This window comes from Cyrtonyx montezumae, unplaced genomic scaffold (genome assembly GCF_038088225.1).
Source record: "Cyrtonyx montezumae isolate F1298 unplaced genomic scaffold, pur_monq_1.0 scaffold_3, whole genome shotgun sequence".
In the NCBI taxonomy this organism is placed as follows: domain Eukaryota; kingdom Metazoa; phylum Chordata; class Aves; order Galliformes; family Odontophoridae; genus Cyrtonyx; species Cyrtonyx montezumae.
This window is the reverse complement of record NW_027072034.1, coordinates 47,614,649-47,675,596: the sequence shown is the minus strand read 5'-3', so window position 1 is coordinate 47,675,596 and position 60,948 is coordinate 47,614,649. Positions and strand designations below refer to the sequence as shown.

Genomic DNA, 60,948 nt, shown 5'->3' with positions numbered 1-60,948 from the left:
TTTATTCAGGGAGCTGGGAACCTCAGCAGGACACCTGCACTGATAACAGGTTTTTAATTTACATCTCAGTTTGTCAGCACTAGGCTGTGTATGGTAAAAAACGTCTATTTATAAATATATGTGGTAAGAAAATACTGCAGTAGTGCAGTGGGGCTGCCCAGGGCCCCCTCCAACCTGGCCTTGAGTCCCTCCAGGGATGGGGCACCACAGCTTCTCTGGGCAGCTGTGCCAGCGCATCACCGCCCTCTGGGGAAAGGATTTCCTCCTAACGTTTGACCTGAATCTCCTTTTAGTTTAAAGCCACTCCCCCTTGTCCCATCACTATCAGACCATGCAAAAAGTCAGTCCCCCTCCTGCTTGTAAGCTCTCTTCAAGTACTGGAAGGTCACAGTGAGGTGTCTCTGGAGCCTTCCCTTCTCCAGGTTGAACAAACGCAGCTCCCTCACCTTTTTTCTGAGTACCAGTGCAAGCACACACCTATTTCAGGTCATTAGATCCCTGTTCCTGTAAGCTGGTATGTCTAAACAGACACCTGCAGATCCGCGATTTGGTGAATTTGAGATGTAGACTGCATCCGCATCCTGTATACAAACGATACGGGCTGTAACGAAGCGCTCAGAACGCCTTCGCCGTTCTCCCTGACGCGGTTTCCCGTAGTCCCGCCCGCCTCGCCTCGCCCCGCCCGCAGACACAGCCCCGCAGCCCCCCTGTCTGGGGGCGGGAGCGGCCCAGAGGAAGGGCTGAGCGAGGCCGCGCCCCTATGGTGCCGGAGGGCCGCGTGCCTGGGGCGGGCGCGGTGCCGCGGCGGAGCCCGTCCTGGGCGCGGTGGCGGCGCGGGGAGCGCCATGCTGGCCGTGCGGTAAGGCTGCGGGGCGGACCTCACCCCCCATACTCATATTGCCTTTTGGGCGGGGGGTGGGGGTGCGTCCCGCGATCTCTAACGGCGGGGCTGGGCGCGGTCACCGGCGGCCCTTTATAGCTCAGGAATGCTGGAGCGGGAGGCGGGTCGGCTGCTTGGCCGGGATGTGGGAGCTTAGCCCCGAGGCTTGGGCCTTAAGGAGGGCTGTGCTCCGTGTACCGGAGCCTGCGGAGCTGCACGGACTCCTCCCCCGGTGCCCAGGGACTTCTGCTCCCTTTTGGCGGCGGAGCGGGCTGGCAGCCCCGTGCCTTGACGGGACGGCTCTGCTCTGCCCGGAGGGGTCTGATTTATCTGTGGGCAAAGTGTATGTTTAGTGTCATGGCTGATTTTCTAGGTGTGCACAGACCCTGTGTTAGGGTGTCTGTGGTGTTTAGTCTGAGCTGGTTGTCTAGAGAATCATACAGTCGTTGAATGGCTTAGGTCGGAAGAGACTTCCAAGCCCACCCAGCCCCAACCCCCTGCCATGGGCAGGGCCGCCCCCAGCAGCTCAGGCTTTCCAGGGCCCCATCCAACCTGGCCTTGAGCACCTCCAGGGATAGGGCACCAGTTTCTCTGGGCAGCTGTGCCAGCACCTCACCATCCTCTCAGTGAAAAATTTCCACAACATCTAATCTAAGTCTCCTCGCTCTTATTTAAAATCTGTTCCCCCTTGTCCTATCACTACCTACCTATGTAAAAAATATGATTTCCCTCCTGTTTCTGAACAGTCACAGTTACCTCTGGTGAATCATTCATCCTTCCTGTTTGCTGACAGTAGCAGCTGGCTTGAATTGCCATGTGGATTACATCTGGTTCTAAAAATCAGACTAAAAGCAAGGCATGAGGGTTCTGAAGTAATCAGCTCCGTTCCAAAGTAGTTCTTATATTATTTGCACAGTATTAAAACTAATCACACCAAATTCTTCCATATAGGTTGTACACCATGCAGAAACTTCCTTCTCTTCTAGCTAGGACACTGACGTCTGGGACCAATGGCTTGCCGTTGCTTCCAGACATGGCTGAAGGTAAAGTAATTGCTTGTACTTTGAAAGATTTATAGGTGCTTATCAGGAGCTTACTTTGTTTGGTTTGTGTACCAGGCATGCTCTTGACTCTTATATTATAAATGTTTAGAAAGTGTCAGAAAATCTCTGCATGTGTTTGGAGATTCGTGGTGACAAACGTGCATTGGTTGCTGAAGTTACAGGTGTCTGGTTCTTTTGTCTTAGATGAGCATGCAGTTCTATTTGGAGGAATGACTCTAGATGGAAAGTCAACACAATACAGAAAGGTGCCTGTATGGAATGCCAAAAAACAGAGGAACTGAGTGGAAATAACGAGTCATACAGAACTTACAAGTTGTCAGTACTGCTAATTTTATAAAGTTGGAGAAACCTGTTAATCTTATTAGTGTGATTGCCTTGTGAAAATTCACTTTGTCAATAGAGCTTTGTGTGGAAATATTGTTTTAACACTGCTACTAATAAACCACACTGTTGCTGTTTCAGAAGCATTAAAAATGTTGCCTTGCATTCTTACCTGGTGTACAGAGAAACAGGGAGGAGGAAGAGTACTAAAACTGTATACAAACTATTCCTTTGTGGACTTCTGCCTGCTTCTAATACTTCTTTTTCCTTTGCTCTCTGAATAGAAACCCCAGGTTATCCAGTAAAAGAGAAGATGGGGGTTTTTGGTTGTTAGATAGCTTTCCTTCAATATTTTGTCAAAGATCATAATTTGAGAGGTTAAAGGAGAGAAGCAAGGATATACAGGACATTGCACAATTGCAAATACAGCTCTTTTATTTTGATGATACCACCTAGGCAGCCTGCAAAAGTAGCAAAGCTATCCTGTCCTTATCTTCTGTATTGGTTCTAAGGAGTACTAATACTTTTTTGACTGTAATTACAGTAAATATTTCAGATTCTGTTCTAAAGCTGTAGCGTTTTAAGAATGCTGTGCAAACTCATGTTGATAAGTTAACTAGTTTCCTTGAATTTGGTAGGCATGCTTTCACTGAGAACCAATTACTTACTTACTAGCTTTTTACATGCTTCCTTCCAACTTTAGGTCCCAGTTGTGAGCTTCCTCTCTTCTAACGTGTTTCTCCTAAACACATACCGTGCAGGTCTTTGGAAGTTTCCTCTGAGTTAACTCTCATCCTGCTCCCTTAAAATGCTTCAGATATTCTTTCCAAAGTATTTGCCAACAATAAGTAGTAGTACCAAGTCTGAAAAACTGTTTGGAATTCGGCCGCAAGCAGATATTACACTGAGGTAAAGGAATTGGAAAGCTGGAAAGGAAGGACACTCAGTTGAAACCACAAAGGTACTGACTATAAGTCTTGGTCACAAGCAAGGACTTAGTTTGCTTACAGTTGCTCACTAAACTTAAGGGCTGTCTAATTAAATGGAGTGGAAGCAGGTAAAATAAAGTAAACCCTTTAATTAATGTAATTTGCATTGTTTCTTTTAATTGTTAATCTGTTTTCCACTCCACAGGACTCCTACCCATTCATGTGAATAATGGTGTGTTGTGGTAACCTGTATATATTTTAATATTTGCTAGAATACTAAACTTCCTTAGCTACTGTTTTGCCTTACTTCAGCATTCTTGAAAAATGACAACCTCTTCTTCTCTGTTGACTTGCTTAAGCCCCCCTTTGCCTTCTTTAAGGTTGTTGGTCGTGACAAGTGAGTGGCTCTGGTCATCTTTGTGACCAGATGGTTGTGCTAGTCCTGTGCTTGTTTCTGATAGCATGCTGGATAACACATTTTTAACTGCCTTGTGGGATACAAAATCTCTTATGTAGCAGCTCCTGTAGTACTTAGCTTTGTGTTAGGTGTTCGAGTGAAGAAGGCTGTCATTCAAACACAGTGGATATCTTCATCCTTCTCAGAAGGCCCAGCCAAGCTCTGCACCATGTTTGGTGGTAAAATGCATCCTGGTGGTGTTCCTCAACCTGGAGAGGCCCCAGCACAGGGGAGCATGAGGACAGAGGTGGATACAGTGAGCTCATCTGGCAGCCCTCATGTACTTTGCTACTGTTCTGCACAGCTTAAACTCAGGCCCTGCTGCTCTGCCTCTAAGGATCCACTGACCACAGATAGGCATTAGTGTGAAATACACAGCGTGACAATAAGGGATGCAATTCCATTTGTTGTAATTGTTACATGTATCTGACATATTTGCCAGTAAAAAAGAAGTGTATGAATTTTTATGCTTAATTGCTTCTCTGCTATAAAATAATTGACATCTAGAAAAGCAATGAAGCTTTTTCCCAGGGAAAAAAAAAAAAAAAGAGAAGAACGATGTACTTCTGAGCCTGTAAATTGGATTAGATTTAGATTGGCAACATCTTAGGAAGTCCTTTACAATATATCCTCTTATTGTTAAATCAAAAATTATGTGGTTTCAGCTTGGCTAATGTATGCCTGAGATTGAAATCAGAAGTATTAAATGAGACTAACTGTATGTACATATTTGCAGGTTTGGACCCATGATATTTCAGAGCTTTTTACCTGTCTAAAGCTGACAAGGAAGATGAACCTAGTTTAAACCAAGACAGAGAAAGTGCTGTTTATTCCCTTTGCGTCCCTGCACAGCCCACACGCTACCGGATGTTGGAGGTTTTGTGTTCTAGAAGCTAAAATAATATTTCTGCTAACATTGTATTAATCAGTGCATGCTATGGCTGCTTCACAGGTAGGGTGTGAGTAACAGGAAAGTAGTACTTATTATGTAAGCAAGCCTGCTGCTTCTTCAGAAAAAGAAGTCAGAACCTTCTGCCTCTTCAAAAAATAAAATAAACTCTTCAATTTCCAATCTTTTTTTTTTCAATTAACAATTTGTTGTTGGAATTAGTAGTGGAATGCGTTTCAAAACATATTTAGCTTAGCTTCCAAAACAAATGAGGCCTAAGTAATGTTTTTGTCTGTCCTCTTGTTCCCCTCTACTTCCAGAACTCTCTGTTGCTTGGTGCCACCAAATATAGATGAGTACAAATCTCAAACCGTGTGTCCAGGTTTGTGGCCATTGCCTTTTGAATTAAGGACCACGAGGGTGCTAGAGCTGTTGCTGCAGGTTGGCCACAGACCACTGTGCTGATGGCAGTTGACAAATACCTGGGATCTGTATGTATGGCTGTCAGCCTGCCATAGCTCTGGGCTGACCACAGCTCATGCTGTTGCTTGACTAGGAGGTGAGCAAAACAGCTAGGGGGTGTCCAGAGAGGGAGCTGAGGGTGCTGCAGGTCAGGAACAAGAAGAGGGGCTTGGGAGGGGGCTGTGTGATTTAAATCTGTAGGGAATCGGGATTAGCTTGCAGGACAGCGAGCTGGTCAGTATGAATCTGGAGATCATCTAGTCCAGCACCACAGCATTTAGTTCATAGTGCTCAAGGTCTGAAGGTGTCTCATAAAAATAATCAGCTCATGAGTCATTAGCAGCCCAATTTCTGTTTCCTTGGGAAAGTTTTTTTTTCTTTCTTTCATAGCCCCTCCCTGATGTGTCAGCAACTGTTTTGTCATAGTATTTAAACCCTTTTTTGTAAAAATTATTTGTAAATAAGCAACCAATCCATGCTTCTTAATTTTTTTTCTGAATTTGGGAATTTTTTGCTACTCGTTTTCAGATATTTCCAAGTAGCATGCACTGACCTGCCTAACAGTGGTGGAGCATTGTCATAGATGTGATGAGACCTCAGTGCACTCAATAGTCCTATCTGATGAAAGAGTAGAATAACTATCTAAGTAGATTATTCTTGAAATTTAGCGAAGACATGGGCAGAGCTAATATTAACACAAATAGTATAGACAGTGTGGTAAGCAGTTTTACAGAGCTCTCTTCAGTGTCTTAGTGCTGTTGTTCTTTAAGGCTGATAGAAATTTAGGCTATGGAGTATTCCTGGTGACAGCTGGTGTGCTGACACTGCCTGCCCTTCATGGGTAGATCTAGTTAATAATATTTTTTCACTCTCTGTCTCCGAGGTGCACTATTCCTTCTATGGTCCTCCTGTGACTTTCTGACAGTGTTATCTTTGTTGTCTGTGTTTAGACTAAAATATTTTCACATTAGTATTTTGTGATCTGGTCTTGATCTGCTGTCTCTTTTGTTCAGCTGTTAATTAGCACTACAGGCATTTGATTGCATTAACAGACACTCAAAATGCATTCTTTGTTGGCTGTACAAAATAAACTACAGAATCATGTTACTCAACCCATTATTGTGATACACCTACTAACAGCATCAGTGGATTTGGCCAAACTTTCTTTTTTCAGGCTACTACTTGCATGAATTTGCTTAATTTTCTTATTCTGGGATGAGGATTTTGCTTTTTTAGCACCAAGCAACCTCACATCCATCATGTGCAGAACCAGGCTTGGTTTGCTTTGATTTGTTTACTTGTTTTCTTTCAGTGCGAAGCAGATTGAGGGATGTAGTGGGAGCATCTACCAACTGGAGGTACAGTGTATATTAAATATATTTCACTTTATTTCTTAAACCCTGAGGGATCTCAGAGTTGTGGTATGAGAAATCAATTATGATAACTAGGTGAAGAGAAGGAAACAAGATGGAAACTGAGAAGTAATGCAAACCAAGTTCTGAATTGTTACTTTGTGAATCACAAACTTCTGGGATTTCTCTGGCAGATCTTCTGCATCGAGGGGACAAGATGCTTACAAGATTCTCCTGTTAAGTTGGAGTTTGATGGAAGTTTAAAAGCTTTAGAGCTGTTCTAGAAATGTTATGTTGCAATTTTCTCTTATCTGTTGTTGGATTATCCGCATGGTGGATTTATCTTGCACTGGATTCACAGGCAACTGAGTTCGTTCTGCTTAACACAGGCAGCACCGTGAGTGGCCTGGCAGCATCCATGCAGCCATGAGAGTGTCACCTTGGGTCCTGTGCCTTCCACTTGGGAGTATCTGAGGCATTTCCTCTCTCTGCTGTAACTTAACTGTAGATTAATTTACATTTAATTTGCATCATCTTAAGTTTTGGCTTTAACCAGGTTATCTTATTCAAGATAGTGGAGGGGGATAAGCCAGAGTTTACTATAATCCTGTAGCTCTCAACAGTTCTGAATAAATCAGGGGAAATTCTGTTACAGATCGGTTGGTTCCATATTTATTTTCTTGATCAGTGATTTTCTTACAACTGTATTTGCTAGGCTCATTTCACACTTGGTACACTGGTAAGGAAATGAAGAGAGACTTGCCTCAGTGGAGGCAAGTGATATGTCCTGGCACTCAAACTAGGTTTATCTTAACAGTTTTATAGGCATGCTAAAGTAAATGCCTGAATCTGGGAGGCTGGTTTTTATTTGGTAGGACTAGTAACCAAGCATGATGGGGCTTGAAATTAGGTCACCTACTAAGGGGTCTTGAAGTTGATAGAAGCCCTTCCTGCATCCCAGAATGGCTGAAGAGGAACCATGCTATAGGGAAGTATTGTCTCGGGCTCAAGGCCTTACAAGCTGTGGTCAAATCCAATTTTCCATCATTTCTTTTCCCCCTGCTACACCCAGTGTGAAGGGAGAGCTGGGTGAAGCCAGAATCACCACAACAGTGTCTTTCTTAGATAGCTAGATTTCTTGTGGTGTATACAACACAACATAAATGGTTTGCAGGGCATTGGGTGCATCAACTACCATGCAAAAGTAAGGTCATGGAGCTCATGGTTGGGAATGTGGAGAATGACAGGGTTACTGTGTGGGAAGTTTGGAGGACATGGATGGTGTAGACTTTGAGATTCCACCTCTGTGATGGGGCATTACAATGTTGGCACATGTGGAGAGTGAACAGCTAGTGTCTTTGTGGAGTTATACCACAAAATGACCAAAGAGGACCAAACCAAAGGAACAACTTGATAGGGTTGTGGCTTGGGAATGCTAGTGGGCATTTTGGATTACAAAGAAATACCTTGCTTATTTACTGATTCTGTTTTTGTACTTGTGTAACTAAAACAATGGATTTGTTCATAGTTAATGTAGCACAGTAATTCTTATTATGGGTATGACATGTTTCTATGTAAAGCTATCGGATCTAGATTATGGAGGATTTGGCCACTACTGAAGTCAGTAGGAATAACTAATGCATGGTAGTATGTGTAAGAAGGCCTGTAAAACTGGTCTGGAGTACAGTCTAATGCCAGATTAATGGGATGACTACATCAGCTATGATGAGGTCTAATGTAAAAGGTGTAGTCATTGCAGAAATAATGTCATTTTGCAGAATGTTTCAGGCAGTTATTAGCTACTACTTAAACTGAATATTATTGCTGTATGACTGATACTGCAGTGTGTAGAAGTATTATCAGTTGAAAAATATTATTGCCTTGAGCTGAGTATTTCTGTATACTGAAGAGTATGTTTTGAAGCTGAAGCTGAGAAGAGTTCTGCTGCCCACCTCAGAGGAGCCAGGAAGGCACTGGTGAAAACAGAATGTAGTTGAAATTTTGCTGTTTTTTGTGTGCTTGTAGACAATTTTTTTTTTTTGCTTCTGATTAATTTCTCTTAAACCTTTCACTTGAAAGGCATCAAATACAAATATTTTAAAGAAAAGCAAACATGAAGGTGCATCATCTTAGATGCTGTGCCTTTTCTTAGTCAACTGAGATATTCCATTTCTATGCAGTGGCATACCTTAGAAAACAATTTATTTAAAGGAGGTTTTGTCTTCTTTTTTCTAATCTCTGTGGTTGTCATGTTGCCCAGATGATGTAAAACATATTTCATATTTGTTAAAATAGTAAAAAGAAAAAAGACATTTTTTGCTAAACATTTCCTATTTTTGATGGTGGACTATTACTGCTTCCTACCTGTCCTCAAAAATAAAAACCTAAACCAAGAAAATCATTATCCCTTAGTATGACTAGTACTCAAAATTCATCTGAAGTCAAAACTTAAGACAAACTTTCTTTTTGGTGAAAAGGTTTTTTCTATTCTTTTATTCTTTTTTTTTTTTAATTGGCTGTTAAATGGAATGGCACTCAAACCACAATGCAGCATGCTTTACTGATTGAATGGCATGTATCCACTACAAATTTAAAATCAGGTTTCATTAGTGTTCTATGCCTTCTCATGCACTATGAAATGAGCGAATAGTTTGCACAGTCTTGCTTTACACCTGAAACATTGTGTGCTTAATTTTGAGTTATCTAATGCTGTTGTTGATTCTAAGGATGTTGCAAAGTATAAAAGTCAGGGTGCACTTTTAAGATGAGGGTGTTTTGAAGGAACAGGTAAGAGAATACAATGGGTAAGGTTGTTGCTTCACAGATACTTGTGCAAGGAACCAGCTTGGAAGACTGGAAGGAAGCAACAGTAAGTTGGCTGTACCCCCTTGTGAGACTTGCAGCCCCTCTGGAGATGGTGGGGCTGGAAAAGTAACTTTGAATTGTTGCTCCCTTTTCTTTAGTATTTCTTTTCATAACTTTTCTGTTTAGTTGGAAGGTAACTGAATAGAAAAAGAAAGGGAAATGCAGAGATTAATTCTCTTTTTTTGTGTGTTTGCCAGTTAAGTATATGCTGCATGAATTGATGCTGAGAGTGAAGAAATCATCTGTAGGTGACAGCAATTCTTAGCAGATCAGTTCTCTTAGTTCTTAGTACTAAGCACTATATCTGCTTTACTTCTTGGGAGAGATCCTAAGTTGACAGTCCTCTAAAATTGACAAGGTAGGAAGGGTTGCAGTACAGCAGCTATGGAAGACATGAATAGGCACAAAACATTGCAGGTTAAATTATGTGTGATCTATTTTTTTAACTAAGTTGTTCTCGAGAAGAATCAATTTTGTACACAGAATTGGATGCATTTTGTTAATCATTTTAACGTGCCTGCCACTGATAGGCAATACTACTTAAAACTTTCCTTCAGTAGTCTTGCTTTGTGTATTTAATTATGTGCCTTTTTCTTTTCAAGACAGTTCTGTTAGAAAGTTTAACTGTTTCTTGTTTTCCTTTTGGTAGTATGCAATCTGCTAGCTAGGGTTTCAGCTGTCTAGTATACTATTGTTATACTCCAGTGTTTCTTTCCTTGCCAGGGATCATGTGCAAGCAATGCAAGAAAGAAAAGCTCTTCATACTTTACTGGCAAAACGGCAGGAAGATCTTCCCCCTAGAAGAATGAAAGATAGCTACTTAGAAGTTCTTCTGCCTCTAGGAAGTCAACCCGAAATACGAGAGAAGTATCTGAATGTCCACAACAGTGTAAGGTAACAAGTCAAATATATTACACCTACAATAAAATGTTAGCTTTAATGTATTTTGGATACAATTATTTAACTGTCAAAAAATGTATCTTACAGGTTTGGAAGAATACTTGAAGATCTTGACAGTTTAGGAGGTGTGTATATAGGCCTGTGAAAAGAATACCCTAATAATGCAAAAGAGTGAGTTTGAGTACTTTTTGTGATGATACAGTGTGGCCACAGAGAGAGGATCACATCAGTGTGATGTGCTTCCCTAAGGAGAAGGAAAAAAGATACCGATGCTGAAAGAGAAGGAAATCACAGAACTGTAGTGTTTGGAAGGGACCTCTGGAGATCACCCAGTCCAACCCCTGGCTAAAGCAGGTTCCCCACAGCAGGTTGCACAGGAAAGCATAAGGGCATTGGGGCATCTGTGGAGAATGAGACTCCCCCACCTCTCTGGGCAGCATATTCTGATCAACTTATAAGATTCTGTCTTTGGCAGTAGGATTCTGATAAATCCTATTCAGACTCATCAGTTGTATTGATGCCATGTCTGATAGGCATAACAGTTTTTAGAACTAGAAAATTTTAGGGAAAGAAAACCTTGCATTTCCTGGAAGGACAAGAGATCTTTTGTATCTGTTTGTACTTAATGAGATTTTTGAAAGCTGTATTGAATGAAAATCACTTGAAAAGGAGAAAAAATATCTTTGCAGCATTGTTACTCCAAGTCTGTTTGCTTGCATATACTCTTATGAGCAAAGCTAATTAAGTGAAATAATCATTTGGTTAGCAGTTATTACAGTGTGATAAATACCTCCAACTATGCCTCCATGCCTGTGAGGCATAGTTTATCTAATCTGCACCTCTTTTAAATAATCAGTATTTGAAAACAAGTCCTCAGATAATACATATCCCTGAATAACCTGCATGAAATCAAAGTAGGCAATGTGAAGGTAATGAAGGGTCTGAGACCACCAGCTGTAGGGATAAGGGAACAGATATTGTGGGAATGGAAGGAGTGGAGCGACAGGTTGATTTAAATTTGTATCTGTAGAAAGTAAATATGCATATAACCGACACAGCTGCTAAATTACTGGGTTTTTTTAGTAGCAATCCCCTGAATTTCATACATGAAAAGGTGGATGTTGTGCACTCCTGTAGTATGATACTTCAGTTTCTGTTTTGTGGGTACCTCTTATGCTTCACAAAGATGGTTTTGATCTGTTTTGCAAAAGTTCTTGTTAAAAAAAAAAACAGAATAAAACAGGAAAACTAAGAGCTAACTCCATTTTGATCTCTTCACAGTTCTTATTTGCTACACTCACACCAAGCAGGAAATGCAGCCGAGATCTCCCTTATCCATAGTTACAGCTCTGGTAGATAAAATCAGTAAGTGGCAATTTGGTCAGTAGAAATAGCTTCATCTGTTTATCTTACTTGCTCAGCAGCTACTGTGTTGCCATGGTTGTTACAGCAGGTAGTGCAGAAACCACTGTGTTGTGCTTTGCAACACTTGTCTTTTCTGACTTTTCCTCATGTGTGCTGCTGCTTACATAACACAGAAGCGCACATCCTAGATTTATCTCCAGCAACCTCTAATGTTTGTCTTATAGATTTGTGCAAGAAAGTCATATATCCAGACTGCGACATCAAATTTACAGGCAATGTTTCTTGGGTTGGGAAAACCTCAATGGAAGTGAAGATGCACATGCTGCAGGTTAGTTCCTGTGCCTTCTCTCACTCCTATGGCAGTCACAAGGTGCTTCAGAGTGAATTCGGGGCGATTACATTGGCAGTTTAAATTACATTTTCTAAAACAACCAAGATGATTTCCATTGGTCTAGGTGCAGCAAGATACTCTGTTGCTAATCTTTCTGTCAGCACATTAATTTTTCTTAAGCAGTGTTTTCTAATTAACTTTGAGAACAGTATACTCATAGAGACAAAATGGGGGGCTCTAATGTACGAGATAATGTTTCACATTGAGAGTGGTTGCAGTTTGGTATTGATAATGTATTGTTGTTTTGGCATTTCTCAGAATACAGGGCAAGCTGTTTTACAGTGCCTATATTGATTTTACTCTATGTGATTTGTTTTTCATGTTTTCCCCTAGATGCAAGCAGTAGTTAATTAGCTTTCTCTTAATTAGCACTCTGCTTAATGTTGTTGTTGCAGAATTCCTGACACTGGAGTTTTGTGTTCTTTTCTGTTGTTAAATGTGATTGCATAGATGATGTCTGCTGAACAGCTTGCTAAAAACCTTTTATGATTTGAGAGTTTAAGATGTAATTGTTTCCTGTCTCTCTTAGCTACACAACGGTGAATACAGCCCTGTGTTAGATGCAACCTTTGTCATGGTGGCCAGGGATCCAGAAAACAAACGGTAAGTTTAGGGGGCAAGGAAACAGGCTTAACATTCTCCCGTTGTGGTGAAAGTGTGAAACGTGGCAGCTGGGTATGTGTGAAGCTGTACAGAGTGGGCTATAAATGAATTGTAGTTATATTTTCTGTTGGGAAATGTGGCTGAGGCTGACAAGCCCCTCTGGATCCATCTGGCTCAACCCCTGCCCCAGCAGCACACCTGGAGCAGGGTGCCAGGCCCACATCCAGGTGGCTTTTGAACATCTCCAAGGAGGGGACCCCACAGCTCATGGGCAGCCTGTGCCAATGCTCCATCACCTGCACAGTGCAGAAGTGCTGCCTGGTGCTCAGAGGGAACCTCCTGTGCCCCAGTTTGTGCCCATTGCCTCTGGCCCTGGCGCTGGGTACCTGCTTTAGAAATGTGTTGAGGACAGCTAAGGAGAAATCTACATGAACTTATGCAGGTAGCTTAAGTCTTCATATAAACTTCAGTGTCTGTTCTTCAAGCCAGCTGACCACAAGCCCAGTGCGTTCAGAAAATATTCAGTGTGAGATATAAGCCCTTCAGAGAGGTGTGGAGTATGCTAGGTTGGGTACAGTGCCACAGAAGCGTGGCTGTGTGACTTTTGGGCCATAGCAAACTTTCATCTCAGCGTCTTGAAGCTTTGACAAGAGAACTGATGAGGAGGGGTTTTGAGATGGAGAGAGAGAGAATGAACTGTGTGGTAGAGCAGGAGCTAGTGCGTCCCAATGGTCCACTGTTATGGCAAACCAGGGAAAAGAGCAGGCACTTCCAAGTGAAAAGACTCCTGCAGGCTTTTTGTTACCAAAAGATAAAGACTGAGGGTAGGGGTGAATTGCTTGGCAGATTTGCATGTTTCTGTGTGTGTGTATACAGGTGTGTGTATAAATATATATTATTCTGAGCATTTCCATAAATGTTTAAAATATAAAAAAAACAGTCTGTGGAAAGTAGTGGGAAGAATGGGCCTTGAAAATAAGCCTTTGCCTTGCCTTGTGAAAAGAAATAAGTAAGCTCTATGCAACTGTGTTAGCGTACATTTATTTGTGCAGTTAATCAAACGTAGGAACTGGGACTCAAAGCAGCCTCACATCCCCTTCTTTGATAAGCAGTGCATGTGTCAACAGCTTTTGACTGTTGATAAGGCTGTCATGGGAATATGTAGATTATAAGAAATTTTGCTAGCTATGGCCCTGTTAGTTTTGTGCACCTGCTTCAGAATGTCCTAGATCACCACTTCTTCACAAAACTGTTGAAAAACTCAGCAAATACTTTAATGATCTTCCATGTCATCTGTGGGAATGGTTTTAACTCCTTTGCTGCTTTAGTTATATTTTATTAATTATGCTAGATTGTGATTGGCTCATTTCACTGCCTCTTCAAGACCGATGTGAATGTGACATTCTGTAGGCTGCTGCTGTGTTATGAAATAATAGCTTATTTCTCTGATATAATCTGAAGTATATCTTTCAATCTTGTAGCATGTTTTTAAACAAAAATAGAACACTTAAAATGTTTTTAAGGGACAAACTCTTTTATAGTCTGTAACTTACCAAGTAAATCTCTGTCCGTAGGCCAGCCTTTGTTAATCCACTTGTTCCTGAAACCCCTGAGGAAGAGGAAATCTTCAAGCAAGGAGAACGTATGTCATATTTCCTACTAGATTGCAAATTGCCTCAGGTCCAACTTAGTAGCTGGAAGGAAGTAAAATACTACTTATGAACGGTTCTAATTTGTTTAAAACCAAATTTTTGTCATGTCTCACATGTGTCAACATTGCTGAGAGTTTCAAAGTATTCTCTCTCATTTTTGGAAGCTCTTTGTCTAAACTGATGGGCAGGGATGTTCCTGGTGTGCTCTGCACCCTGCACTTGTATTTCCAGGCTGCTACCTCAATGTCAGCACTGAGAGTGATGTTGGCTTTGTGGTTGGTTGGTTGTCCCTGTGGTGGGTCTGCCAGAGCACATCACAGCTCCTTTCCTGTCTGGGTGCCCATGTTCTTTTAGGAAAGAAACTCAGAAGGTAGAGGGGAGAGCAAGAGAAGTAGTGTAGCTCCATCTTCTTTTTTTTTTTTTTAATCATAAATTTGCATTTGTGTACCCTTGGCAAACCCTGAAAAAGGCTATTTTTTCTGGAGTGTTCCTTGCTTGATATGTCTTGCTGTTCTTCAGGGAGAGTACTTGAGTTCCCTGTAAGAGGAGTGGGTATTATTTAAAGGTCTTTGTTTTTCTTAGATGCAGTCGGTTATAAAAAACAAATTTCTTTTTTGAGACTAGTATTGTGAACCTTCAACTTCTAATTTAATGGAGAAAATAAAAAAAAAGGAAAGTTAATTGATTTCAGATTAAAATGTTTGGAGCCAAATTCAGTGATTTTTTTTTTCCTTTGAATTCTAATCTACCTGTGTATTTTCTGCTTAGTAAACAAGTTGAAGAGGGTTGATTTCAGCACTGCTTCCTTACTGAAAATGGCTCCCACTGCAGAAGAAAGAAATGTCATTCATGACATATTCCTTAATACATTGGACACAAGGTAAGGAAAGGAAGGGCGGAGGAGAGGAGAAAGGAAGGTTTGAGAAAGAAAAGTAATGCATGTTTTGAGTGGGCTCTTAGAGGGTAGTCTGGTATGAAGGCATACATTTGCTCTCCCATTTCACCATTTCAGGGGCATTTTACTAGGAAATGCAGTCACAAACTTTGATGCCCAATCTATGCTTTTTAAAAGAGTCCTTCATCACCCAGGAGAGTTAGCTGTGCCGAGCTGATGGGAGTGTTAGCACAAAGAACTTCTGAGCAAGCTGTTATGAGAATCTCAAGGAAAGAGATTAATGATATTTATCCATATAAGGGAACTGAATGGTTTTATAGCTGTGTGACTTGCACAGTGCAAGAGTTTTCTGCCACTTTCAGGGCAGGAATTGACCACATTTAGATCAGGTTACCTTACTATGTGTTTCAGGTATAATACCTGACAACATTTTTTGAGTTAGATTTGTGACATTGTCCAGTGCTTGTGGTTGTAGAACAATGTGCAGTAACACCACTGTCATATTTGTTGATAATTTCTTTAACTTATTAACATTATACAGTGATTATTTTTAGAACTATTTACCATGGTGAGCCATACCTTCCATTAAAATTAACAGCTGTGTTTTGTACATGTTCTGCCTAGATTGAGCAGCTCCAACTCGCTACATGCTTGATGTTGAATTTCTCTGTGAACTTATTATTATGTGCTTTTAATTAATAATGTGACTTAAAGAGCAGTGCAGGACTTATCAGGGAAAGTGTGTCCTTTGTGGATGAGACTTTTCTTTCATGTACCTTAATTGAGTTGAGATTGTCGGTTCGTGTGGACTTGGACGTTAGAAGACATTTCTCCAAGATGAGAACTGAAGGCTTTAAGATGCAGTAACAAATCAGAGTGTTGTTTTAGATAAGGTTTCAGGGTCAGCTGGAGCTGCTTTCAGTGACAGCATTTTTGGGTGGGGTTTTGTATGTGTGTGTGTGTGTGTGTGCGCATGCATTTGCTTCTTGTGCATTTCTTACTTTCTGAACTCTGTTGATGTAGCTTATAAAGTGTGTTGTCTCATCCATAGGACAGTGAGCTTTCGGAGTCGTATATTGCCACCCAATTCAGTGTGGATGGAAGATGCAAAACTGAAGGGCCTACAGATTTGCCATCCTCAGGTATTTTGAAAAGAATGAATAAATTACAAAAGTACTATTCATGCATATTCATAGTATTCATGCATTCAGAAGGTCAGAGTTGAATTGAGGTGTAGACTTAACACAGCACTTTGAGAAGAATAGATGTGATATAGCAGTTTGATTTTTGTTTTTGTTTTTTTTTTTCTGAGTACAGGAGAGGAACATCTTCAACAGGATCTTTGGGGGCTTTCTAATGAGAAAGGCATTTGAACTGGGATGGGCAACTGCTTGCAGCTATGGGTGAGTTGCCAGTTTGCAGTATGTATTGAATCATAGAATGGCTTAGGTTGGAAGGGACCTTAAAACCCACTCATTTCTGACTCCCTACGTGGGCAGGGCTGACCCCCACCAGCTCAGGCTGCCCAGGGCCCCATCCAACCTGGCCTTGAGCACCTCCAGGGATGAAATCTGTAACATTATACATGATAGATTGATTGGGAAACCATGCTAATCAACCTGTTGAGAGGAGTAAAAGAGACCTTTGAGTCGAATAGGATGTTCCACCTATAGAGCACAGCACTGTTTTTCTTAGAGTGTCTTTCATGTTTGTGAAGAGATTTATATCTTGTTCCTCGAGCTTGGTTTTTAAACACTGGAAGATAGAAAATGTATCTTTTTTCTGTTTTGTTTAATCTTGCTAAGCTATTGGGATGGACTTTTGAAGTTTTCTTTCTAAATGTTTAAGTAAACATTCTGTTAAATACGTACTGTATCTGCACACAAGAGGAATGGTTTCTGAACAACTTCTAGTAACAAGCTGTGCTTAGAAAGTGTGACTGAGGTCATCACCCAAGACAGATGGCATGAAGATTGCCTAGCAAGTGTAAATCATAAGGTACAACAATAATGCTGTATTATACCCTTAAAGGATGTATATTCTTATGCGTGCAAGAAATCCACCTACTTTTGTAGTGTACTTTTGGGTGACAGCATAATTCCTTAACACTTTCTATGGTCAGCATTTAAATAAGAACCTTTTTTCTAGTGGCCGTTTATGAAAAAGACGTCAAGGAAATAGTTTTGATTTCTGCAAACATACTAGCTGTTAGAGAGAAGAATTTTCCTTTTTTCTTGCTTAGGTGTTCCAGACCTTTTATTGTCTCTGTTGATGATATCATGTTTCAGAGGCCAGTTGAGGTTGGATCCTTACTGCTGTTTTCTGGACAGGTAGGAGCTGATTTCTCTTTGAAGAGCAGAAAAATGTATGCCTCCTATTAGCACTGTTAGTCACTGGTAACAAACAGCACCTTACAAGAAAGTATGATTTTTCTCTCGTACAACGAAGCCTGCTGCAGTTTTTTGGTGTCCGTGATATACTATGAACTGTAATTTCTGTCTTAACTGATTAGGTCTGTTACACAGAAAAAAACTACATCCAGGTTCGAGTACACAGTGAGGTGTATGATGCAGATACCAGGGAGCACCACACAACCAACATCTTCCATTTCACATTTGTATCAGAGAATGAGGTCCCACGTGTTGTTCCCAAAACGTACGGAGGCAAGTATCCAAATAATGTGTTGTCATGATAGCTGCGGAAAGGACTTCCTGTTGAAACACTGATCACTGTGAACAGTTGGCATTTGAATAATGTAACAATTTATTGACAAAGCACATTTACTTTGCACTTTGATGACAATATGCCTTTTGATCTTGCCATTCTGCATAGTTGCCCAGTATCGATACTCAGTTTCTCACGTGGTTCTCTTTTCTCCTTGTTTCAGAGTCCATGTTGTACTTAGATGGGAAGCGACACTTTGCTGCAATCATGAAAGAAATCTGAGGGGCATCACGTGCTGCATCAGCTGTGTAGCAGCATACTGGCTTGGAAGGAGCTGTCTGTGAGCCATCTCTGGGGACATGTGCTCACAGTACTTAAAACGTGCAAAGCAACTCAACTCCTTTTCAGTGCTATTTTTGTATTTGCACATCAATGGATTTTGTTTTACTCTGCTTTTAGGATTTGTTGCAATGTACTTTGGCACATGTATAGTTAACAGATGTATAGTTAACAGAATAAACAGTTCAAACAGTATGACAGTCAAGATATATAACTAGAAAGATTATTGCAGTGGAAGGAAATAATCTAACAGAGATGGAATGGTCATCCATGTCCCAGGCTTGCAATGGAAAAACTCCACAGGGGAGGGACCTCCAACAGGAGACCCTTCCCCAGTGGTGGTCAGCCCTGAAATGGGGTCTGGGAGAGGTGGAGCCAGACTGCACTCCTTCCGGTCACACAGTGCATTGCCTTCACCTGTGCTCCTGCGGCTGACTCAGTGCTCACCTCAGCTGATCCAGCAGTGGCTCAGGCCCTGATTCAACAGTTCCCATACATCAGGTCTGTTAGGAAACAAAGCTGAAAAACTTTAGATGGCTTCTCTGTCTGCTTTGGAAGATCTCATTACCCCCCTTGCTGCCTTGTCCCCACCTGAATTTTTGGTAGATATCCTTTGTGTTTATTTGGGAGGGGACAGAATTTCTTTCAGATAAATATTTGCAACCAGTAGATACACACAGCTCAAGCCATTTGCCTTATATTTACATGTTAATTCGGGTTAAGGTCTTGTTTTTGAGGAAGGACACAGGTGTCTGGGCAGCAGCAGCAGCAACTCAGGAGTTTTGACTGTGCGTGGAGTCCAAGAAGGTGTTTTCCATCAGTTGTGATTTTAGAAAAACTTGCATCTTCTGGTCTGGATGGTTTCCTGTCCCCATGGGAGGAGTTCTTCTGTAATAAGGTGGCTGGATGGTCTAGTGTTATACGGCTGGTCACGTCTGCCTCTTCTGAGAACTTCTTTTAAACTTTTCTGTAGCTGCATGCTAGTTCTTGAAGGGATGGTTTCTTACATCCTGTAGAGTTTCTTACATCCCCCCCAATCCCAGAATGGGAATGGCTGTGTTTGATTGATGCAAGAATTAGATGTCCAGAGGATCTGTGCTGAGCAAATGGGTGAAAATGATGTGACAACACAGATAGATGAAGTTTAAAAATTCATGTTACGGAGTAGCTTTTTCTCAATCCTAGGAGGATAGTGTGAAGTTAATGGCTCTTAAAAACCAATTGCTTTTTGTGTAAGGAGACTATTATAATAATGATGTTACACATTGACCTTTTCTTTCTAGGAATTTGCTGCCTGTATTTATAGGTTAGGCAGCTTTCTAGAGAGAGAACCAGGACTATTACCTGATCTGGATGGGATTAGTATATTGCAGAGATAGCAAGTTCAGAGCTCCTTAAATTTCCCTCTTCAGTTGCTGATAACAGCCATTTATCAGTTATCTTCTTTAATTGTTATGCCCCTGTGGGCATGTGCTTTATTTTCTGCTTTCCTTCCTAAAACTCTTTGGAAGCTGAATGTACTTGACTGACCACACAAATAGAGAACTGAAATTCTGTCCCAGCTTCTTTCTTCCTCACTGCCTGTGTCACTGTTGAATATTCAGAAGTAAGCAGGAATGCAGGAGGTGGAGAGAGGGGTTTTAGAACCAGATGTTATTGCTTCTGACTATCTGCAAGCTTTTAGCATTGACCCAGTGGTCCCACGTGAGTTGCATCTGCATAGTAATTGTAAGGGGGCAGTAAATTGTTCCTCTGTTGCCTTTTCAGTTATATTTACGTAGGAGGTTATCATTTCTAAATTCAGCCTGTGGGAGGAGGTGGGAGAGGAGAAAAGGAGATGGTAGAGCTGGAAGCGAGGTGTCACATCACACTTCTGGGCACAGGAAAGAATATGAATCCACAAATGAAGATACTTAAAAGGATGGGTGTGTTATAGCTCATGATAACTTAACCATGTACAGCAATCACAGTAGTTATAAAGATGTATTTACAGCCATGCAGAATTGGTGTATTTATATACACATAAAATGCATCTTTTACTATATAGAAATACAATTTGTCCTCACACATTTTCAGTCTGGGACAGTAACTCGATGCTGTCACCCTCTTTGAAAACAAGTAAATGAATCTTTGTTAAAGGAACATTATGCGTGTCTCTGTGTGCATGAGATGAAAATTCTTTGGTTTTAGATCTTGCATTGAAAATAAAAACGTTTTACAAACTTAGCATTAATTACTATGGTATTGGGGATTAATGAGCAACCCCTTGCTGGACTTGGTCTGGAGTTATTAACTGAAGCCTGGAGTTGTTAATTGAGAGTCTTTGTCTTTGCAAACGTATCTGGCTGGAGCTCTGTAGCAGGAAGTAGGTGTTTCAGTATCATCTCTGAAATTACTGCATGTTTCTTTGCTTTTGCTGTATGCTCAGCCTTTGGTCCTCCTCTGAATGCATTTTAAAGATGGCATGTGAGACATTACTGCTTCACAGGGCAGACACCAGCTAACAGGGAGAGAGTGGAGGTCTTGGTCCCACATCTGGGCATGACACGTTTCCAGGTACACTAACGGGACCGTGGACACCCCTATCCAAGGGCAGGAACTAGTCTTGCACGTAGAAGAGGCAAGCAGGTTTCCATACTGCCTCAGTATGAATGAGTCAGAACGAACTTCAGATGTTTAATTGCAGCTGCCTCTGTTCTGCTTTTGCCAATGCAAACCACATTGGTACTGATGTATGCAAACTCCAGTTTCAAAGTTTTTTTCTTGGTGGTTTTGCTGGAAGATTTCCAAACCTCTGTGTGCTGGCTGTATCATGCTAAGCATTAAGCAGCTGCCCCGGGCTCTGAAGTATCAGCTATGACAGCATCATCCTTAGTTACAGCGTTGGTTCATTGCCATTTGACTGCGTTTATCAGGTGTGTCTGTAACACAAAGCACACAGTCCTTCCAGTAAATGTCAGTGCAGAGCACAGCTGCACGCTTCCAAGAGCTTTATCCGCTCTGTTCAGGTGTGGTGAGTTTATACTCTGCTTTCCGTTGCTTCCGTTGTTTCCCTGGAGATAGGGGAACTCCTGCCTGCAGTGCTCTGAGTCACTTCTTGTGCTACTGTATGATGGAGGGTCATAGAGGAATCAGCTGATGCTATTAAATGGCGTTTGGTGGCTTGGGGTGCTCTGAAATCAAGTTCGCAATAGCAGGCAGCAATAAGCAAGACCCTCAGCTTACCTTTCATTTTAAATCTCTGCAAATCCTCCTACTAACAATCCCAGAATTCATGGATCTTTGTTGTCCCTCTTGTTCCTGGAAATTCTCCCTTTCCTGCTGCCTGCTCTCACCTCTCTCCCCTCAATCACCAGTGTGTCTGTTTTTCACTCAGGCTTCTTTCCCCAGCTTTCCTACCCAGATCTTTCTGTAGAACCCCGTTCTCCTTCCATGGAAATAATGTTTCAAGCCTGTAACATGATATAGGGAGTCAGGCCTTTAGTTAAGGGCTATTTCATAGAATCATAGAATTGCTTGAGGTGGAAGGGACCCTTAAATGCCATCTGGTCCAACTCCCCTGCAACAAACAGGGACACCTACAGCCACATCATGGTGCTCCAAGCCCCATCCAGCCCGAGCTTGAGTGTCTCCAGGGAGGGGGTGCCCACCACCTCTCTGGGCAGCCTGGAACACGTTGATAATATTTTAGGTGCTCCAGGCTAGCCAAAGGCTTTAGGCAAAGCAGTAAAATCAAGTGGCTGACTAACAGGGCAGTGACACGAGCAACGTGCTCTCTACATGCTACTCTCCAGACTTGGAGACAGCAGGGGCTGCAGCAGCACATTAGCAGCCCTTAGCACTTGTCTTCTTCCTACTGCTGTGCCTCTGTCACTCTCTGGTGGGATTCAAGCTCCTTTCCCCAGGCCTGGGGATGGGGCGGTGGCACTCAGGCCCCTCTGCCTGCGTGAGGCATGCACTCCCCGCCTGCAGTGATGCCAAAGTTTACAAGGCCAGGTAACTTCGTGGTGAGAACGCAGCTGCCAGGCTAGTTCTGCAGAACTGTACTGATGTGTGTGCACAGGATGAGTATGGTATAGTTGGAGGGGGAAGAGGAACCAAGGTCATGTCTCACATGAGAGGACATGTATTACTCGAACTCATGACAGTTAAGAAAATTAACGAAATTTTATTGGCAAAAATCAAGTTGAACGTGACCTAAGTAATTAATTGGAAGTCAGCTTCAGTTTAGTTTATCAAAATACTTCAGTTTTCCAGCTGGATCTGGAATTATCTGTGTGAGAAAGAAAGTGAAAATATTAGTCTAAAAACAAAACTATGCAAATGCAAGAACTTGTGAATCCAGAACAGTGCAACACTTCAAAATATCACAGCATGGTTAATTGAAAGAGACCTTAAAAGATTGCTCAGATCAGAGCCCTGCGGTTGGGGCAAGGAATCTTCCCCTAGATCAGGCTGCCTTAAGCCCCATCCAGCCCGGCCCTGACTACTTCCAGGGATAGGGCATCACTGAACAGCCTATTCCAGTGCCCCACTATCCTTTGAGTAAAGAATTTCTTCCTAATGTCTAATCTAAATCTCTTTGCTTCTAGTTTAAAGCTGTTCCCCCTTGTCCTGACTCCACATCCTGTTGTTAAGAAGCCTCTCTGGCTTTCCTGTAAACCTTCCTGTATTGGAAGGCTGCTATACGGTGTCCTCACAGCCTTCTCCAGGCTGAACAATCCCAGCTCCTTCAACCCATCTTCCTAGAATATGTGCTCCAGCCTTCTGATCATCCCCTTGTGGTCTCCTCTGGACTTGCTTCAGTTACACTTTTGATGCAGCCCAGGATCTGCAGGCTTTCTAGGCCACATGTGCACAGAGCCAGCACATCAACCAATGACCCCAAATCCTTCTCCTCAGGGCTGCTCTTAACCCAATCTCTACCCAGACTGTATCTGTGCTTGGGATTGCCCACGTGCAGGACCTTGCACTTGGCCTTGCTGAACTGCACGAGGTTCACACAGGCCCACATCTCAAATCTACCAAGGTCACTCTGGCTGGCAGCCCTTCCCTCCAGTGTCATGACCACACCACACAGATTGGTGTCATCAGCAAACTTGCTGAGGGTGCACTCAGTCTCATTGTCCATCAAGCTGTTGATTGCAACTCTTTAAGTGTGACCATCCAGGCAGTTCCTTATCCATCAAACCCATTTATCTCAAATTCAGAGACAAGGATGTAGTGTGAGACAGTATCAAATGCTCTGCATGAGCCCAGATAGACATCTTCTCTTCCCTTATCCGCCAATACTGTAACCCCACCACAGAAAGCCAAAGTTTTCAGGTATGATTTGCCCTTAGTGAAGCCACAATGACTGTCACTGATCACCTTATTTTCCATGCTTAGCACAACCTCCAGGAAGATCTGCTCCACGACCTTGCTGGCCACAGAGGTGAGACTGACTGCTCTGTCCTTCCCTGTCTTCCTTCTTTTCCTTTCTTAAAGATGGGAGATAAGTTTCCTCTTTTTCAGACACTGGGAATGCCACTGGACTGCCACAGCATCTCAAATACGATGCAAAGTGGCTTAGCAACTTCATCAGCCAGTTCCTTTAGCACCTGCAGACACACCTCATCAGGATGCAAAGCCAACCCGCAACTGCTGAGAAGTAATTTATCATTTGATCTGATAACAGATTACTGTTCATCTCTAATATGCTTAATGGGAGTAGCAAAACTAGTTAATTAATTGGGGAAGAGAGAGTGCAGCTTACCAACGGAAGAGTTTTGGCAGCTGAAAGCAAATACCTTTATGCTCCTTGCCCCATAAGCAAGAGATTTTAATAAACTAGTTTCTAGAATCAAGTGCCTTAGAATTTACTTACAGTTCTTCCCTTGGCCACCACACTCTCATGGTTTCCTCTGGTTTGATCTAATTAAATCAAACACATTTACAAGGCATGGCTACATCTTTGAGGAAAGTATCTGAACTATCCTATTTAAATTATCTGCATGGTTTGTAACTGCTTACGTTACAGTTTTGAAATGGTACTATTGGACCTATTCTCAGTGTTCTGGTGGATTATTAGAGAACATTTTAGAGAACATTTTAGAGAACATGTTAATGTATTATTTAGGTAATCCACGGTTAGGGTGGGCAGAACTCTGCAGTGCCAGAATGTGTCTTTCCATTAGGTCAGCCCATCCTCTTTCACCTTACGATCTTAAAATCCAGCTTTGCCCACTAAGGCACTCTTCTGCTAGCTGCAAAGAGGTGACTCACAGCCTGCAGTCATCCTGGGAAATTTTTACATCCAGTAAAGACACATTCCACTGTTATTATTTTTAAAATGCTCACTACTGTCCTTATTTACAGACTACTGCGACCTGCTTTTAGTTGAGACAGCTCTTACAGAACAATGCTCAGTCATCACCAAATGGTTTAGAAGAAAGCCACATTCTCAAATTAATGACTGCAATCTCATCTGGCCTAAGCAGCTCAGACCTCCAGCACAAGCTTCATTATCCTGCTGGGGCTCGATCCAAGCCCAGAGAACATAAACAGTGTTTATCTGAACCCCAGCTCTTCTGCTTGCGTTAACATGTGGGCGAATATCAACAAATGCAGAAGAGCTTTTGTGCAGCACAGCAGTGCTCTCTGCTGGAGATGAGCTAGTGGCACACCGTCTCTACCAGATTCTAAAGCAGATTGTGAACCTCTTATCTTTCTTCATGGAAGTGCCTAGGATCCACTGAGATCCCACAAAACCAAGAATTTATACCATTTAACTGAGAAGACAGGACAGAATCAACCTCACCTTAACCTTCCAACGTCCACGCAAGAGTTAACTACAACGTGAACTGACTCCTATCATCTTATAGAGAGCTGCAAAGATTTTGGATTTGACCTTAGAGGAAATGATCTTGGTGTTCTCTAATAGGATATGCATTTAAATACAAACAGCGACTTACAGTTTCACTGCCAGGTTTCCAACCAGCAGGGCAAACTGGAGGAAAAAGGAAAGAAAAAAAGACAAAGTTTGTAGAAGTATTTTTTTTACACACACTTCCTTTTCTGAATGTCCTTAATGTTCTCTTCCTGAACTTGAAGTGAAACACCACTAAGTGTCCGAAATGAGTGTCTACAACAAACTTTTCCTCCTTTTCTGTGCAGTGGACCCAGGAGAACCACTAGGGAGGCTTTGTAACTAAGCAAGGGAGACTCAACTTCCTCACTCAGAGACACATATCTTAAGCAAATACCAGCACTTAGCTTTATGAACTGTATATGCCAAAACAGTAATGATTTGTACCTTTGGATACAGGTACTTATAAGTGCTAAAAAAACCAAACCAAAACACCTGAGCTGAAATGGAAGTTGAACTGCTGAACACATATATTAATAGTTAAATAAAGATTCAAGTTAATGTATGTATTTAAACATATGTGACAAGTTTGTCCTATGCCTGAGCTGCAGTGAGGGAATAGAGCCATACTTGAGACAAAGTTACATAAGCCAGTGAAACATTTTCTGTCACATAGTGCTTATAAAGAATACAGCAATGGCAGTGTAACCACAGCACCACCGTGTTTCTGGACATGAAGCACTCTCAGTTATTTGTCACACATCACCCACAAATGGCTCAGGACAAGGATTACTGGCATTTCACTTCTTTCAGGACATCAAAATGTACTAAAATATTTGGCCTGATTCTTCAGGGCCTTGCATTTTATACTGCTTTATCCTTTTGACAGCTGCCTCTATTCACACCAGGGAGTGCTTTAGAATCAGTATCGTTGGAAGGGACCCTTAAACTTACCTAGTTCAGCTCCCCTGCAATGAACAGAGACACCTACAGCTCCATCAGGGAGCTCAGAGCCCTGTTCAGCCACAGATTATTGTAGCAGAACCATCAAACCTCCTTAATTCCATTCATAAGGCTGATCTCTAGTGCTACTGAGTACTTCCCTTCCAAAAAAACCTTGTGCAGGAAAAACAACCTTCAACAGGAAAATACTTAAGAGCACCTTCTCCATGCTTGTCTGTGTACTGGAATGCTTGTACCAAACGAAGTGTTTCATCCACTGATCTCCCAACAGGAAGGTCGTTCATGGTGATCTGTCGAAGGATTCTCTTATCGTCGATTATGAAAAGCCCTCTGTAAAAACAGTTTTGTTTTTGGTAAGGAAACAAAACTAATTGCTTCATCGTGTTAGCGCACTATTTTATGTGTGCTGGAGGAATCTGATCTCTGCAAGCACTATATAATACCCACTTCCTCAGGATACTACTAACCCATTGGGCTACCTGGGCTATTGGATGAGATGAGGGCAAGTTGAAAACAACAAGGAAAAGATAATTCTATGCAGAACATACAAATGCTGGCAAACCCAGCCATGGGATGATGCAGACGCTGTAGTGTTAGGTGGGTCCCAGAGGTTTACAAAAGACCTATCTCTTCAGGCTGTTAGTTAGCAGTACTCTTGACTCCAGCTGAACTTGTGAAGTCCCTGAGTAACAGCAATCTGGGGGAATTCTCACCAGGTGCTTGCCTTGTCCTCGCATCTGCCAGCTGTAACACAGGGTTATTAACCATGCTCTCTATTCTGACTCTTGGCTTTTGCTTTTGTGCATTCTTATTTTGTCTCTGGGTATGAATTCTCAAGAAAAAACTGCTCTTGCTTTGCAAGAGCACCACGTTCTGGTGCTGTGTAGTTTGTCAAAGGAGTACACCTACATCTATGGGGGGTTACTATGACCCCGCTCAGACTGCTTAGTACTCATGTGGTAAAGGAACACTTCATATAAAAGTTCCTCAGCTTAAATTACTTTCTTTAAGGATAAATAATTGTCATGATGTGTTGTTAAAACATTTGAGATGTTTTGTATGTACATGATGCAGGCTTGCTAACGTGCCATAAGCAAGAGCTCAGAGTGCTAGCAGTGACTACAAGACATGCTATTTTACTCAAAAAAAAAATATAAGCCACTTCAGCATTAATGTATATAGCTCAACAGATAGCTCAGAAGAGAAATGTCAATGCATCTTTAGATATGAAGCAGTAAACACTAGTTCAGCAAGATGAAATGAACAGAAGCCAAGTGAAATACCTAAGTGCATGCCCTTGATCTTCCAGATATACACCATAGTCCTTGGAAATCTGGTGTGTTAAATCTGAAAGAAGTGGAATCTTCATTGGTCCGAGTCCTCCTTGCTTTCGAGGAGTATTAATCCTTTGAAAGAAACAAGATACAAATGTATTATTCACAATGATTTCTATTCTCTACACAAAATTAGAAGCGAAAACCAGAACAGTACAGACAGAAGAATTTAGTGCAAGTGATGTTAGTTTGTTCTGTACAGGAAAGTGAATGACACATACAGCAGCTCTTCTGCAGTGTCTGGCCACATCGATTAGCAGTGACTTCTTTCTTGTCAGTCATATTTGCCTTGTATTAATATACCTAACTGGGACAGCGTACCTCATTTTTATAGATGCTGACATCTGTACCTCTTTTTCAGTACCTGAAGTATTTTGGACTGGGACGTGATAGATTTCAAGCATCACACATTAAACAAACTTCAAAGATAGAGATCTTTTCACACAAGAGAGTTGACACGCTTTATCAGGGAAAAATAATTTTCACATTTGTATCAACAGCGTCATGCTGTTAACACGATGGTGCACCGACATGTTCTATCAATCTGGGGATGCAGCCCCTCAGCCCAGATGGACCCACAAATAACTTTTAGCAAGAGGCAGGGATAAGATACGTACCATGCTAAGTGAGTGAACTTGGAGTCCACGGAACACGCCACTACTTCAGTATTTATTGCTCTGAATTCCTCAATTCTATCACTGAAGGCGATTATCTCAGTTGGACATACAAATGTACTAGAGAATTTAAAAGAAAATGAAATCGTATTTTCATGAAACATTGCGTAAGGTCTCTGTTTAACATACCTATAAGCAGCCTTGCCAAAGCTGTTACATTAAGTAAAGTAATGGAGTAGTGGGTTTATAAGAAATTACTTCAGCTTTCACTTATTTTTTCCTGCTTCTTCAAGTATTCACCAAAATGCTGACTGACAAATTTTCCAGTCTGATCCTAGCTTCGTTCCAAATGCTTTATTACTTCTAACAGTTAAGTTTGCAATCTGGATACAAATGTTTTTACAGACTTTCTGAATGCTAAATGGTTGCATTTAAGCACGATATGCCATTTTTTTCACAAGATCATACCAGTAATTTCTTGTTGCAGTGAGCATCTGCATATATTAACTATTCTTACTTTCACTTTTTTTTACTAGACAAGAAATTAAGTAGTAAAAATTACAGTGTCTGGATCTTTGAATGATCTTGATGGAAAACACCACCTCTAAGTGTCCTACATGCACTCTGGAAAATACAGATGGGATGCTGTCCTGTTTGCAGCAGTGATGTACAGTATAACATGGAATGCTGAGGTCGCCCTACTGGGTGGCAAGACTGAAGATTATTGTTAAACTGAAACAAAGATGAGCACACAGCTAGTACAACAAGTACCGTGTTTCAATTTTACCAATGCATGATGATAACATGAATGCAAGGAACGTATTTTCTTTTATTGCTCTCTTTTTCTATCTCAAACCCTTCCTGAACCAAACAAAACAAAAGTAACAGAGAAAAAAATGAATTAGGTGTTTTGTGTAGGTGAACTCAGTGCTGGTTTGTCTACTCACTCCATACTTACAAGTCAAGAGGATAGAAGAAAAAGACAAGATATTTTCCTTCATAATCTGTTAATTTCAGCTCTTTAAACTCTCCATTAATGACGGCCGTTCCTTCCCAGTAAGGTGCTGGTTTTGAGACTGAAATATGAAGAACAAAAATCAGAGTATGAAGCAGTATTCAAAGCAAGCTGCTTGTTAGCTCATGTGTAAGACAACTGTTTTCCTTTTGCTTGAGAAATAACTTACTGCACACAATCATAAAATCAACCTTTCTTACTACTTTGTAGAGGTCAAACCTGGCAGAGGTAACAGAACAGTGAAGGAATATGTATTTTAGTATGCATGGAAAGCAGCTAGTCACAGAACCACAGAACTGCAGGGCTTGCAAGGGACTGCATGAGATCAGAGTCCAACCCCCCTAATGCAACCAAATCACTGGTAACCAAGGCCGCACAAAGCATTATCTCTTCACATTTAACAAACCACAAGTCCACTATCAGCTCATAAGGGAACATCTGCTAAGACTGAAGGAGAAGCTGTTTTAGATTTCAGGAAATCACACTATTTGTTCTGAATAGCTATTACGAAGAAGAACAAGATGGCTCAAACTCATCCCGTAGGCATGAAAAACTATTTGCAATTCAAGTCCACATGAAAATGCACATTACAGCACGCTTAGAAGCAAATGCCTAAACATGGGCTACATATTAGCTAAACTGCAGCTGCTGAACAAATAGTAACTTGAAGATAGTTTTTTTTTTTTTTTTTAAACACATGAAACGTATTTACTATTTCAACTGAAAAAGGTGAGCTTTAAAAATATTAAAAATGATTCTGAAAGACACGATTTTTAGAGCAATGCAGATTCTGAGACAAGGGGTAGGGTACGTCGGATACAAACGGTAGAAGCCAGCTGAAGTGAACCTGCTACATCCAGGATGTTGACACACTGCCCCAGCTAATTATTATGCTGTTGAGAAAAATATATAGAATCTTAATTATCGTCTAGATGATGCCTGCAATGTTCACCTCATTTTCTTAGAACTACCCACTGATAACAGAATAGAGCTGGCGAGGAGACACAACGGGGACTGCCCCAGACATAGTGTCGGTAAGGGGGAACGGTTTTTGTCAGTTTCATCCCATGTAACCTGTAGGGGATGCAGTAACGCAAGGACAGAGAATGAGGGGCCAGGATTGATGATTTCAGTTTAACACATAATCACAGAACTGTAGGGGTTGGAAAGGACCTGTAGAGATCATGGAGTCCAACCCCCTGCCAAAGCAGCTCCCTAGCCCAGGTTCCACGCCGCAGCGAGCTGCCCTACAAAGGAAGAAACACACGAGCAACCCATCCTCACACACCTTGTCGCCCCGCCGGGACGACGAGCGGAGGCAGCGCGGCGTGCGGCCACAGCCGAGCCCAGCGCCAACGGCGCCCGCTCCAATCGGCGCCCGCTTCGCTGCGGCAGAGCTGACGTGGTGCCACACGGGCAAAGCGAGCGGCCGAGGCGGCCTGTCGGGATTTCTAACCCTAACGAGAGACAGCACGGAAGATTCCCAACCCCGTTCTCCCCCAGCCCGGCCGCCACGCATCTCCCGCCCGCCCCGCACCTACTCTTGGCCTGGCTGAGATGCAGCGAGTGGTCGGTGACGGGCACGCGGGCCGCCTCCCCGGGGTAGACCTGTCCCCCCGCGTAGTAGTGGCACTGCTCATCCCCGCGCTGGCGCCGCGGCTCCTCCGCCTCCGCCGCCGCCCCGTGCAGCAGCAAGGCCAGCAGCAGCGCGCGGCTCGCGACCCCCGCCCGCAGCCCCCGCCGCGCCGCCTCCATGGTCAGCCGAGCGAGCGCACGTCCCCGCCGCGCGGCGCGGAGGGGCGGTGGCGGGGAGGAGCTTGGCCGCGGGAAGGGCTCCGCCGTCGCCGCGCCGCCAGGGGGAGCGGCTCCTCCCGGCGCTGCCCCTCGGAGGGACCCGGGTTCGAAGCCCGACGCCGGCGGCTCCGGCTTGGCGGCTGCTAGGGCCCTACGGGGAGCTGTGCGTTCTGCACTTCTCTAGAGAAGGAGAATAAAGATTTCCCATCCGATAGCTCTAATCTGTGGCAGTGTGAGCGATTCTTCTTGTGTTGTTTTACCAGCCTGTACTGACTGCAGCTTTTAGCTTCTGCCCTAATAGATCCATGTACGCGGTGTAAGAGGAACGTGCTGGTTTTGGTCCAAAATCTTGGGGAGCTGCCACGTGTGCAGGAGTTCATGGCAGACTCATGAATGAGCGCTGTGACCGACTGTAGAGAGCGTGCTTTGGTTGAGGTTGCTCTCCATAGTCTTCACCTGTGCTCCTGTGGCTGAATCAGTGCTCGCCTCAGGTGATCCAGCAGTGGTTCAGGCTGTGATTCAACAGTTCCTATACAATAGCACTCTCAGGCGTAGGGTTTGGGTTTTGGGTGGTGCTATGCGGAACCAGGAGCTGGACTCAATCCCTGTGGGACTCTTCCAAGTTGGGGTGTTCTATGGCTCCACGAATGGCAGTAGGTCACAGCAGCACAGTGTCTGGCTGCCCTAGGCTATGCTGGGCCTATTGATGTGCTCTGGTTCAAGTGGGTCAGTTAGATTGTAACTGGGGCCCTTGGAAATGAAGATGTGAGGGAGCTGAAGCTATGCCTCCTCTGAAGTGGGGACATCAGTATCCTTTTGCTCGCAGAGTACCAAGGGTGCCATCCTCTGGAGAAACTGGAGGTTCAGGCTGTTAGGGGGGAATACCTGCATCACATCCCATCTCTACGTATGATCTGTGGTAGACACACCTCCAGGATGGTGCAACACCCACATCAGAGTGTGTATGCTTGATGGCACATGATATCCCCTCATCCAGTTTTTTCACGGCATCCAGTGTCTGATGATATCTCCTAAAACGTTGAATGAAGAATAAAATCTGATCTTCAGTTTAATGCTGCTATTTAATTTTCACTTTCCTCCTCTACTAGGTGTCAGTCATTAAAGGGAAGTCCAGTCACTAAAGGGAAGATGGACAAAATCCATTTGCTCATGCAAAGAGTTAGGCACTCTGGCCCTGGTGGAAAAAAACACCTAAAGAGTCTTTGTGCTCCCATCAGTCTTGAGTTCAAGGCGTACCTTACACTTAAGGTTGCTAAAATGTGGTGATAGAGTACTGTCCTATATGATCCAGCTCTAGTAGTACTGAATGTAATACCTAGACTCCTTGTAAGGAAGGTGATAACCATGCATACATTGAAAAAGTTATTTTACTTGTGCCACTCTTCTCGTTTTGCTGGTGTTTTCCGTCATAAGAAAGAGTGGTGATTGGAAGACTAGTCATATAGTAAGGTTGAAAAAAACAGACAGCTTGAGAGGTATGCACTTTGCACTGTGTTAACATCCCACAGTCATTAGATCTTGCTAAATACCAGTAAGTGCATGAGAAGACCAGTAAAACCAATGCCGTAAAATAGAAAGGAATCGAGCTGCTTGTGAATGGAGAAAATGCCGAAGGAGAGCAGGTTATATCTGCAGGATGTAATACTAATGCTAATTTAGGAGTCATATGTGATTATGTATTAGTAGACATTTAACAGACTTCAAAATATGAAGAGGAAAGACTATCTGGCTCCTGTTGTACTATGAAGATTTCTGGATGTCATTAAAATAGGAAAAAATTTGTAGATTAAATTCATGATGAAATCCAAATATATATCATTCAGTGTTCAAACACAGGCACTCTTCTCTCTTTGTCCAGTGATGGACCTGAAGATTGATTTTTGTGTTTGAATTGCTGAAATTAGTTATGCTGTTAATATGAAATAATAGAAATACTGTGTTACATTGATCACTGTGCTGAGTATGATTTGTACAGCTCTTCTGAAGTAGGTAGAGTTTACCAGCTGTGAAGTGAAAGCTTGCTTATGAATCCTTCCTTTTATCAAATACATGAAAAGGCTGTATTGCTGCAAGCCACGCCGCAGTTGGACCCTCAGTTACTATTCATTTTGGCTTGGGTTGGAAGGGACCTTCAAGCTCATCTAATTCCAACCCCCTAGCTTACATGAGAATGCCCAGGACCCCATAGAACCTGGCTCTGAACACTTCCAGGGATGGGGCACCCATAGCCCCTCTGGGCAGCCCATTCCCCTACTCTTTTCAGGCAAGTGCTTGTTTGTGTCAGGGTGTCATTCTGACAATGGTGCTTCTCTTGCAGGAGCGGGGAATGATTTAGGATACTGAGGTAACCTAGAAATCGTCACACATGTTCTTTCTGCTCATTTGTTGTAAAAAAGCCTACCTCGCTAATATTTAAATGACCAAATATAAGAATATAATGGAAAATACAGCAGAGTATGCTGCAGAGAGATGCCAGTCACTATTTCCTGGAACAGATGCATCAGATGTTCAATACCGTGCTGGTGAAACTAGCATTTGGTTTTGTTCTTGTCATAGCTTACAAGGACATTTTAACAAATACATTGTCTTGCTTACCATGCATGAGAGAGAATCTGTAGTATAGAAAACACTGCTGGAGAAGGGATGGTGGAAAGTAATTGTTTTCTAAGTGATTGCTGTTAAAATTACCAATTAGAGAAAAGTTTTCCTTGTTGGCTCTTGGGAAGGCAAGGCTGGCAGGGGCAGCCCTGTGTCTGCTGACTGCAGAGGGTCCTTGAGGACCCTGCCGGGCTGAGGATTGCTGGGTGGTGGTGTTTGTTTCTACATGAAGGTCATTCTGGCTCCTAACTGCAGCTGCATGTAGCACTGCTGAAGCAATAGGGCTGGTTAAATGCAAACGTCTACTTCGTAAAATCCACTGCTAGGTAGTGGAGTGGCATAAAAGGAGTACTTGTTCCTGTAACCTACCTCCGGGGGTGCACTACTGTTTGGGGATGAAGTGGTGTTTTTTTCTCTGCAAACACGGCTGCCAAGGAAAGTTGTGTTTAATTTATTTCCCTTTCTCCTCCTTGTGAGTGAACAGCAGCCAGCTCTGTTTCCTCATGGCATCAGTGTCAGGAACCCTGAGGGGCTTGTGTGATAGAGGCAGCACTGAGTGTGTTATTAATGTGTTTGACCAAGCATGACAAAAAAGAGCGCTTGATATTTCTAGTCATGGAAATACAGTTGCCAAAGCACCATCCAGTCAAAGCTTTCTTTTACCTATGTAAGGGCTGACAGGATCTACAAGGTGGTGAATACAAACAAGTCCTGCAGAACTGTCTCCTAGACCTAACAAATAACATCATCCTTGCAGGGCCTTGTCAGTTCTGCTTCGGCTGTCACTTGCAGGTGGGTACAAATGTGTTTACTCTGTATTTCAATTGTCATTGCATTAAAAAGCAAGTATTAAAGTGCCCCCCATTTCTCTGAGAATTAGTGCGATGTTTGGACAATGAGGACAGAGAAAATAAGCACTGAACAGTAGCTGTTGGATGTTCATCATCCTCTAACAGTTGTTGGACTGTATTTGCACCTTGCCTGAACAGCAATGCAGACACCAAGGTCTAACCCCACACCAGCACAGCTGCGAGCCTGTGAGCAAGGCTGGCCCAGCTATATGCACTAAGCCTGCAGAAGAGGGGTTATCACTTCACCACAGAGTGATAAGCACGGCTATGTCAAGTTCAGTGATCCCCATCGGTGTCCTTTGTGGTGGTTCATCTGCCCTTTTGGGGTACTGACCTCAGTTCTGCCTTCTTGGGCCTGCAGTCAGGCCCAGGACATGGAGCCCAAGGCATGCAGAGAAGAGGAGGTGACATTTCCACGAGACAGGGATAGTGCTTTGCCAGGGAGGTTGGACTCGATGATCTCTGGAGGTTCCTTCCAACCCCTACAGTTCTGTGATTTGTGATTGTATGGTCTTAAATTAGCTCCTCTCCTAAATCCCGCCTGCCTGCTGCTCTACTCTCCCTGCTGAAAAAAAAATGGACATGTAAAAAACTGCGTTTTACCAGAAACACTCACATGCCTTAATGTGTTGGTCTGTTTTACATTGCTCACTAGGTGGCAGTAAAATGTTGTTATACCAATGAATGATGGGCGTTCTGCGAGTGCCTATGGTGTTCCTAGATCTTTCTTTATTCGTTCTAAAATATGAAATCTAGAGGTGTTTATAACGCCTCTGAGAGGAAAAAATCTGGGAGCCTGAAGTGTTCTTTAAGAAGTGGAATGAATTGAGGCAATAACTAGCCATAAAACTCTTGGGGAAAGAGGTGGAAATTTGTTACAGAATAGTTTTGAACCTAGTCACTATGGAATACTGGAATTAATTATCTGATTTTTGTTTTTGCTTCCTTTTTGCTAGCCACACACTTTCTGGTTTTTTTTTTTCCTTTTTTTTCTGAGAGTTTAAGTCCAGAAGTTATAATTTTTACTGTAACTAAGCTGAATGTAGTGCACAGGCCTTGATTCTTTCTTGTTGTTATTGTTGTTGTTGTTGTTGTTTTAGATATGTCTTTGCTAAATTTAGGAATAGATGGAATAAATTTAGGAATAAATGAAAATGTTACCATTTCTCATCCGTTCCAATTCAATTTTGCACACATTTCAGAAGTTCAGGCACCTGAGAACACTTAGTGAGATCACAGAATCATAGAATCCTTAAGGTTGGAAAAGACCACTAAGACCACGTAGCTCCACCATCAGCCCATCCCCACCTTGCCCACTGACCATGACCCTCAGTGCCACATCCACACGGTTCTTGAACATCTCCAGGGATGGTGCCTCCACTGCTTCCCTGGGCAGCCTGTGCCACTGCCTCACCACTCTCTGAGATTAAGTATTTCCTCCTATCCAACATGAACCTCCCCTGATGCAAATTAAGACTGCTACCTCTTAGCCTATCAAATGTGAGAAGCTAGATATTTTCTTGCAAAAGAAAATTTCTTTATTGTTGGAAATTATATATATATAACATTATATGTATTATATAATTATATATATATAAAATAAACTGTAGGTATCTCAAGGTCTTGTGTCTCCTTGCGCATTGTGCAGTTTAGTTTAGTGCACAAACTGTACTGGTCGTGAACTGTACAGTAATTTCAGCAAATCCTAACATAATCCCTTGTGGGGCCAGAGCTCCTTCTCTGCTTTGGACTGTTAGCTTCCATGGGACCTTGAGAAGCCACACCTCTGTGCGAGAGCCAGTATTTGATCTTCCACACTGAAACCTGAAAGAGTGCAGTTGTTTTCCCATAATTTAATAGGTTTCAAGATACTAAACGTGTTCAGGATGCTACACTTAACATATACTACTTGTGTGCAAACTATTTATATGCCTATATCCTATACTCTTACTGTTACAGAATCAAAAAATAGAGGAAAATGTTTGGAAAAGGCTAATCTTTGCTACAGTTGTATGCAGCTGATTTTTTTCTATCTGCTGCACTTTTAAAGCCTATGGTAAAGCATGGTATGCAATTTAAGTACTGAAATTAGAAGAGTAAAAACTAAAATACTATCTCCACTTTCTTCAGTGTGGAATCTGGAGTGTTAATGTGGTAAAAGAGAGTCTGAGGTAATGGTAGTGTGTATTGTAGCAGTGCTAAGCGCACTCTGTTTCTAAAAAGATTTAAAAACTGTAAAACCTCTGAAGATTTTTAAGATGATAGGTATTGGTAGGATAAATAAAATGATGTGCCGACCTATACTACACAGCTCCCTGTTAAATGGAAGTGCTCCTCAGGCGTATGCTTTGAAATACTTGTTAAAAGTTGGCTGAGCGAGCTAAAGTTCCCAGCTAAAATGTTGATAACGCGAATGGTTTTTGGGGCAGAGTTCCTCTCTTAGACCTGGGTGTTGATTTCTGAGATAAGATTTCTGCCAGATGGTATTTTTAATGGAAACAAAGCGAGAAACACTTACAGAAAGAAAACAGACCTCTGAAAAGTGAGGTTCCATATCTTTTGATCTTCCTGTAAGGAAGCAGATTTCAAGGTCATTTGCAACATTTGCTGCTGTTTTACAGAGGGCTTATTCAACACTTTGGTGAGTCTGTAGCCACGTTTGGAGACTGGAACACACAGCTGATTAGCAAGGCATGACTCAGAATTGCCCCATGAAAATGCCCCGTGTCATCTCTTTGATGATTTCACTTTAACTCCCTGCAAGGGCAGTTTATTTACTGGAGCACCCTGGCTGCTGTCAGAACTACCTGTGGTGAGCAGCTTGGCCGTGCCATGGGTTTGGTTCTCCCTTCCTCTGCAGGTAGCAGCAGTGTGCCATGCAAGTTGCCTCCTGGCATGTGGCTCTGCTGGATGTATCTGAATAGGTCACCATAGGTAACGTCAGTTTGCACTTACTAAATTATTTGTTAAGGATCAGTAGCTCATTGCAATCCCATGCCGCTTCGTGCGTCAGTGCATCCACGTTTCTCATCTCCTGGTGCTTCCGGAGTGCTGCAGGGCAGTGATCAGGAAGGAGGCAGTGGAAAAAGGGCTGTCCCCAGCAGCACAGAGCACTGCCTTCCTCCCCACCTCACCTAGTGAACATGTTGCCAGCCTTTTTTTAATGCTTTGATTTTTGGAAAAGTTATGAATAAAAAGTCAACGGAAGGCTCCAGGAGACGGGATGCATATTCTGCTCAAAAAGTGTACTAAATCCTTCTGCACCCCTCTGAAAAAAATGCAGATCTGCTCTGTCTGCAGCCACGGGGGCTGTTTGCTTTTCAGAAGCTGTGAAGATTTCTGCTTTTAGCCCGAAGGTCTCTGGTTTGAAGCCTGCTGTCGGTGCTGCTCTCACAAGTAAAGCAGTGTGAGGTTTGCTCAGCAGCAGCAATGCGCTTCTCAGCACAACAGCAGAGGAAATAGCTGGACTGAAATGTCACAGAAAAGCCCCAGAGCTGTCAGGCAACCACTTTCCCGGAATTTTGTGGATATATCTCTGTCCTGTCACAAAGACAAATTTGCTATATAAAAATCCGCCTCAGCTGCAAAAGCTACCTAGAGGAAGCCATGATGAGTCACATCCCTTCAGCTTCGGTACAGCATTGCCAAATCCAAATGCTAAAAAGTCAGGAGGTTTGAGATGGTGACAGTGATGGACTGAAGAGTCCCTTCTTTCTGACATGAGTCAGGGTTGGTCTGTGGGCCTGTGCAAGAGGCTGGGTGCAGTGCTTTGCTTAGAAGAAGGATACAAGGAAGCTGGACCAGCTCTGGGTATCAGGAATTAAAAGGCATTAGGAGACTCAGAAGGCACCAACTCTGCTGAAATATTACTTGAAATGAACATTAATGAATAAAGAAAATAACAGTGAGACATGCTGAGCTGGAAACATTGCTGTAGCTGTTAGGTTTTAATTAGCTGGAAGGTGTCATTCATACTGTGCTTCTGTGCAGTGATTATCCTAGTATGGTTGGGTCTGGGATCTAACACTGCTGGATTTTCCTTTCTTTATGAGTGCTAAGCACTGAAACATCCATTATATGTATCCTCCTGCCTGTTCCAGTGCTGTGGAAGGAGGCTTTCTGTACGCTGCACTTTGCAGTAAATGATGTCAGTTATTGACTAGTGGTACTTACTGTAGCACAGTGACATAAACAGCCTCATCCGAGAAGCATTTCTTCTGAAGTGAAGAGTCTGAATGTTTCACAAGGGGAAAGTAGCACCACTTCACCTGTTTCCTGTTGCAGTTTTAAAAGGATATGTGTGCAGGGCACTGCAAAGATTTCTGCATGTTGCTTCCACAATGTTCTGTGACCTTATGTACATGTACACACTCAGACACATGTTGGTGAGAAAACTCAAATGAACTGTTTTTCTTCCACTGTGAGTTTCTGCTTCTTCAATGGAGGATTCTCCATTAACATACCTCATAATATATGCTTTTAGAAACAGGAACACTTTTAATCCTCAGTCTTACTTCATGTGAGTGGATACTCATTTATTTGCTCAGAGTTAACTGGAATGTTGATAATCTGAAGTATACCAATGTATTTTTGGGCATCACTGTATAGTCTGTTTTCTGACTTCCTGTCTGGAAGTTTTTATCTTTACCATCTTATCTGTCTTATACCTTCTGGAAACAATTTTCTCTTTATACCGCTTATAAAATTCCATGTACAGAACGCTGCAGCTAGGACTGCAGGTTCTGGGCCATTTCTCACATTTGGTAATGAATTTTCTGATTGAATTCTTTTACAGATAGCGCTTCATACATGCAAAACAGTGCCTAAGATCTTGGTGGATTTTTTATGTATTGCATTTATAAAGCTCTAAGGACTTGTGTCATAATCTGAGAAGGTGAGTTGTCTTGTCACATTTTTGTATTCCAAGGCATTGAGTGAAAAGTCTATAAAGCATGAAAATAAAAAGAAGTCAGCATAAAAATAAGCAATGTTAGAAAGAATCTAAATATGCGTGTGTAGTTAAAACTTATTTTGAGTAACCAGATTAATTAGAAATAGCTACCAGATCTGCAACCAAACTCTGTGACAGGCATTCACTTATTTGATGCCTGCTGTTCTGCAGGGGGTGTGGAGGGCATAGATGGGGTGAAAACAATGCCCAAAACCCAGCAGCTGTGAGAAACATCCAGCAGCATCTGTAAGTCACTTCTCTGGAGGGGTTGAAAGAAAATTGTGATGGTGCATGAGAAAGAGGCTTCGGTTCGAAACAGTGTGTGTGGCTGCTGTTTACTCAGAGGGCAGTGAGGTGCTGGCACAGCTGCTCAGAGAGCTGTGGTGCCCCATCCCTGGAGGCACTCAAGGCCAGGTTGGATGGGACCCTGGGCAGCCTGAGCTGGTGAGGGGCAGCCCTGCCCACAGCAGGGGGAAGGAGCTCTGTGGTCTTTAAGGTCTGCTCCAACCCAAGACATTCTATGATTTTATGGGTATTTTGGGAGGATGAGGTAGCATCTTGAGTACCTCAGGGATCTGTGCTAACATCTGTGGTATCTCGCCTGGAAAGTGTGCTGAACGGCAAAAAGCTAGATGGTTCTTTAAGTTATTCAAGGTAGAAAAAAACAAAATCTGCCTTTCAAAATGTGGAAAAATCTCATACCAAGCAGCACTGCAGTAGAATAGCAATCTCCATACAGAGCTAAACTAGTGCAAAATAACACACATGGGACGAAATCAACCCAACTGCACATTGCTGAAGATGAGCTTTCAGTTACCCATTACTTCTTCTGAGATGGAGCTCAGAGTGGCTGTGAGTAGTTCTAAGAAACGTTGGTGCTAGCAGAGCAATGTTCAAAACAGAAAACAGATTGTCAGAAATTACTAGGGGAAGACACAGTAAACAAAACAATTATTTGTTGTGCAGTTACCTCTTGATTACTGTGAGCAGTTCTGATCTCACTGAGAAGAAGTAGAGTTTAGCTGGAAAGGAGCAAGTATTTGCTTGGAATGGAATGGCTTCTGAATTGGGACTGATAAAATAGACTCCTCAGAGGGGAAAAGAGAAAGTAGAAAGGCACAAGTGACATAGAGGACATATGTAGCAGATGACTGTGTTTCTCACAAAACAAGAATGTAGAACATTGTGTGGAATTGTGTATGGTAACTGTTGAATCAGGGCCTGAGCCACTGCTGGATCAGCTGAGGTAAGCACTGAGTCAGCCGCAGGAGCACAGGTGAAGGCAATGCACTGTGTGACCGGAAGGGGTGCAGTCTGGCTCCACCTCTCCCAGACCCCATTTTAGGGCTGACCACCACCGGGGAAGGATCTCTTGATAGAGGTCCCTTCCCTGTGGAGTTTTGGGTGAGCCTTGACTGTCAGTGACAGGTAAGCCTTTCCTTATTTACTGGTTTTCTTTATACCATGTGGATAAGCCATAGAAAAGTATGCCGTCCACCTTCATTGTTTTGTGTGGGTACTATTTTTGGGCATTCACCCTACAGATTGACAGGTTCTAGTTTAAGCAGACAACAGCAAACAGCCTTTTCCTCACAGTGAAGGGTCTAGAGCATAAGTTTTATAGGGGGGGGTGGTTTGGTGAACTGGGACTGTTCAGTCTAGGGAAGTTGAGGTTCAGGGGAGACCTTATTGTCTTTACGGGTGCCTGAAGGGAGTTTGTGGAGAGGTGGAAGTTTGCCTCTTCTCCCATGTAATAACAACAAGATGAGAGGGAATAGCCTCAAGTTGTGCCAGGGAGGTTCAGGTTGGATATCAGGAAATATTTCTTCTCAGAAAGAGTGGTGAGACATTGGAAAAGGCTGCCCGGGGAGGTGGTGGAGTCACCTGGAGGTGTTCAAGAAACATGGAGATGTGGCACTGAGGGATGTGGTTAGTGCACAATATTGGTGGTAGGTGTATGGTTGGATTAGCTGATCTTAGAAGTCTTTTCCAACCTTGATGATTCTATGATTACACTTGAATCAGCCCCACAGCATCTTGTGGTTGTCAAAGGTTTGAACAGGCTAAAAACTAATCACACAAAGTAGTGGGAAAAATAATCAGAGATAATGGCCCTGCTGCAGGAGTTTCCAGGATGGATGGCTGCTGGATGTTAGGTGTAAAGCAGAGAAAAAGCCTGTGTGATGACTCCTTTAAAAATTATTTCCATTAGTGTCTACTGCTGGATCCTGTCAGCAGCAGAATACTGGACTGAATGGGCTTTTGATCTGATATAATTACTCTTTATAATGTTTTTATGAGGAGTCAGCCTGGGAAAAAGCCATGTGAAATACACCAGAGACCCACAGGCTCCAGAGGCTTTCTTTTCACTGACATAATTTAGACATAGCTTGGATATCCCCTCAGAATATCAAGGGAGAAGGTCCTATTCCACCCACATGGAAATGTGAGAGCCCTGAGGGCTCTTATAATGAACCAAAATGTCCTGTGCTTTTTTGGGTGTTGAACTCACTTCCCTGTGGGTTAAGAACGTAAGATGAACACTGATGCTTGCACCTTGTGCATGGTCCTGTGGTGCATCTTGTGAGATGGAAGGAGTCACTTGGGAAGGGCACATGCAGTATGCTTAGCAGATGTGATGCATGGCCTTGTCCTGTAACTCAGTGTGTGGTAGATATCTGGAGTCCCAGCTCCCCTCTCTGTGCTGTGCATTGCATTGCTCTGGTTGCTTTCTGAGCTTGTGTAGAGCAGCAGGCACGCAGAAGGGAGCCAATATATTGTCCCTGGTTAGGGAGTGCCACTTCCAAATGGTGGCAAAATTGCTCTTAAACTAAAAGTGTGTCTGTGAGCACTGCATTTTCAGTGCAAGTATAATGTCAAGCTGGAATTAAATTGAATATCTGTTTCTTCAGGGAGGCTAAATTTAATCAGGTGCTCAAAATCAAATTAAGGTAGAAAGCAGTTTGGAAAAACACAAGAATTATAATCCCACTAATGTCCTGAGGTAATACTGGGAAGAAAAGTGCTTTCATGCAACATGAAGAGTAGTGTCTGTAGGAGGCAGCTGCACATAGCTTGCTGTGGCCCTACATTCCCTCGAGGGAGATGTCACCATGCACTGCTGGTTTCTCCTTCATTACAGCAATAGCAGTGTGTGTGGTTCAGCCTGCTAGTGCTTCTGTTGAGCTGTTGTTTTCTAATCTGGCTGTGAATCTGGAAATATTTTCTCAGCCCAACCTGAATCAGCCTCTGGGATGCTAGCCCAAGAATGATGCAGAAGTGTTGCTTCTTTAGAAATGTGGGAAAACAGGCATTGCTCTCTGCCTGGGAATAAAAAATGGATCTCACACTGGGCTGCAGCCTTGCTGCTTGGGGAGCAGTTTGATCTCTGTGAGGGAATAGTGGGGCCATGTTTAGCCTGGCTGCAAGGGGTGAGCCTCCCACCACTGGAGTCCTCCTTGCACAAAGGGAAGCTTCTGTGGCTCTAAGGTGCTGCTGCTGTCCTCATCCCCAAGGCATTCTTCCCCTCAACATGGATTTGTCTCTTATTGATGGAAGTTTTGGAAACAGTGGTGGGAAGCTGTGGCTGTGGTTCAGTATGGAAAGGGAAACATGCTGCTTTGATATCACCTGCAATTGCATTCAGCTTGAACCAGCATGATGCCTTGATCTGCTATGACCCATACCCATCAGGAGTTATTAGCTAATTGAATTCAGAAGGTAACTCCCTAACTGTTTTCAAACTAAATTAACTTGCTTCAAGGGACCAACTCATGTTTGTATTTCCAAGATAATGGGTTTAGGCTTCAACTGAAACCTTGCCAGATAATGAGGAAAAAATAAATCAATGACCTCATTCTTATCTGGTCTTAACAGGCAGGCTTTCCTTTGCTAAAAGTGACCCTGAAATTGCCTGGATTGATTTGCACGAAGGGTGCCAAGTCCTGCTAATCAGAGCCATTCTGTGGAATGCTTGCTAAAGGAGGAGTGCTAATCCAGACATCAGCAGAGGTGGAAGTGTTTTAAACACTGCCTTTCTTACGGTCAAAGTGAGTGCCCTGAAATTCAAATATGTGGTAAGATAAAGAGTTAAGGAGGGAATTGGTCTCTGTGCTAATTAGAGGGGAAAAAAACATTCTCACGCTTGTGCTGAGTGGTCTCCACAAGCAGATGCATCTCTGATTATTTGTCTGCCATTGTTAAATAAAAAATACCTTTCAGGTGTTAAGGGGAGGTCACTACTTGATGCAAAGTAGGCTGGCTGTAGTGGTGATGTTGCTTTTGGTGTTTTGGAAGAAGTAGGCAGCTCTGCAATGTGCCCCTCTGCTACTGTGTGCCTTCTTATTCTCTGTATGAACCTCTCAAATGAAGGCCTAATCTTCAAGTAGTTAAGTGTGATTAATAACAATTTAACAAAAAATGACACATTTTATTCAAGTGCATGAAAGTAGCAGTCAGGAATGAGTCAGTAATAGTCTGGTAAAGAGTCCATAAAACCTGCTCTTAAAGCCATATAAGAAAATTGAAATTTTATAGTAGCTATAGTAGTAGTACTGGTTGCAACCATTTTAGTCTGTAAGAGACATGAAGTTTTAGAGAGAAAGGTCCTTTATTAAACTACTGATAAAGGTTTTTATAGAAACATTGCTTCATTTAATGGTGAGCTCTATAGGAAAAAAACTTGTCTTTTCCTGCTAGAGGACTGGTAAATACTGATAGTCCATGCAGAGGGAGATGTTCTTAGTGATTTCAGGTGATTGACTAATAAAACTGGAATTACATCAAGAAGGGGCTAGTTACATCTGAGCATAGCAAATTTGCTGATAGTACAAAACTGGGAAGAGTGGTTGATGCACCAGATAATTGTGCTGCTGTTCAGAGGGACCTGGACAGGTTGGATAAGTAGTCTGATGGGTGCTTCATGAAATTCAGCAAAGGCAAATGCTGATCTCTGCCTCTGAGGAGGAACAATCCCATGTACCAGTACACTGTCTGGAAAGCTTTTCTTCTTCATTGTGAGGGTGACCAAGCCCTCATACATCTTGCCCAGAAAGACTGTAGAATCTCCCTCCTTGGAGATTTTTGAGATCTTCAAAACCCAACTGGATGCAGTAGCCCTAAGCAACCTGCTTGTTAATTCTGCTCTGAGCAGGAGTTTGGCCCGGAGGCCTATCTTCTGGCCTCAACCGATCTGAAATTTTGTGAACCATGAATACACTTTTTGGTTAGAACCTTCCAATGAGAAAAGGAACGGAGAACAGAGCCCTCATGTCCAGTAGAGATAGTAGAGAGATCCTTTTTGGAGTAATCTTTAACTAAGTCAACCTGGGCTCCTTGAAATCTTTAGCATTTTGCTTCTTTTTCTGAAAACTGAAAGCCCCACCCATGCAGCTTGCAGACAGTAATCCTCCTGGTGATTGGGTGCAAGTCCAGATTTATCATGCTGCCACCTGTGAAAACTGTGAAAGATTGGCCCTAGGCCATTAGTGCTTGCACTCAGTGTAATCTTTCGTGACAGAATTTGTAAATACTAATTGCTAGTTTTCTGTATCTTTTACGATGTCACAAGAAAGGCGAAAAAAGAGCTTCTCTTAATTAGCACTCATTAGGAAAAATTCCTTCTTGGGCAATGAGAAGTTCAGTGATTCACTATTGACAGTGCCTGCATCATCTGCTGTCACTGTTTCCTTGGTGCTGGGGAGGAAGCTTGAGCAGATATATGCTAGACTTAGAGGGCTGCTTTCCTTATGGAGTGCTGGTGCTTGTGGAGTACACGAGTGAGAGGGCTATTCCCCTCACACAGATGGGACCACTCATCCTGGATGTCTGCAGTCATCCTTTTCCCTGGCTGTACTTTTCTTTACCTGTGTTCCTACCCTATGTAGCTGTATGCTTAAATGGCTCTGGGAGTGCTGCTGTCAGGAGCAGTGAGGCGCACGAATGGATGAACGCTGGGGTTTGTAAATTCTGTGGGGAGCCTGGGACTGAGGCATGTCCTGATCTGTCCACCAATACCTGGGCATGTTGAAGGGCTAAACTTTGGGCACCAGAGGAAAACTAAGGCTAAAAATGCAGGTGCCTGCATATGTTGTGAGTGAGACCTTTATTCTGTGTTTTGAGAATTTCAATATTGGACTGAAGAGCCTACAAGGGTCAGTAGATAGCAAATTTCCATATAATCCTGGTGCTGTTTTTTTCCTCCCGTGGGAAATGTCTACCCTGTTCAATGTGCAGAAATACTTGAGCTAGTGATCATCCATCACATTTGCTGCAGACAGGTAACTGTCACAGTAGTGTGAGCACCGTATTTTACCTTACCTGACTGTACCTGCTTAGAGGCCAGGCTTTTTAGCTCTGCTCCTGTTGTGCCTGTATGCATTTTTAAGTTGAACCAATCTTTCATTGGTATTGCGCAGGTTTGGATGTGCAGTCTCAGCAGTTTCAATGCTGTGCTCCGTTGAGCACTGGCAGCACAGCCAGAAGAATAAGTAAGCATATCAGGGAGGTGGTTTGATCTAAGCATGAAATTAATTCATTCTAGTAACGTCATGGGATGAAGTAAAATGGACATAACACTCCCATAAAATAAGCTATAGAAATTAAATATCATGACACCAAGGCAGAAGCTGAGAATGTTCTGTATAATAAATTTTCTTTACCAAGTACTTGTAGTGGGAATTTTTCTTTTGAAATGGTCAGATTTTTGAAAACGTTTTAATTAAAAAGAATTAAATAAAAATGTCACGCTCCCTACTTAAAACCATTTATATTGTTTTATATTGTAACCTTTTATATTGTTTCTCTAGAAATTAATATTAAATTTGAAATTGAAAACAACAGAAGATGTTTGAAAGCAGTTGCCATAGCTTTGAGGTGAAGACTGTTTTATTGCCAGAGTATGGTAGGAGTGCAAGAACTCAGGCTTGCAAGTTAGAGGAGGAACCGTGAGGAGCTGGCTGCTATTTGGCTCTAAACTATAAATAGAGAATATTATCAAAGAGTCAAAGCTGCTCTGGTCAGCTGAATAGCACCTCCACACAGAATGATTTGTGAAATGCAGCCTCTTTTCTGATTATAAAGCTTTCATCTTAGCTTTAAGTTGCTTTGTGGAAATAAAACTTTTTTCCCTTTCCTGTAAGCAGTTGCCCTGTCCATGTAAAGCCATCTTTAACGTGACTCACCCAGCAGCCAGGGCTTCATTGAAAGCTATCAATTATCAGCAGTTACAGACAGCACTTCCCCAGGCTTGGGGCAGTTGAAGTACAAGTAATTTTTTTTTGTTTTATGTGATGTTTGTTTCTTTCCCATATGAATCTTCTGTGAGCTCAAAGATTTGCACACTTGGCCGCAAACACAGACATACCCAGTCCCCTTCTAATTTTGTCTAATGACTTGAAATGTAGAATTACCCCCAAATGATGAGACTAGATGTCAAGAACAGATTAAAAAGGGAGTCTGGATTCCTATAACTTGAGTTTTTTTTTTTAAGATCCTCTGCAGCTGTGTGAAGCTTTTCCCATATTTGAGATACTTGTTACTTCTTGCTTTCTCTTGTTTGCCATCTGGTTCCTGAAGAGGAGGGAATTTTCTTGATAGCCTTTCCCTCACAGGCAGCATCAAGGAGGTCTTCTACACACATCCTATTTTCTGGAAATAGGAACTTAATGTTTTCAAGACTTCCTGCCTGTCATATTAGAATAAATCTGGCCAATGGGCTGAACAGAAAGACAAAAAGGCAGACCGGGAGCATTGATGCATAGCTTTGTTTCCTTAAATGTTAACATTTTAGCTTTCACTCTTAAAATAAGAGCTGAAGCTTGTTAAAGGAATGTCTGGACTAAAGCAGCCCTTTGCGACTGGGGAACTTCATGGCAGTGGCTGGAGGAGTCTGTCTGCGGGTGTCAAAGTCCTTCTCGTGCTTCCCAACTTCTCTTAAATAACCATATATCTGTGGATGTGTTTTTTGGATTGTTTTTAGCATGACACTAAGGGTTTTTGTCTGATAATTCTAACCAGTTCCTTTTGCCATGTAAAGAAGGGAACAGTAGCTTGAAAGCAGAAGGTGATTGCATATACTGGAATATTTAACTTTCAAGTGATGCTTTACATAGAAAAGCACAGAGAGACTTGCAGGTTTTTGGATGTTTACTAGTATAATGTCCCATCAGGAAGACATCATAGCAGCTACCTACAACTTACTGAAGATGGAAAACACAAATTTAGTGTGTAGTTGGTACTCATAATAATGTTTTAATGTTGTCCGTATTTGAAATACTGTAAATGTGAAAAATGAATTTGATTGAACAAGTGCTGGTGTGAAGCAGCATTTCATTTTGGTGTTGTTTTTACTGTATTCCTCATAATCACTGTAATTATGTATATTAGTCTGCTCTGTGTAATGGCACCAGAAGGTAGATAATTGTGTCAGTAACTGGCTGTAACAGTTTATATACATTTTGCACCATCCACAGAAGCACTTTGGAAATAATTTAATGCTTCTGATTTATCCATAATAGATTAGTAATTATTACTGGTGTTTCCAGGATATCTATAATGGCTTGTAGCAACAGGATGAGAGGAAATCTTGTTAAACTGCAAGAGGGCAGATTTAGACTGGATTTAGAAAGAAATTCTTTACTGTGAGGGTGGTGAGACACTGGAACAGGTTACCCAGTGAGGTTGTGAATGTTCCCTACCTGGAAGTATTCAAGGCCAGCCTGGATGGGGCTGTGAGCAACCTGGAACAGGGGGAGGTGTCCCTGCCTATAGCAGGGGGTTGGAACTAGATAATCTTACAGGTCCCTTCCAACCCAAACCATTTTGTGATGCTATGATTCTATTGGGAAGAGGTGTCCTCCATAAATAAACAAATGAATAAATAAATGGCTAATAAAACAATAAGAATTTTGTGTCTGAGAAAATACAAAGCAAAAAATGGGCTCATACTTCCAATAAAAATATTAGTTAGCTGATAGAGCTAGTATTAGTATAACATGTCAAAGAGCTACAGAAGCTTTTAGGTGTGTTTCATTTAGCACAAATTTCAGATATGCTTAATACCATTTACTTTTTTGACAGAGCAAGTTTTGGTGAATTAATCTAAAACTGTAATTTTGAAACAATTTTAAGCAGAAGCTCACAGGTAATAGAGAAAACAAACGGAAAGAAACGCAGGTGGAAAAAGCAGTCACAGAGGGTGAGAGAGACATGGAGTAAGATGTTCGGCTAAACCTGGTGGTTCAAAGAGAAGGTGGTAAGTAGGAGGTGGTTCTTTCTAATAGTTAAATAAAAATTCCCTCTTCTGAAGAATAACTAAATTGTTAATGGTAATAGTACATTAACTAGAGCCCTCAACTGTTTTTAGAGAGGATCTGCCCCGTAATGGGGGACATGAGGTCAGGTTGGATGGAGCCCTGGGCAGTCTGATCTGGCAGGTGGTGGCCCTGCCCATGGTGGGGGATTGGAGCTTGATGATCTTTGAAGTCCCTTCCAATCCACCCCATTCGGTGCTTCAATGACATGGTCACGGTGCTGAGGCCAGCTCTCTCGCACCTTGGACTGTCTGTGGTGGCTGCTCCCAGTCACCCAGTTGCAATAGGTGAGCTTTTCTCAGTACCAAAAAACTACATGAGGTTTCTTTTCTGCCATGGATGGATGGTAACTCATTTATCAGAAGAGTTTGGAAACTAGATACTGAAAGCAGAAGCGGAGGTATCCAGGGAGATAAGAAGGAGGCATGGACTGTAAGACTTGTGATTCACTGCTGTATTTTATACTCCATGTACTCTTCAATTAAAAACTCAGTTCAGTGGGAAGGAATACCTGAGTGACACTGCTGGTTAGATGTGTTAAAACTGTCCTCAGAAATAAGATAAGAGTAATGTCTCTTGAAAGGATCTGCTTTTTCTTTCATCCTACTCAGGTTGAATGGATTCACTTTGTAGTACAAAGGGCATAAAAAATTTCAGTGTCATTTTTAACTTTGCTTTAGCAGGCACAGTTTGACAGGGTTGATTTAAGATGCATGGTCTATGTGGGATACACTGTTATTTATCATATATTGATCTGGCAATACTAACCCATGCTTTCATGAAATTTAACAACTGTAACTCCATTTTTGTTTGGTAAAACTGACCTGCCACTTGCAATTGATCCAAAATGCAGCAGCACACCTTATCAGAGATTTAAGTTAGCCTATGCATCCTTCTGTTTTCTTTTCTTATCCAAATCAACATAGCTATAATAGGGGACTGGAACTGGTGGTATGCAAGAACCCCTTTGGGTTGTTTGATGCAACTCAAACTTCCTGCCATGCAAGTAGTTAGAAAGTAATTAAACGTTTGCTATGGTGGCTCTGGCTAAAGGTCATTTATTTACCTGTGAAAGTTGTCTAAATTAGTTTTCCAGTCTTTAAAACAGCCACAGATAAACATATTTTTTCCCCTGAGTGATTTAAAATTGTTGCTCTATTGATTGATGTGTTTTTCAGTCGAACTCGCTCTTTCTGTGCTGACTTTGTAGAATATTTAAGCTACTGAAATGTTATTTTGTCTTTGTTGGTCACCTCCATCATATTTGTGCTCTTCAGATAAGTGTTATTGCTTTGGTGTTTTTTTTGTTTCTTTTAAAAAAGAAAGGCCACAGAACTTGCATTGCAATTGAACTTGCATTGTCTATCAGCACATGGTCCCATGGAGGAATGCTGCTGTAATTTAAAACTTGCATCAAACTCTCCCCTTAATAAGCAAGATCAGAAAGTGCACTCAAATGATGAAACATCAGTAAGAAATGATAAAATTTGAAAATTCAGAATTAAATCAGACAGTGAGATTTAACTGTAGGTGAGTCATCTTAGGGAAGTAAACGGACTGTCATTGTCAAAATGCTAAAGAGCAGAATTTGAGCTCAACAAATTAGTAAGTTGTTTATAAATTGAGTCTAATCAGAATTCATAAAAAGTCATTTTGATCTTTTTTTGCTTTAAAAATCAAACTGACATCCAGCAGAATTTGAATTATCATTCAAGTTTCAAAGCTACTCTTCAGTAAACAATAAAGATATTTTCTGCTTAGGCTTGGCCTATTTTGATGGACTACATATGATTGTCTTCATAGAGATTTAAACATCTATTTTCTATGAGCCTAGACCTAGGATAACTTGGGATGGATGACACCTCAAAGATCATGGTTTCAACCCTCTGCCATGGGCAGAGACACGTTATACTAGACCAGGTTGCCTAAAGCTCCATCCAACCTTGAACACTTAGTTTACAAACACATAGTTTGTAAACTTTGCTAGTTGCTGCTCTATTAACTCTGTAGACTTCTTTGCCCCACTCTTTAATCTATACTTTCACTTCCAAGAAAATTTTATCATTTATACATGTATAACAAAGAGGATGTCATACAGGTGGAAATTATTCTGTGCTGTGTCTCCTTAGGTGATATAAGCAGCTTTGAAGGCAGAGAAGGCCAGACCGCAGATGTTACAAACCACACAATGCCAAATAAGTCATAGGCTAAGTAGGTTGTGGACAAACAATTTTCTTGGGTGAGTTTTCCACTGTGTGCCCAAGGAAGGATGCTTTGTTTTGTGGTAGAAAAGCAAATTAGTCTACTATTGAATGAGTTGGTTAAACTCTTGCTTATTGAGACTGCTTGGAACTAATCAGCTGAAGACTGAACAAAGTACTAAGAATTCTTTTCTTATCAGTCTCATGGATTTTAGCTCTGAATTAATTAAGAAAATCAATGTCCTCACGTTATTGATGTGTAAGAAACACTGGCCTTAGAACTACTGTGCTCCAAACTGTTTACATAGAGAAGTTTGGACAACTGACTTTATATTTTTCATGAAAAGCACTAGGCTTCCTCCATGTATTCTTCTTTCTAATGTTATTTCTTTTTCTCATATGTCGCATATCTGTATAGCACCAATGTATTGTGATTTGCTTATTTTCTTCACTGTAACTCTTTTATCTAGCATTCTTTTAATTCATTCTTTTATGTGGCATTTACGTTATTCAAATGTAAGACCAGGACTGAACTCTGCTACTCGCTTGTGGTCATAATGGTAGAACCTAAAATCAAAGATGTTTTTCCTTTGCCTCTAACTAGTTGTTTTCATTTTGCAAAGCCTTTTGAAACTAGAATTAATTTTGGGCCAATAGAGGTGTCAGGTAGACATAGAAAAATGCTGTTGTGCATACATAATAAAATCAGACACTTTCTGAACCAGTTTAGTTACTGCACAGTTGTACTTCATTAAAATATTTAGTGTTTTTTACCATCAGAATAGGCAGAAAGTTTTATCTAATTAATAACCTCGCAACATATATGTACCAATATAAAAATACACATATATTTACAAATACACGTGTATAAGAGATTGAAATTCCCTTATGCTGTTATGCACAAGGGATCATTTTCTATGTCTATGCATGCAGTTATAAAAAAGGATATCCTTACTTCGATTTAATGAATGTATCCTTTCTGAAAGGGCAGTTGTGAGCATTCTCTTGTCCAAACAAGAAGACATGTAACTTGTCTGCTCATCCTGAGACATGCAGGGCATTTTGGGCAAATAAGCCTTTGGAAGCATAAATCATTTTCCTAGATTTGTTAAGCTTTTCTCATTTTTAAGAGAAATCATTGCTATCCCTTCCTTCCTCCTGCCAGATAGAAATGGAAATTATATTTAGGAACAATATACAAGGGTACATACAGTACAAGAATATTTGACTTTCTTGCCCTTTCTTTTTTAGTTTGTTACACTCAAGATTGAAAGTGGCAACATGTGCCTTTGTAAAGTGATTTACCAGTTCCCCAGCAGATTATGTTGAGAAGAAAACAACAAATCCAATAAGGATAAAAGCCAAGAAGGAAATAAATGCAAACATTTATAGGCACAGGAGTGAATACAGATACTTCAGGTTGCTCTGTCTTGTAGGAATGAAGAACTAGTATCAGGAAGGTTCAGACAATAGAGAAACACAAGTCCTTTTGAATGCTGTGAGCTCTCTCTTTTGAGGCTGTTTTGAAACTCACTTTACAGCAATCATATGGTTACCACCTTCTTCCCCATCACTTGGAGAGGTGAAACCTTCATCACCTTCATCCCCATCAATGTGGAGAGGTTGAAAGTTGTAAGAGGGGCCTGTGTGCTTACTGAGGCCCATTCAGTCTTGTGCAGTGTACTCTGCTATGCTTGTACTTGCTGAGTACTGGACATGAGGTGACCCATAGTTAAATTGTGTTGCTCCTTGAAGTTACCATCTCCATTTTCTGTTATCTAAATTTCTCAGAGAGACTTCTGTCTGTAAGTGAGAAAAGGATCTTAAAAGCTGGGAATGTTGCCAGATGCAGTTTTTAAGATGAGATCCAGATCCAGGAGCTAGCAAGACAGCAGTAGGCAATGGCTTGTCTCAAATACTGTGTTTGTCAGCTCTGACTTTGGCTCTGCTAAGAGGTTGGGTACTCTTCTGGTCCTGTTCTGTTGTAGCTATGGATGGAAGAAGGCTGACTGTTCCTATGAACTTGCTCCATCAGTCCCTCAATGCATTCTGTAGCAAGAATCAAGTGCCATTGAGAGTGCCAGCATACATCTTCCTTGCATCTTTTACATGATCTTTTGTCAGGTGCAGAAAAGGCTAAGTCTTGACCTGGTCAGAAGCATGAATTGCACATCTCCCGTACCGAATCAAATCTTTACTTCATGAGAGTGTGTAAATTGAAAGCAATGTTTCAGCTCTCTGGCTCTGTGTTCATTGAACCATAGAATTGTAGTATCACCAAGGTTGGACAAGACCTCCAAGGTCACCCAGTCCAGCTGTCCCCCTACTACCAATATTTCTCCTCTAACCTATGCCCTTTGGTGCCACGTCTACACATTCCTTGAACATCTCCAGAGATGGTGACTCCACCACCTCACTGGGCAGCCTGTGCCACTGCCTTACCACTCCTTCAGAGAAAAGATTTTTCCTTACGTTCAATCTGAATTTCCCCTGGCACAGCCTGAAGCTGTTCCCTCTCACCTTATTGCTGTTACCTGGGAGAAGAGGCTGATCCCCACCTCACCACAACCTCCTTTCAAGCAGTTGTAGAGAGTGATAAGGTCTCCCTTGAACCTCCTTTTCTCCAGACTGAGCAATCCCAGTTCCCGCAGCTGTTCCCCGTAAGACTTGTGCTCTGGAATTCTCACAAACTTTGTTGCTTTTCTCTGTGTATGCTCCAGTGTCTTGATGTCCTTCTTGTTCCAAAACTGAACACAGCACTCCAGGTGTGACCTTACTAATGCTGAGGACAGGGGAAACATCACCTCTCTGCTCCTGCTGGATGCACTATTTCCTGATACAAGTCAGGATGCCATTAGCCTCCTTGGCCACCTGGGCTAATGTTCAGTTCAAAGTAGGGCAACATTTTTGACTTTGATAACTTTTTCTGCAAAGAAGATGGGATGAAATACACTGGAATTATGGATGAGCTGGGGCTAGAAAGAGCCCTTGCTGTAGCGAGAGGTGGTGCCAGTACAACCACTGCTGGCGCCGATGCAGGCTCTGAGCTGACAAATGCTGACTTCTGAGAGGAATCCTGAAGACGTTTGGGATAATTGAAGTTATACACAGCTATAAATATTTAATTCCTATTATTGCATGCTGAGAATTGCAGCACTGTCTGCAAAATGCTATAAAACATAGCAGCGTAAAACATATCAGCAATGCAAATATGCTGTAAATATTGTAAGGAAAATAGAAGCATAAAATTAACTCTTAAGCTTATTTATAGCCATTGAGCTCAGAATTCTCTTATGCATTGTGGTGGTATTTTTGTAATTATACCAGTTCAAAATGACCAACTTTTTCTTGGCATAAAACGTGTTGTGATTTAATTAAAGCAGAAAGCTAACTTAAATGGAATTGAGAAATACTAAATCAATTATGAAGAATACAATTACTAGATTTCAAAGTCTAGCAAAATTAACCAAGTTGTATAACACCACATTTTCTCTTTTTTAATGTAAGGAGAAAGGTCATTCCATTGCTGTTTCCTATGAATCAGGGAGGACAATTCCCAAAATTTGAGGAGGCAACACTTCTTAGCATTAAGATATAATAAAGTACTCAGTGGTATTCTGGCATAAATTTGTACTTCTTTTCACTGAAAACAAAAGTAATCTTTGGATTTAGAAGTGTTGCTCCAAATCCTTATGAAAGCTGTCATTTATTTCTCATACTCCCATTCTACCCTTTTAACCATGTTTCCCAGAAGTGATTTCACACAAGCGAGGAAGAATGATGTCCTCAGGCATGACAGGATGTGCAGTTGGACCACAGAACTCAGCTTACATCAGTGGTGGCATGAGTCACTCAAATGGTGGTTACTACTTAAAGCTTTGTACTTTTGATGGAAAAATTAAGATATTTTTTTAATTTTTAGTAGCAAAATTAAATATGGCACTCAGCTTTTAACTCCTTCCATTTTCAATCTGAGTTTATTAGGTAATTCTTAAAAGTTCTCCCCCATTGCCCTTATCTTGATCTGCACAGTCTGTAGATTTGGGCTGGTGTTTGCTTTTCAGATGCATCAGTATGTTAAGCCTATTGATCAAGTAGCTAGGAGAGTGCTAGGGAGTCACTTAGTATTCCTGAACATTATGATGTGCCAGTCATTCTGCACTGCCAGGGTAGAACATTGTGTCTTCTCAATACGTATTCTTCCTTGTGCTCTTCCCTGCTTGCACAGTAGGTTGCTTATAGAAAACTAATGTATTCTCTACTGAAGTAACAAAATCATCGATTTCCCTAGGTAGGGGGAACTTCCCAGGGGACAGTTGAAGAGCTTGGAGCTGCTGACAGAAGTCATGCCAGTGTGATTTTGTTGAACTAATATGGCTGAGTGGCAGAGATCTGGGAGGGCTGGCTGGAGGGAGGGCACTGAGTCTTTATCTGTGGCATGAAGGCTGATATTTCTGTTAGTTTAGTAGTAGAAGAGACCATGGAATAATGTTAAAACAGTGCAAGTAGAGTCCCAGGTCACATCTTCCCGGATGTTGGGCATAGATAAGTAGTGTAGTGTACTGGCTGTACTGCCCATCCCTCTTACTGTATAACAATATGAGGGCAAAATCCTGAGTTGAAGTGATTCAAAAGGTTTTTAGTGCAGAAGCTGTGACCAGTTAGCTAGCTCCCAGACTGAAAATTGTTGAAACTGTTTAAATCTATGGAACTGGTAATCTGTACCTCAAATTGTCAGAGCTGGAATGATTCAACTGATTTCACACTAAACTGGACTGAAAATGTGCAAACAGTTCACTGCATCTCTGTTAACTGTGAGCTGAGGAGTAGTAATGTGATTGCTCACAACTGTGTAATATAGTTGTAGTATTTATAAGGTTCTTATGGCAAAAATATTATGTTTGGTATTGCTATTTATACCAGATATGTGAATAAAAGAAACAGAAACAAAGTTAGCTACAGTGATTTTTTTTTTTTTCCCAACAGAAATACATCTAATGCTGTCAAGTATGAAAAAATCACCAGATCTTATTTTAACTCTCCCTCGTTTCCTCTCTGTGTCTCCTTCTCTCTCCCTTCTTTCCCATGCTTGCATGGGAGATGGTTATATTGGAAGTTATTCCAAGAGTGGATCTTGCCTCAGATGAGGTGAATAAAACCCTGCTGAAGGGAACAAAAACTCCACTAGGTATCCCCAGTAAGCAATTTAACTCAAATATTTTCACTCTTTCACTTTCTCTGTAAATCTGTTTCAGTCTGACTGAACACTTCAATGCTAATTCTGAATGTTCTTAACATCTGATGGATGGTACTCAACAGCCAACGCCATTCACTGGCTTCACTGCTCAAGAGTTTCTTTTTCCAATAGCAAAAAAATTAGTTCTCTCAGATTTAAAAAAGGTATCTAATATTTGCTCGAACAAATCTGTATGTTAATTAAAAAAAAACACCTGTGTCTAGGACTTGGTAGATCCTCAATGGCCATGTAATAGTCTAAGCTTCAGAGGGTGTATGTTCTCAATATCTTTTATCAACAGAAAAACTCTTTGATCTTCAGACAAATTGCTTTGTGGCACTCAGGCAAAAATCCAGCTATGCTAAAGTGAAGTCTTACAATGCTTTAGAAATGAATTTTGGAAAAAATAGTAATAATAAATTTTCTCTCAAGAAACAAAAACCTTGCTCATTACTTTTCATGGCTTGCTGAGAAGTTGCCTTTTCAAGGCTTGCATGAAATCAGCTAATGGTGTGCTGTTGGCGTTGTGATTTTACTTCAGAAGTGGTTTATATTGGGTTTTTAAAGATCTGCAATGAACTGTCTTAATCTAAACAGAGAAAATGCTCTTAATTTAAATAAAACCATCCGCAGATGATTGTGCTATGGTGGAAGATTGGCTGTGAAGCTGATTTATTTTGATTGGTACAGGCAGTCCTTTCAGAGGCCTCATTTTAGGAGACAGCGATATGCATTTCTTTTGAACTGTGGTGCACCCTCAACTTCCATTCTCCAGCATTCATTTGCTACATTGATTTGGCTGGAGGAGCAATTTTCTCAGCTCATCATCTCTCCAGCTTCTAATTCTTCTGGATTTGTCTGTGCTTTAGACTGCAAACCACTGTCACGGTACCCAAGACAGATATGCTGTTTAGGAGAAGGAGGTGGTTCTGCCCCAACAGCATGCAGCTTCAAGTAGCATTGTTCACCCAGCTGAGAAGTGACTCTAATGAGATGGAAGGCAGCACACATGTGTTGTGGGCCCTGCTCATGTCTGACATAAATATGGTATTTTGTATGCAACTGTGTTACAAAATGCACCATTACAAGTAGATGCATGACCATACAACTTAACCTTAGCTGGTACTTGGAGTTTTTTATTTACTATTAAAAAGCATAATGAATAGGATGTTACAGTGCCTGCAGTGTGTAGCAGAGTTTAATGTCCTGAGATTGCTATTAAATATTAATTTAACAGCAGGCTCCAAATCTGTACTCCAGGTAAAACTTGTCCATTTGGAATTACAGCTTTAATTGACTCTTGTTGCAAGTCACTCAGGGGTGGTGGATTTTTCTATTTCCTGCAGCAGAAACAGTGAAGCTCTGGACGGTGGTACAGATGGAGGATATTTCTACATGACTCTAAAAGTCCTCTCTAAGGCTGCTCTAAGGGAAAGTACTTGTTACTGGTGATAATAAAATGATATTACATGCTTTGCCTTAGGAAGTAGGGGAACACAGAGTTGTGGAACCACTTGAGTTGGAAGAGACCCTTAAGATCACCTAGTCCAGCTCCCATGCAACAAACAGAGACACTTACAGCTGCATCAGGGTGCTCAGAGCCCTGTACAGCCTCACCTTGATTGTTTCCAGATATGAAGCATCCACCACCTCCCTGGGCAACTTGTGCCAGTGCCTCCCTACCTTCATTGCAGTAAACTTAATATCAAGTATAAATCTCCCCTCTTTCAGTTTGAAACCATTAAAAATGAAGCCATGGATAACTTTTAAATGTATCTACCACCTGCTTGGAGCTGGTCCTGCTTCAGGCTCTGCCAGGCTGAGAGCTGTATCAAAGGCCTTTTTGAACTCGTGAAATCATCGATAGCAAGATTTATACGAGTGGAAATGCATTATTATGATTTTCTGTGGTTGGTCAATTTTTTAATGACAAGACCTCCTTTTATCTTTTTTATCTTTTCAGACTTCTGAGAGGATTTCTCTGCTTATACACATGCCTTTCTCCCACCACCTTCAACTCTCCCTCCTTGGTAGTATTGGCACTGCCATGTTATAACTAAACCTGGTTGTGTTGGAACCAAATGAGCCAGATGAAATAAGTGTTAGTTCACCATCTCTGCCTGCCTGTAGACTGCAGCTTGCTGTTCCAGTTCTGTTAGTACTCAGCCAGCAGTAAGACACTTTTCATTATATCGCTGAGAGTTAGAAATGCATATTAATACATGTGGATAAGGCTTGTGATGCTCTGGGTGCCTCCTCCATGTCTCATAAATACAAAAAGTTGCTACATATTTAATGCCTGTAATTTGCAGTGGACATCTGAGAGGATGGAAAGAATGGGAATGCTCAGCGAAAGATGATTTATGCTTTTTCCTTTTGACCTAACTTTCTTCCACAGCTCATCCAGGTGGTGTTTGTCAGCTAATAGGCTGACTGCTTCATCTTTTAGCTGTGTTATCAGTTATGCCTAGTGCATGCCCAAAACTGTGTGTGCAGCAGCACCTACAGTGTCTGTTAAAACCGAGCTCCCCCAACAACAGCAGTTTTCTCTCACTTTGCAGATTTTCCTTAGGAGATCCTAATCTTTGCTGTGCAGTTGTATGTGTTCTGTGGGAACAGAACCCCAGGATCATTTTGTATGGTATCTGTGGCAGGTGGAGCCCTACAGTTTCTAGCTGAGCATTATAAGTTGCAAAGTCAAAACTGATACTTCTGTGGGCAGGTGGTAACCAAAAACACGATGTCAGGAAAACAGTAGTGCTGCTAATTAAGATTCAATTGAAAAATAGTAACAGAAAATATTGCATCTTTTGGGAGCTGCAGTAATGCAAAAACAATGCAAAAATCTTCAGTATTTTAATGAGGGTTTTTATGTAGTTCTACTTGGAAAACATGAGTATACACCAACAGGATTTGGGATGTTTATGTTTTGTACTATAGGATTAATGCAAGCATGTTCTGAACAGCCATATACCCGTTCTTTTGTGGAATACTCTCCAAAAGAGAAGCAGAGGACTCAGTAAAGTACATTTTTTTTTATTGCTTGAATAATTAAAAAATACGATCTGAGCATGATATAGATGTTAGTAATTTTCATCTGATTAGGAAAGGTTTAAATGTCCTGGCTCTGGGAAGCCTGGTCTAGTGGTTGGCAACCCTGCCTGTGGCAGGGGAGTTGGTACTAGACGATCTTTCAGTTTCTTTTCAACCCTGGGTGTTCTGTGACTGCATGTTTGTGATTCCTACAGCGGAGTGGTGCTTTTTCCATTGCCACTTTTAAAATGAATGGTTTTCTTTCTATTGAGAAAGGCAGATTCAGTGCTAACTAATGAAAACACAATTGCTATGGGCATGATTTGTCCTTACAAAAAGGATATGAAGAAGGAGGTGGATGTTTAGGTACCTGGAAAATTGAGTAGATGCATGTACTTCATTCTGCGTCTCCCATCTGTGACTCTGCCTTTCATGCAACGCATGCTGCACGCTTTGCAGCAGCACTACCTTGCCTCGTGGAAATGAGGATAACAGGGAACATCACTTTCCAGAAATGAATTTCTCTGCAACTTTTTGGGTTGCAGAAGAGAAACTGCTTGTTGCGGACACTTTTATTTCTGTTTTTCTTTATATATATATTCTTTTCTTTGTCATCCCTGAGGTTTTGTTTTCCTTATTTTGGTATTAGTGGAAGCATGACAGTTTTGAGGGAAGCTGCTGGGAGCAACCTTCATCTCTTCTTGATGTGCTGCTTGAGTCCTTATTAAGCACAAAGAATTACTGCATAAGCCACCTTTTGCTTGTGGAAACACAGCCTCTGTTGGCACGTTTCATTGCATCAGTTTTTAAATCAGAGAACTGAACAGAGGTGGAGAATACTGAGAGGCAGAACGGCCTCATGCTTTTTGTGATTCGGTTGTGCCCCTGGTGCCCACAGCACACTGTGAGACAGGGGTCACACAGCCCATTTGTTCATTTCTGATGGTGAAACTGTTTAAAAAGAGCAGGATGAAATGTTATGCTTTCCTGTGTTGATGAAAACATTCTCTCTGTGTTCCGAGAGCCTGGTATAAATTCTCTCCTGGGCACTGACATTTAAACATAAACAATAACTTTTTTCCCCTTTAAATTGTGTCTTGCAGATCATTTCCATATCCCATGGCTGGGATGCAAATACAATGTGATGGATATATGGAGTTGACCAAAAGGAATACATTAAATAGCCTTAATGAAATTTTGACAGGTTGCTCAGGTGTGCTTGTTTTGTCTGTTTTTTAAAAATTTATTTATGACATCTTACTTAAAATGGATGCTCAGCCCTACATGTGATTGGATGGTGTCTTCTGAAGGCTCTTCATACAATGAGCAAAGAGAAGAAAACAATTTGGAAGCAGTAACATACTGAAGGAGGAAACAGAAGAGTTTACATAAAATAAGCTTATTTGAGGAAAATGTCTGTTCTCAGAAAAAAAAAAAGTGACCAAGTTGAAGATGAACCTGTGCTGTATTGTATCAGTTGCTTTTCTGAAGATGTACTGGCAGCTCATTTGGGGGGCTGAATTCCTGTTATGATCCATGTTCAACACATTTCTCTAAATGCCAATACCTCCATCTGGTTGTGAACACGTAGAAATGCAGATTTACCATGTGTAGTATTTTTACAATGGTCCAAAATGTAATATGAAAAACAATAGGCTTAATAGTCCTAGTGAGGAAAGCAATAAAGATTACTGATTTTAATGAGTTCTCACAGTAGAGGCTGAAGACTTGGATACTACTATTTATTCACATATTCTAAAGAGACCAAAGAGTTTTTCTGTTGATATAAGATATTGAGAACATACACTAAGAGAACTTAGGAAAAAGAGCTTGTTTTGCTGTCACTGTGAAGTGCAGCAGAATGGTGAGGAACATGTCCTTCCTGACCATCCTTCAGAGGCAGCTTCCTGACAGGCCTTCGGGGGGCTCCCAGCATGGTAAAAAGAGCAGAGGGGTCATTCCAGTGCTCCTGGCAGTTGCTGTCTCTTTGTAAGCTGTACTAAGCAGTGGGGCTGTCCCTTTCTAGGCTCTGAGAGCAACTCAGGTATCAGTACCATCCCACGGGGCTTCACATTTTCATGCAACTCTGGAAGCTGAGCTCTAGCCATGAGAGAGAATTAGGCCTCTTTCTGTTGGTGACAGTGAGAGCTG

General features: G+C 41.8%; 2 protein-coding genes across 13 annotated transcripts; one reads left to right on the top strand and one right to left on the bottom strand.

The window, feature by feature from the left end:
• The first annotated feature begins 750 nt into the window (after positions 1–750).
• ACOT9 (acyl-CoA thioesterase 9) lies at positions 751–18,782 on the top strand. 10 transcript variants are annotated; one of them, XM_065741459.1, is made up of 16 exons: positions 751–859; positions 1,832–1,923; positions 3,400–3,426; positions 6,315–6,360; positions 9,943–10,113; positions 10,207–10,244; positions 11,401–11,484; positions 11,709–11,812; positions 12,405–12,478; positions 14,053–14,120; positions 14,899–15,010; positions 16,077–16,167; positions 16,343–16,428; positions 17,268–17,355; positions 17,538–17,688; positions 17,913–18,782. In XM_065741459.1, exons 1-16 carry the CDS (start codon positions 846–848, stop codon positions 17,969–17,971), a joined length of 1,305 nt encoding a protein of 434 aa, XP_065597531.1. In that variant the 5' UTR covers positions 751–845; the 3' UTR covers positions 17,972–18,782. The 10 variants fall into 10 exon arrangements, with proteins under 10 accessions (XP_065597531.1, XP_065597522.1, XP_065597523.1 ...); XM_065741450.1 differs by lacking the exon at positions 17,913–18,782 and having other exon boundaries at positions 17,538–17,905; XM_065741453.1 differs by lacking the exons at positions 751–859; positions 3,400–3,426; positions 17,913–18,782 and adding exons at positions 4,388–4,603; positions 4,861–4,922 and having other exon boundaries at positions 1,844–1,923; positions 17,538–17,905.
• A 3,394-nt stretch (positions 18,783–22,176) lies between these two features.
• On the bottom strand, positions 22,177–30,574 carry PRDX4 (peroxiredoxin 4). Of its 3 annotated transcripts, XM_065741473.1 has the most exons (8): positions 30,343–30,573; positions 28,745–28,862; positions 27,790–27,906; positions 27,122–27,244; positions 26,038–26,168; positions 24,982–25,016; positions 23,895–23,941; positions 22,177–22,301 (listed from the first exon to the last, which is right to left on the bottom strand). In XM_065741473.1, the coding sequence occupies exons 1-8, from the start codon at positions 30,554–30,556 to the stop codon at positions 22,298–22,300; spliced, it is 789 nt and encodes a 262-aa protein (XP_065597545.1). In that variant the 5' UTR covers positions 30,557–30,573; the 3' UTR covers positions 22,177–22,297. The 3 variants fall into 3 exon arrangements, with proteins under 3 accessions (XP_065597545.1, XP_065597544.1, XP_065597543.1); XM_065741472.1 differs by lacking the exon at positions 23,895–23,941 and having other exon boundaries at positions 30,343–30,571; XM_065741471.1 differs by lacking the exons at positions 22,177–22,301; positions 23,895–23,941 and having other exon boundaries at positions 24,750–25,016; positions 30,343–30,574.
• Between the last annotated feature and the right edge of the window lie 30,374 nt (positions 30,575–60,948).

Coding starts and splice junctions, on each gene's coding strand:
- PRDX4 (XM_065741471.1), bottom strand. CDS start 30,556: ATGGAGGCGGCGCGGCGGGGGCTGCGGGCGGGGGTCGCGAGCCGCGCG. Junction 28,863..30,342: donor GCATCTCAGCCAGGCCAAGA/GTAGGTGCGGGG, acceptor TTCATATTTCAG/TCTCAAAACCAGCACCTTAC. Junction 27,245..27,789: donor AAGTTCACTCACTTAGCATG/GTACGTATCTTA, acceptor TTTCTTTCAAAG/GATTAATACTCCTCGAAAGC.
- ACOT9 (XM_065741459.1), top strand. Junction 6,361..9,942: donor GGAGCATCTACCAACTGGAG/GTACAGTGTATA, acceptor TTTCCTTGCCAG/GGATCATGTGCAAGCAATGC. Junction 10,245..11,400: donor AGATCTTGACAGTTTAGGAG/GTGTGTATATAG, acceptor ATCTCTTCACAG/TTCTTATTTGCTACACTCAC.